The sequence below is a fragment of the Mercenaria mercenaria genome, unplaced genomic scaffold (assembly GCF_021730395.1).
Source record: "Mercenaria mercenaria strain notata unplaced genomic scaffold, MADL_Memer_1 contig_91, whole genome shotgun sequence".
Taxonomy (NCBI): Eukaryota; Metazoa; Mollusca; class Bivalvia; order Venerida; family Veneridae; genus Mercenaria; species Mercenaria mercenaria.
In genome coordinates this window covers 4,508-66,763 of record NW_026463824.1, presented here as the reverse complement: position 1 = coordinate 66,763, position 62,256 = coordinate 4,508, and the positions used below count along the sequence as shown (strand labels likewise).

The 62,256-nt window shown below is 36.6% G+C and overlaps 1 protein-coding gene across 1 annotated transcript; it reads left to right on the top strand.

Moving 5' to 3' along the window:
• Positions 1-22,865: 22,865 nt before the first annotated feature.
• On the top strand, positions 22,866-36,381 carry LOC128554970 (low-density lipoprotein receptor-related protein 8-like). Its single transcript, XM_053536309.1, has 5 exons — positions 22,866-22,974; positions 25,162-25,318; positions 28,938-29,078; positions 35,131-35,245; positions 36,337-36,381. Exons 1-5 carry the CDS (start codon positions 22,866-22,868, stop codon positions 36,379-36,381), a joined length of 567 nt encoding a protein of 188 aa, XP_053392284.1.
• The last annotated feature ends 25,875 nt before the right edge of the window (positions 36,382-62,256 follow it).

The window sequence follows — 62,256 nt, the reverse complement described above, 5'->3', positions numbered from 1 at the left end:
CGGGATACAGCTTCGTAATTGTAAACACGGGCCTTCCCTCTGATATCGGTCTTATAAGGCCCACTTCCAGGAAGAACCAGAAAGTTATACTGGTGAACAAGTGGAAATCGGTCTGGGAAGAAACTGGTGGTACCTGTCCGGCGCAAAAGAGTGAGGGCAGCAAATTCGACTGCTAATGACCTTTAGTCTGCCAGCATTGATTTCCAGTTAGCAGGAGGCCATAACAGACCAGGACAGAGTTGGATGCTCTGGTCTGGTATGACATTCCAGTCACGGCGTGCTGGTGGAAGTAAGGGCATACAACCCTTTGTCAGCAAAGTTCTAGCTCTCTGTCTAACTATGTCGAGTGAGAGTATAGGTGTTGGTTTGTAGATGACTTCAGACGGCCTCTGACCACCAATCATAGTCGGCTCATAAGTCGGAGTAGGTGCAACACTTGAGCAGCAGTAAACGGGAGTGGTACCAGTGAAAAGCGAGTGTGAGTTACTGCTGCAGCTGAGCAGTGGTAAAGAGTCAATTGCACTTGAAGTCATTACTTGTGAAACAGTAGACATGCTGACAACTGAAGGGCAATTTTCCTGTGATGTGTTTGCTGGAGGAACCACTTCAACATAAGAGCTGCAAGAGCTTACAGCTGGAGGCGGGGAGACCACTTCATCACTGGATACAGCTGGTGGTGGAGGGACCACTTCAACAGTAGGTACCTCTGGAGGTGGAGTTGACTTGTTTGATGGAAGCACAGCTACAGGTGTAGATACACTAGCATCTGGAAAGGATGTCATGACATCAGGGAGAGCTGGAGATAAACTGACAGATGTGGAGAGCACTGTCACCTGTGGAAAGGGGTCTTCTGTGTCGTTGGAAGTGCCTTTATCAGCAGGGCCCAGGTGAATTGGTGGTGGTGATGGTATTGGTGAAAACGGTAGAAGTATACCACACGATTTCATTACTTCCTGCATGAGGTCGTCATTAGCTCCCTCTGGGCTGGCCGGTTGTGTACTTGGCGCATCCGGTGCTTCTGATGGAGAGACATGAGTCTGAGTCTCAGACACTTTTTGAACTTTAGCATGAAAACTTGGCTTGGGCTTATGTAAAAGGACATAAATGTAATGTTCCTGGATACCAAGGAGGGCAGCACTCTCAGCTTTGGTCTCAGGGTTGTTAAGCACCTTCCAAGAACCACTTGGAATTTCAGTTGAACATTGGATTGCCCTCTGCCTTCGTGAGAGGCTGTCCATCCCTCGAAAATCCTCCGAGATTGAAAGGTCCACCTTTGCCATTAAGTATGTTTCCCCTAGGCTGAAGTGAGCTTTGATTTCCTTGGGAGCAATACAAACATCTATCAACTCCAAGGCCGTTGAGGGTCTCTTTTCGCCCGTGTTTGGAGATCCTTTCGCCAGTTCCCACCCAGCTAACCATTTGGACACACCAGGTGTCCTGCCAGTACACCACCGGGTCACAAGTTGCCTTGCATACACTGCAGCCGGGTCATCGAACTTTTCCGCTCTGTGTTCCTTGAGATAATTCAGTGGCTCCAGAGCGAAATAGAAGACTGTACGTGTGGTAAACAGTCCCTCTGGAGCGTCCAGGAGCTCTATTGCATGTTTTGTTTTAATGTGAAAGCGAAGATCGCCCACACGCCGGAACTCCTTCGGTTCTTTCTGCACACAGAATGCGCAGATAACACGATCAAGATCAAGGTCATGCTTAGCTGTCTTCTTATGCTTTTTCAAGTCATTTTTCGACAGGAAGATTGATGGGCACTCTTGGCAGCTGAATGTGCCTAAGGTTGACTTCACTTTTCTTATGTCACCACAGTTCATTCCTGTGTAAAGAAATGCAAAGATTAAGTAAAAAGTTAAGACTAGATTTATTATATAAAAGACATGCAGACTCAACCCTCAGATAACTAAAGATGAATATCCAACAGAAGACATCAGTGGTGAAGCAAAAACATGTCAAGGTAACCTAACTGCATCTCTTCGTTGATTTTACACGACGCCAAGGAGTAAATCGCTGGTGAGTGATCAGTTCACCTTCATTACTCAAATGAGAGATCTCTCGGTTCGAATTAAAAGTTGCACAGACACTGTCGGATGGACCAGCCACCAACATCAGCTAAACTAGATGCAGACAACCACATTTCCTTGACATTCTGTTGCTTTGTTAAAAATTTACTGCGAATGAGCATCATTACTAGGCAGTTCTTTCTTTATCCATGAGGGGAGCTGAGAGCCAACGTACTTCATGAGGCGGTCAACATGCAGCGGCGAGGCTGGTGCTTTTGCTGACCGTTTAACTAGATAAACCAAGTCGTCAATTTTGTTTACGATTACACACGGACCTTTCCAACGGACGGATAGCTTGCTGCATACACCTGGACGTCGTGTTGGGTCATGAACCCATACAAGATCTCCGGGTTTAAATGACCTTCTTTTTGCAAAAAGATCGTAATGGCGTTTACGGTATATGGCATTGGTTTTGAGAACTTCACGGGCCTTATTGTGTATAACACTAAGATTTTCTTGAAGTTCTGTTACATAATTCTCTGGTGACACCTTGATATCATCAGGGACGTTTTCTGATGGCGGCAGACCAATGCAGGCCTGTAACGGTAAAACTACTTCACGCCCAAACACCATTTTGTTTGGTGTTTGACCAGTGGTCGAGTTTTTGGAAGATCGGTAGGCCATCATGACCTGTGGGAGATACTGGTCCCATGACCGCTGATTATCAGCACAGTACATGGTCAGCATAGCAGCAAGAGTACGGTTAAATCTCTCAACAGTACCATTGGATTGCGGATGCATTGGCGTGCTCTTTGTGTGATGTATATGTAGGAGTTCACACATATCACTGAAAAGTTTTGATGTAAAATTACGACCCTGATCGCTGTGAATAGTCAAAGGTACACCGAACCGAGACACATAATGGTCAACAAAAGCTTTTGCTATTGTAGATGCTTCCTGGTTAGGCAGGGCAACTGCTTCTGTCCATCTAGTAAAACAGTCACAGATAACTAGGACATAAGAGTTGCCAGAGCTTGTTTTGGGTAGAGGTCCGAAAATATCTACAGAACATTTTTCTAGAGGTTCTGAGACATAAGATGAACCTAAAGGGGACCTGTTTGGCTTTGCTGGCTTTCTAGATGCACATTGATTACATCGTTTACAGTAGGCCTGAACATCCTGTTTCATGCCAGACCAATAGAAAGTTTGGCGTATTTTCTCCAGAGTCTTCTCAGCACCAAGATGGCCAGCTGTAGGAACATCGTGCATATAGTGAATAACTTCAGCACATCTTAGTTTTGGAACTACAATCTGTTTATGACGATGTTTGACATCGGCATGCCATGTTCTGACTAGGACACCATTTTCTAAAGATAGACGGTCCCACATTCTCCAGAGTGATTTTGCTGAAGAGGTTTGTGAGCTTATATCTTGCCATCTAGGTCTACCAGAAGAGTTTTCTAAGGTTTGCATGATAGAATTGAGCTCCGGATCAGCTTTTTGCTGATCGGAGATCTCACTTGGGCTCCACCCAGGCAATGAGCAAAGTGATTCATGAAATGGTGCTTTTTGGCTTCTTGTTACAGCTCGTGAGAAGTGAATGGAATTACAGACATCTTCTTCAGTGCTGTTTAGCTTTTGGACAGCACAGATGTCTATATTCAGGGACTGATCATCAGGATTAATTCTTGTCGCAGAGACATCTGGTACAATGTCATTGGTTCCATCAAGTACTTCATTATTACTCTGTTGCTTGGCACATTTGGAACAGGGTGCCCTGGATAATGCATCAGCATTCCTGTGCTGTATACCAGGTCGATGCTTCACTGTCAAGTCATAAGTACCTAGAACTTCGAGCCATCTTGCTACTTGTCCAGTTGTTGTTTGAGATTTTTCATCCAGCTAACTGCTGCGTTATCAGTTCGAAGGACAATGTTCTGGCCATATATGTAATGATGAAAGGCATTAAGCGCGTGCACAACAGCCAAAAGCTCTTTTCGAGTGACACAATACGCCATTTCGTGCTTGTTTAGGGTTTTACTAAAGTAGGCAATGACAACCGCTCTGCCATTTTGAACCTGTGGAAGTACAGAACCTGTGGATACGTGGCTAGCATCTGTATCAAGAATGAATTGTGATCCAGGTACAGGATATCCTAAAATTGGTGATGACACTAGAGCTTGTTTTAAGGTTTTAAAGGCTTGTTCACACTCATCGGTCCATATAAATTTGGCAGATTTCTCAGCGACTTTGTGTAAGGGCTTGGCAATCTTTGCGAAGCCCTCAACAAAACGGCGATAATATGAGCAAAGGCCTAAGAAGCTTTTGACATCCCTGGCATTCTTAGGTCTCTGCCAATTTTGCACAGCCGAAATCTTATCTGGATCGGTAGCTATACCAGATTCAGAGACTAAATGACCCAAGAATTTAACTTGTTTCTGAAACAGAATACATTTAGATGGCTTAAGTTTAAGATTAGTTTCTTTGAGCCTTTGAAATACAGTCGAATACCGTTACCTCGATATTCAAGGGACTGTAAAATTTGCATCGACGTATCCGAAGTTCGACGTAACGATATCGACGATATCTGAGACTACTTTGTACTTTTGTCGGACGTCTTTGTTATCATTATATCCAGTATTCTTTCCAAAGGGTTTGAAAGGGGAAAGAAATAATATAAAACGAAAATACGATTTTAATCTTATTGACAAATAAAACATCTTAATTAAATACATACATACAACTTTTTAATTTTTCAAAATATACATTTAAATATTAACATTTTTATTCCTTCCCTAAACAAGTCTGAATGCAGCGATTATGTTCCTAGTTGAGTAGTCATTTTGACTGTGCTTCGATAACGAAAAGTTGCCTGTTAAATACGCATACTGTTACTCAATCCTAAATGGCAGATTTTTACTAAGTCAAAAAAAATATTTCATCCAAATTAGTTGTTAAATTGGAAAATAGCTTTCCTGCTTTTATACAAAGAGTTATAAAAATAATTTTTATTTTATACTGCTTTGTTTCATAAGACTAATCATTAGGAGTTAAATAACTTCCTGACATTAAAATTGGATTAAAGATTAAATAACAAACAAAACAAACACACAAAGTGACTTGAATATGATTAATACATCGCCGGACAACAATAGGTTGATTTTTACACCTTACAAATAACATTGATTTTTTTTGACAATCTGTGATATCGACAAAACCAGGTGTAAAAACAGTATAGGTAAGTTGACGGGACTGAAAAATCTCATCGAGCTAAACAAAATATCGAGCTAATCATATCGAGGTAATGATAAATAGTTACATTAAGATAAATAGGGAAAAATCGGGACCGACTCAAACACATCGTGCTAACCGGAGTATCGAGCTAACCGATATCGAGGTAACGATATTCAACTGTATGTGCTCTAGTCTTACGAGACCCTCAGTGACGGTGTTACTTGGAACTATAATGTCGTCCATATAAAGCAGGCACTCTTCCCATTGAAGACCTCGCAAGACATTTTCCATAAGCCGCTCGAATGTAGAAGGGGCATTGGCTAAACCAAAACTCATAACAGTGAACTGGAAAAGAACGACCGTTGTAGCAAAGGCTGTCTTTTCTTTATCCTCTGGCTTCATACCAACTTGCCAATACCCACTATTGAGGTCAAGTGAACTAAAATATTTGGCACCTGATAAAGCATCGATGCAGTCATCCACCCTAGGCAACGGATAGGCGTCCTTGACCGTTATGTCATTGACCTTTCTATAGTCGATACAGAAACGGGGGCTGCCGTCCTTCTTAGTAACAAGAACAACAGGGGAAGCCCAAGCGCTGTTAGAGGGTTCTATAATACCTCTCTCAAGCATTTTGTTGACTTCCTCCTTCTCTGTTGCCCGCTTACCTGAAGGTAGACGACGTGGCGGCTGACGAATAGGCAGAGCATCTTTAGTATTGATAGAGTGTTGAACTATGTCAGTTAAACCTATATCCTCTTGAGATTTGGAAAAGGTACTTGAATATTTACACAGTAGCTTAACCAAACCTTGCTTCTCAGTTTCATTAAGATCTTTAGAACTTCGTTCATATAGATCTTTTAAATGGTCTGGTAAGGTTGATTCTGCGTTTGTTTCAGTCACGTGAGCTACCCTAGCTGAGTTTCGATTCTGTTCTTCAAAATAGGATTCACATGTACCAGTGTTCATGTTCTTATATAAGGTTGTTGAAGTTTGGCCGTAATTTACGACATTAACAACAACCTCTTTCTCTGTTTTAACAACTCCACTCATTAAAATGACTTCATTTTTTGCCATTACATTAGTAGACGGCTCAAGGAATCCGTTTTCACTGAGATGTTCAGAATGTGGAATTTTTACGGGAATCCACATCCTAGATTGACCAGGCAGGCGTATAGTATCCTTCACTTCTACCCTGCAAATCTGGAATGCCTTACCACCACTCCAAAGAGGTACAATATTGTTCCCCATCTGGAGACAGTTTTGCTTGTAGTTGATGCTATCAACATTCCGCTTTAGGAAGTCTTGCCCCAGGATACCCCCAGTATCCATGTCACAGATAATGAATGTTATGTCATAGCGTTGATCTCCAAGTTTAACAATAAGGTCAACGCTACCCCATACAGACATTTCTTCACCATTTACTGCATGTAAGGTCTGTGTAACTGGTGAAACAGGAAATAAAGTTTCATGAGGATCAATTTCAAAGAGTTTTTTCTTTGAAATAAGGGAGGATGTCGCTCCACAGTCGACAAGAAAATCTACAGCAACAGAATTGACGTAACATGTAGTATAAAAACCATTATCAAATTTATTTAGGTCCGAACCTGCTCGAGCAGTATGAATCTCGGTACTTTGTTTGGGCTCTTTGACTGTTGCTGATTCTTTGCCCGCAGAATCAGCCACATCTAGTTTTCCTGAAAGCTAGTAGAGAGACCCTGTGACTCCCCTTGCTTAGAAGTCAGCCTCTCAGTACTTTGATTATTACGGTTCTGGTAACGTTGAGAATTTTCAGAGCGACGGAAATTTTGTCTGTTACGGAAAGTGTTATTTCGGTCAGTGGTAGTGTTAAGGGGACAGTTTCTCCATAAATGATTTGCAGAGTTGCAACCGAAACACTGTCTAGCGTTGCTGCTAGAGGTCTGAGTTGAGTTACTACTGCAGGTGCGCTCAATCTTTTCTAACTTTTCCTCTAGCTTTTTAATCATTGTTTTAAGTTCTTCAGTTTCTGATTTCTGCTTTGAATTAATATCAAGAGCTCTAATGGGGGCTGCATTCTGAATTCCTAAAATGCTTTCATAACGTTCTACTACAGTTACAGCCTCATTGACCGTAGTACACTCATTGTCAACACACCGGCACTTCATGTCGGTAGACAATGATTTATAAAATTGATTTAGTGCTAGCTTCTCTTGTGCTCTAGCTCCAAGATCTGAGTGAGCCTTTTGTGCCAGCTGTCTTAAATCGTCTCCTAAAGATGCAACACTTTCACCCTTTTGACGTTTTCTGTTGTCTAGTTTTTGCAGCCACAAAGCTTGATACTTTAAATGACCAAACCTATCTTGTAACCTAGCAATAAGGGTGTCGTAGTTTCTGCGCTCACTCACTGATAGAGTCATGTAGTAGGTTCGAGCCGGCCCACGTAAGCTGGCAGACAAGGTTAGAACACGTGTATGTAAAGACCAGCAAGCTAGTTCAGAGCAATCCTCAAAATGAGAAAGGTATTGCTCAAAACTCTGTGAACCATCATATGTGTCAGGTTTAATTGTGTGTGTTATACTGTGATGCGGAGGTGGTAGTGGAACATAGTCACCACAGTGATTATTAGTTCTATTACCATCCCGTTGATGGAGATATCGTCTGCCTTCAGGTAATTGTTGACTGTTGACAGAAACAGTTACACTCCCTCTGTCACTCATATCGCCATCAGAAAGACTATTTATTTTCTACCTGGAGTTCGTCTTCCGGGTCACCTCTTACTACATTAGATGGTGCCTGAAATGTGACTTCGGGATCTGGTGAAGCCATCATTGACGTACGTCACTGGTTGATTGTTGAAAAGAAATAAATTGTTTTGCAATAATGAGGTACAGCTGTCCTTGAATTGTGACCATAAAATTAGGACTGTGTGTTCGTTAAACAGTATGTTCTGGCATCAATACCGTACTTCTGACACCAGTTTGTAGCGTACTTCAGCCAGGGGGGTCAGGATGCCTTGATGAAATACACTACAATATACAGGACTACTGGAGTTTCAATACACCAGCAGTAGTATTACTTCGATATAGAAGACGACAACGATATCAGTTTTAATACTCTGTATTAAATGCAATAATGCATTGTAACTGATATAAATATAACATACAAATACTTAATAGCAATCCTAAATCCTAAAAATAATCATATTCATGAAGTGCGCCGGCTCTCAAATGGGGACAGTTGCCTAAGTAAATATATTAAACCGTATTCTTAAAAAACTAAGATAAAATCCTAAGTTTAGGATTTTATTTCCTAAAGTTCGTACTAAAAACTAGTTCGTATACAAGTATACCTATACTTGTATTTATATAATACTAATTCAATGAACCTAAGATTGGATAACCGATATTTAGGAAAGATTCCTAAATACTTACTAAAATTTGGATTTAGGAATTGTACGTTAGTTGTTTTGACCAATAATGATTTGAATAATGGCGCCTTCGCAACTGTTCTTCCAAAGTGAGGCAGATCGCTCTATTTATAAGCTTTGACCCGTTTAGGAATTTGGGAGAGATGTCTCATCCAATCAGATTGCACATAGGAATTTTCTAAGCCAATCAGAGTTGGGTAGGAAATCTCATCCTAAAATACGCTAAGCGGAATCTCCAAGTAAAATTACGAATAATACGACATACAATAAAATGTGAGCAATAATACACAAAGACAATATATCTTTTATGGTATTAAATCAAATGATGAGTAACATTTGGGTAGATAAAATGTAATTGATTCAATAAAATGGAGAATTCCGGTGACTGAAAGTTCCAAATTTACACCGCGAATGACCTAACAAATAGTACGCACTTCTTTCACAAAAATGAACAATAATGTAAAGTTTCAGTGACAGTTAATGATTAAAATATGTTTCTAACATCCTATCAATGAACATTACACAAAATGATACAAATATGCTGCATTAGAATATGAAAATGGATGTATTTCTACACACTGCAGTAAACAACATGGCAGCCTCCATAAATTTCAGGAAAAGTTTTAGGAAGTTAACATTCACACAAAATACAGATAAATGGATGGAGTAAAGTTAATAAATGGTGACAATTTACTTAAAGTGCAATGTACTCCTTGGAAATATGAAATAACAAAAAGATACATGCATAAACATGGGAGAAAACGTGCAAGATAATAACTGACATTGCAGGATAAAAAAAAAAGGTAACTGTCATTCTTAAGAAATACAAACATCATTATGATTTAACTTTAGCTTTTAGCATTGATATAGAATACATAAAACATGTGGTACATAAATCCTACAATACTATTAAGCAAATATACTAATTAGGTGTAAGTCGGAATTTACATGAGCTTTTTTTTACGGAATTAAACATAATGTAGACACCTAATTTTCTCCATTGAGAAGCAGCGCAAACACGGATTATTGTAAGTATATATAATTAACATCCGTCGCAAACCATATTTCTAAGAAATGTTTATAGATGCAACTTGGTAAATTTGAATAAGTGCAATACAATAACTAATATATGACTTATATTACTGTCTGCTTATGATGAATTACATTCGGATAGTCTCTCACAAGTTCGAGGAAATGCTTAATTTCTTTTATACACAGGCTGTTCATGGCATTAACTGTGACGCCACCTAGCCTTGGAAATTCTGAAAAATCCGGCAAATCCTAGTACATCAAGCACTAACGATCTTAAATGATATCAGTCGGTATCCTGGGTGGATCTTTGAATGATTTCTGTTGTGAAAGTTTTTTTTTCTGAACTGAGGAGCCACGAAGTTTCCGTAAAGAAATTATGATTTTTACTATCGAACGGATTTTTGGATTCCGAAAGATCATGTATCCAGATCAAAACAAAAAATGCTTGGTCAATGACGGAAGGTGACTTCCGCTTTGAATCAAAATACAACATGGAAATCAAAAGCTGGATATATTTTATCTCTGTTTATCTGTCTAGTCCAAGAAATCCACTTATTATATAGTAGTCGCAATTTGACCGCGATGGTTGACCTTAGGCTGATTATTCATATCGATCATTTCATTGTAGAAATATGGGGTGCCTAGGGTTGCCGTCAATTTTAAATTTATGAATGCAAGGAGCTGAAGTGTTTTACGTACACACCTTTTCAATAATAGGTTGTATCTAATTATGTATTATAATACAAAGGTCAACCATCGGGGTCAAGTTGCGTCCACTAAACTGAGATATGTAGCATTGTGTAGCATTTTCTAGTGTTTTCGGATTTACGAGACGACATAAATCCTTTGCCAAAGGAACGAGACTTTTAATTGTTTTGAAAAAACTTGTGGTAGTAACTTATGGAACTCTTTCCGAACCCCGAATTTGAAAAGATCTGCAAAAATTAAAGAAACGAATTGATTTACTTCATAGAATGAGTATATAACCACTGATATTTCGTGCGTTGTTCTTATGGTACAAATTCGCTTGGTAAACATTCTGCAAAGTCATAAAATTGATAAACATGTTCAAAGGCGCTTTACATATAGCTATATAAATCTGGTATAATAATATAGTAATAAACCTAAGTTGGAAAATAAAGTTTGAAATTTGAAACAACGACGTCAAATGCCTTCGGGGACTCACTTAAACGTTCAGATTTGAGAGGTCAAATAATGCTCTTCAAGAATATTTTGTTATCTCAAACTTGATTTTTTTGTCACTAATACAGGTTTTGTCACGGAACGACCAATTGCCTTAATATATGTATAACAGTTGATATCTAACTCACTTAAAACCACTTATCATTGTTAAAAGGACGTGAGAGCAGTGTAAAAGTACTGATGTTAATACAATATTGCCTGGCACTCATTAATCTTCGCCAATTTTCTTTAGTACAGGCAATATTAATAACTAAAAAATCTACATATATGACCGGTGGTACGATGGTGTAGTGGTTAGCGGTCTGCCTTCCATGCACTCTACCCTGGGTTCATATTAAGTTCAGACCATTTTAGCTCACCTGAGCGAGTTTTTGTGACCGGTCATTGTCCGGCGTCTGTAGGCCAGATCAAAGGAAACTCTTGTTAACACTCTAGAGTTCACAGTTTAAGTTTGAAACTCATGAGAATTAGTCAAAATGTTTGTCTTGATGATCTCTACGTCATGTTCGAATCTGGGTCATGTTGGGGGAAAACTAGGACATACGGTCAAATCAAAGGAAAAGCTTGTTAACACTCCCAGAGGCCACATTTATGACCCTATCTTCATGAAACTTGGTAGAATGTTTATCTTGATGATCTTTAGGCAAATTCGATTCTGGGTCATGTGGGGTCAAAAACTAGGTCACTAGGCCAGATCAAAGGCAAATCTTGTTAACACTCTACGGACCATGGTTTATGTTTGAAACTCATGAGAAGTAGTCAGAATATTTGTCTTGATGACCTTTATGTCAAATTTGAATCTAGGTCATGTGGGGTCAAAAACTAAGTCACCCAGTCAAATCAAAGTAAAAGTTTGTCAACACTCTAGAGGCCACATTTATGACCCTATCTTCATGAAACTTAGTCAGAATATTTATCTTGAAGATCACTAAGCCAAGTTTTTATCTGGGTCATGTGGAGTCAAAAACTAGGTCACTAGGCCAGATCAAAGGAAAATCTTGTGAACACTCTAGAGACCACATTTTAAGTTTTAAACTCATGATAATTGATAAGAATGTTTGCCTTGGTGAATTCTAGGTCAGATTTGAATATGAGTCGTTTGGAGTCAAAAACTATTTCACCTGGCCAAATCAAAGAAAAACTGTGTGTGTGCAATTGGGGCTGCATTTTTGACTGGATATTGATGAAATTTTATCAGAATGATCTTCTTGATAAAATCTAGGTCAGTATTGAATATGAGTTATCTGGTGTAAAAAACTAGGTCACCTGATCAAATCAAAGAAAAACCTTGTGTATGAAGTAAGGGCTGCATTTTTCATTCGATGTGTACGAAACTTGATCAGAATGTTTGTCTCTAAAACGTCTGGGATCAATTTTTGTCTGGGTCACGTGGAGTCAAAAACTAGGTCACCAGGTCAAATAGAAAAAAGCTAGATTTTTTATTCAATCTTCATAAAACTTGGTGAGAATGTTTATAAACATAATGCCTTAGACGATTTTAAATCTGCGTCACATGGGATCAAAAACAAGGACACTAGCTAGGTCAAATCAAAAGAAGCTTTTTGCTCCAATCTTCACGAAACTTTGTCAGAATGTTTGGTTTGATAAAATATTAGAAGAGTTTTAATCTGATTTATGTTGGGTTTAAAATTTGGTCACTAGGTCAAATCAAAGAAAATGCTTGTTTACACTCAAGAGGCCACATTTTTTGTCCAATCTTAATGAAAATTGTTTAGATTATTTGTCTTTATGAAGTCTCAAACGGTTTTAAAATTGGGCCAGGTTAGACTGAAAACTAGGTCACTAAGCCAAATTGAAGAAAAATCTTGTTTACACTCTAGATGCCACATTTTTGCTCCAATCTTTATGAAACTTGGTCAGAACGTTTATCTCCTTGAAAACTCAGAAGAGTTTGAAACTGGGTCTTGTGATATCAAAAATTGGGTAACTAGCTCAAACTGTTTGGTATGTTACTCAGGAGAGCGACCTAGGACCATCTTCGTCCTCTTGTTTTAAATTCATTGTTATGTAATTTTATCCATATTGCTTTTATTCTTACATTATTAGTCCCCTACTGGTTGAAAACCAGTTTTGGGGACTATAGGAATGCGCTTTTCCGTCATTCCGTCCGTCCGTCCGCCCGTCCGTCCGCAATTTCGTGTCCGATCCATAACTCTGTCATCCATGAAGGGATTTTAATATTACTTGGCACAAATGTTCCCCATGATGAGACGACGTGTCATGCGCAAAACCCGGACCCCTAGCTCAAAGGTCAAGGTCACGATTGGAGGTCAAAGGTCAACAGGGCTTTTTTCCTGTCCGGTCCATAACTCTCCCATCCATGAAGGGATTTTAATATTACTTGGCACAAATGTTCCCCATGATGAGACGACGTGTCATGCGCAAAACCCGGACCCCTAGCTCAGAGGTCAAGGTCACAATTGGAGGTCAAAGGTCAACAGGTCTTTTTCCCTGTCCGGTCCATAACTCTGCCATCCATGAAGGGATTTTAATATTACTTGGCACAAATGTTCCCCATGATGAGACGACATGTTATGCGCAAAACCTAGACCCCTAGCTTAAAGGTCAAGGTCACAACTGGAGGTCAAAGTTCAACAGGGCTTTTTTCCTGTCCGGTCCATAACTCTGCCATCTTGAAGGGATTTTAATATTACTTGGCACAAATGTACCTCATAATAAGACGATGTGTCGTGCACAACTTTCAGACCCCTAGCTCAAAGGTCAAGGTCACACTTAGCAGTCAGATGTTAACATAGCATGAACAGGGTCTGTTTCGTGTCCGGTCCATAACTCTGACATTCATTAAGGGATTTTAATATTACTTGGCACAAATGTTCCCCATGATGAGACGACGTGTCATGCGCAAATCCCGGACCCTTAGCTGAAAGGTCAAGGTCACAGTTGGAGGTCAGATCAATAAGGTTTTTTTCCTGTCCGATCCAGAACTCTGTCATCCATCAAGGGATTACAATATTACTTGGCATAAATGTTCCCCATGATGAGTTGACGTGTCTTGCGCAACACCCAGTACCCTAGCTTAAAGGTCAAGGTCACACTTTGAGATCAAAGGTCAGTAGGATTTTTTTCCTGTCCAGTCTATAACTTTGTCATGCAAAACAGGATTTAGATATCAGTTGGCACAAATATTCCCCTGGATGAGACAACATGTTATGCGCAAAACCCAGGCCAGGGTCTAATGTCAAGGTCACACTTAAGAGACCAAAGGTCAGACACAAGAATTACTTTGTCTGGAGCATTTCTTCTTCATGCATGGAAGGATTTTGATGTAACTTGGCACAAATGTTCACCAACAGAAGACGGATTGTCATGCGCAAGAACCAGGTCCCTAGGTCTAAGGTCAAAGTCATATTTAGAGGTCAAAGGTCAAATTCAAGAATGACTTTGTCCGGAGCATTTCTTCTTCATGCATTGAGGGATTTTGATGTAACTTGGACCAAATGTTCACCACCATGAGGCACCCTTGTTTTTAGAATTACGTCCCTTTGTTATTACTATGAATAGATTTTATTGTAACTTTTTTATTACTGGCCGTAGAGAAAAATCGAGACCACTTTTCTGTGGTACAACATGCATGTTACATCCAATTTTTAGCTTTATTTTGACCTATCTCTACCTGGTAAAGAGTTTCTTGTGGACTTATATTATATAGAATTTTTTTTTTTTTTATTTAAGATTAATTTCCCTTTGTTGGTACTATAAATAACTTATATGATAACTTTTTAGAATCTGTAAAAATATTTCAATATAAAAACAACTGTGGGTTTTTATATATGCACATTTTAATCCAAGCGTGTTGTTATAACATATTGTATATATAGTACAATATTGTTTATACATCATTGACAGATATCAGTTCATTATGTTATACTGCAGTAGAGAAAATTAGGTGCCTTCCAGTAGGGGACTTTGTATTGCATGGCAATACTTCATTCACTTGTTTGATTTAACATATTTCACGATTTAAAATACATTTTTTTGTGTTATATTTAAGATTTCTTTTCATTTCGTTTACTTACGCCAGTTGCTTGAAGTCTGAATAGTATGTCGAATGTACGAACATCTGTCTAGTCCTGTATTTATTTAAAACATGCTTAAGTATGAAATTTCAACCGTCTTGTTACGTTCATATGACACCTTCCACACAAGGTTTAAAACGCTGTTTATTGCTTCCATTTTAGGTACTGAATACGAAGACAGTGTTATCCTAAGTTCTTTGATGAACAATATTTTTGATACCCGGAAAGTGCACATTAACTTGATAGCAGGAAACCTGTATGATCTAAAGTCTGGTGGAGTCATATACAGTTTAGGACTAACCAGTTTTAATACGAGGCTGCTGAGTTTGGATGCTGACTATGCCAGAAGTCGTTTGTACATCTTAGACGCAAACACGGCTGCTATCTATGCCATCAAAAATTTCAACTGGAAGGAAAATTTTACAAATATGTCATTGAAACTGATACATGATGGTGTATCACGATATTCAGCCCGCCTGGCAGTAGACTGGGTTTCGAACAATGTATACTGGACAGATCCTTTGTTTGGGTGGATCGTAGTCCAGTCTGGAAGTAAGGAAGATACGTACAAAATCCTCGTCGATGATGACCTGGAAAAGCCATATGCCTTAGCAGTGGATCCTGTTCACAAGTAACTTCTCTTTGATGGCTAAGTATCTCTCCGCACTGACACATTGAATGCAAAAAAAAAAAAATGCGTTGAACAAACATATCGTCTATGATTACAGTTTGTTTGATGTTTTATAGGACTTGCACCAACATTTCGCAAGACAACCAGATGGCTATTTCAAATGAAAAAAGACTAGTGTCAGGATTTGAACCTTCAAATTTAAGAGAGGAGGCGGGGGGGGGGGGGGGGGGGGGGGGAGCAATTTGAAGCCCACGAACAGAAACAACGGCCACTGGAGACCCTTTATATATTAAATTTAGGACACGAGCATTACAAAATTAAGAAAAGTGTGAGGGTGACAGAAAATAAATATTCTGGCCCTAATAATTATGTTAATAGATAGTCTGGCCTCAGAGCTGTGGAAGCTTTAGTGTTTAACGGGTGTTAAATATAGATATTTATAATCGAGACAGTTTACTCCGTGTAAAGCGTTACAAACGCTTTTCGATTTTCATCGTAAACAATAGTAAAAACTAATTCTCATGTGTTTCCGTAACAAATAGTCTGCCAGTAATTACGTTTCAAAGCATTCTTAAGGCCTAAAAAATTCTTTGTTTCTGGTAACATGCTCAAAATAAAAAAAATAAATAGAGTAGGTAGTCGGAAAATTTTTGTTTTGATTTGTTTTATTAAGTGAGACTTTTCGGAAATTATCTTTGTGTCAGAAATGAATACAAATAAGGAGAATATGCCTTTAGATCATTAGTAAGTTGATTTCTAACCTCACTGACCATGTTTTAAGCATAAAAGTGTAGTTTTGCAACTTTTTGTTAATAATAAAATTATAATAATAATAATAACAACAACATTGTAAGGTGGACTCAAAATTGTTACATTTGTCATGTTAACTATCGTAAATACTGCAAACAAATAATCAAATCCTACATTGACACTCACTACCTTGTCTTCTGAATTACCAATTCTCAGGTCAAATTCAATTATCCCTAACACTGTTTTCTACATCATTGAACAAACAATTGCGACTTTTCTTTTGCATTTTGCACTCGTTTTCTCTTCAATGAAAATGAAACAGTTTCCAGTTATTGCTGTTACAAAACACACGACTTCTTCAAATGTACTGTCAGCCATGAATGTCACATAGCTTGTGTTTTTGCAGACAAATGTTCTGGAGTGATATTGGGTCTACTATAAAGATAGAGCGGGCGTCTCTCTCCGGCACTGACAGACAAACAATCATTTCAACTGGTTTGGCATTCCCGAGGAGTATAGATATTGACCAAACAGCGAACAAACTTGTATTTGTAGATTCTTCACGGGACACCCTGGAAACCGCCAATTTTGATGGAACACAACGAAAAGTCATACGAAGAATGTCCCATACTGAATTCTATGACGTTGCAATTTTCAAGGTTAGTCAAAAGGAATATGTTGGCAAAAGGTATTAGGGATGTAGAATTGCAATAAGAAATGTGATATCTGAGCAGGTGTGACCAAAGATCGTCATCTATCCTTAAATTATTTCAGACATCTTCTCTGAAACAACTGCGCCAAGTCTTCGTAGTACTGATCCTTGGGCAGTAGTCTTCTACTTCTATTCAATTACCTGAAGTAGACACTTGCAAAAATCTGATTGTCATGGCAACAGAAAAACTCCTCCTCGTCTGATACCAATGGTTTATTAAGTATGATTTCATAAAAATGATGATCTTGTTATTCTTTACTGGAATAGCTAAAACAAAAAAGCATGGCCGTATTAGATGGGCCTTGCTTTCACCATAGCACATGGAGATAGAACTAAAAACCTTCAAAAATGTTTTTCTCAAGCGATGATGATATTTTCATAAATATCTGGAGAATATTACCAAAATATGTTATCTCCTACCCTAATCCCAACTTCATTCTCCCCATGTGTTCTTTGAAATTCTTTTAATAATCTGCCATCACTCTTTGCATACAAAGTATAAATATTTCATTGCTGAAAGTTTTCACAGCCATGCGAGTGACCTATGGCCCTTTTATAGTTTGCGGTTAGTAAACATTATGATATATCAATGCAAAACGTAAATCTTGCCATTTTCAGTTACCGAGAAAAACAGTACTGATACACGTATTTATTTCTTTTGTCTGTTTAGGACTTGGTCGGTGTAACTGATTTTAAAAATGGATCTTTCACTATTTTCAACAAGAATTCGGGCGCTATTATTGATTCCTTTGAAAGGACAAGCGGCGAACCTTTTGTGGCAGTCGCGCTGTATTCTGCATATATTCAGCCAACTCAGAACGGTAAGTTCTAGTGTATAATATAGCATCTACTTCAACTGCTTTTGTATTATCACAACTCTTTTATGTAAAAGTTGCATGTTGCTAGCTTCTAACATTCTTAGTGTGAAAGAGGCCTTTCGTAAATTACGGACATACAGTTATAATATTTGGTTATTTTTCAGACCTCTGTTTAGACTACGGGTGCTCTGACATATGTGTAAACAACAAGGATCGTCCAGTTTGTCTGTGCAAAGAAGGTTATAAACTGAATCAAGATGGCTTACAAAAGACTTGCTCAGGTCTGAAATTTATCAATACGTTGATCCTTAATGCTCAAAATCCATTAATAAGTGGTATCGTTAACCGTTTATTTATATATTTACAGTACACGGAATTTTTACAATTTTAGACATATGTTCATGCCTTACTTTGCTGACCTGTATTGACCTCGCACTAACTTTCCTTACATGTATCGACCTCGGATTATTTCCCCAATATCAGCCTACAATTGTTATATTGTAGATATACAACAAGTAGCCGTAGACGGCACGCTATCCAATTTTGTTCTTCCTCTCGTGGGAGATTCAAACCGATAGCAGGGGGAAAAGAGACCATCTTGGGAAAACATGGACGGCAATAGATTAAGGATAACATCCTTTTCTAGAAATCAGTGGAATCATTTTTCATCATTAAGACATCATTACAACTGACATGGAACTCCCAAGACGACAACACCCAGAAACCAGTAGACCATATCACCATAAACAACAGGGACAACCTACAAAATGTTATAACAAACGTGTCGTATATATTGGTAGCTACTATATATTGATACTGGGCATTGTACCACCCAGCTTTATAGATAATTCTCAGCCACTATTGAATCACAGAAAAAGCTGATATTGATCATCAAATTGCGATTCACGGACTCCAGTGCCATTGTCATCTGTAGAACAAGTCTTAACAGAAGATATTTCTATACACAGTGGAGTAAAACATGACTACTTACATTCACCACTATACACTAAATTAATATAGACAAGCTTATGAAGCAAACATCCACGAATGCCAAAGGAGGCACTTCATGAAACCTTAGAAGACCTTGAATTCGTCATGGTATAACCCTTCTTGGGAACCGTCAGCAAGAAAAGGATCTTGCGACCATATGTTCACATATCAGTTTCAACAACAATGACAAAACTAAAGCCATGAAGAACAACGCAAGATCAGACCAAGCTGTCACCATAAATGCTAACAACATCGAAGAGGTACAAACTTTCACCTGTCTTGGAAGCAAGGTCACAAAAACAAGAGACTGAAAGGTGGATATTTGAGCCAAGTCTCAAAGACAAGAGACATTTTCGCATTGAACATTTTAAATTGTCCAGGATTACATTAACAACTAGACTGCCCTTCCAGAGCAATTTTCTTGAAGTCCTCATGTATGGTTAAGAATCCTACAAAGTTACACATAGTACATGGAACACAATTGTTGTTTTTTTCAACACCTGATGTCTCCGTAGATGTAGGGAAAAGTGACCACGTCCTCTGGCGGCCATGTTTTTTGACGAATCAAAATAATTTGAACAATCTTGGTAGAGCGTTACAAAAGGACTATTTGTGTAAAATTATTTTAAAATCTGGCTAGCAATTTCACACAAGATTTTTTAGCTCACCTGAGCACAATATGCTCAAGGTGAGCTTTTGTGATCGTCCTGTGTCCGTCGTCCGTCGTCGTCCGGCGTTGGCGTCGTCAGCAATTCAACTGTTAACACTCTAGAGGTCACAATTGTGGCCCAATCTTAATGAATCTTGCTCAATAAAATCTTGGAAAAGTTTGATATTGGGTCATCTGGGTTCAAAAACTAGGTCACCGGATCAAATCAAAAGAAAAGGTTGTTAACACTCTAGATATCATAATTTGGGCATAATCTTAATTAAACTTGGTCAGAATGTTACCCTCAATAAAGTCTTGGACGAGTTTGATATTGGGTAATCCAGGATCAAAAACTAGGTCACCAGATCAAATCAAAGGAAAAGCTTGTTAACAATGTAGAGGCCACAATTACGACTGTATCTTCATGAAACTTGGTCAGAATGTTAATCTTGATGATCTCAAGGTTCAGTTTGAATATGGATCATGTATGGTTAAAACCTAGGTCACCGGGTCAAATCAAAGGAAATGCTATTTAACACTTTAGAGGCCACATTTATGACCATATCTTAATGAAACTTGGTCAGAATGTTAATCTTGATGATCTTTAGGTCAATAGGTCAGGTGAGCGATACAGGGCCTTCATGACCCTCTTGTTTAAATTTTCACTATATACATACAGGGAAAGGTGACCACGCTCCCCGCCCACCCCGCCCCTGGCGGCCATGTTTTTTGACGAATCAAAATAATTTGAACAATCTTGGTAAATGGTCACACAAGGACCATTTGTGTAAAATTATTTTAAAATCGGCCCAGCAGTTTCACAAAAGAAGATTTTTTTTTAATTTCCACTATATACATATAAGGAAAAGTGACCACGCCCCCTGGCGGCCATGATTTTCGACGAATTCGTATAATTTGAACAATCTTGGTAGAGGGTGACATAAGGACCATTTGTGTGAAATTATTTCAAATCGGACCATTGGTTTAGGAGGAGATGTCGTTTGAAGATTTTTCTATTTTTAGCTCTGGCGGCCCCTATGTACAACCAAGCGGAACTGTTTGAACAACTTTGGTAGAGGACCATCCAATGAACATCCATGGAAAGTTTCATCAAAATCCATTCATTGGTTTTGGAGGAGATGTCTTTCAAATACAATTGTTGACGACGGACGTACGCACGGCGGACACAGCGTGATCACAATATGTCACCCTGAGCATTGCTCAGGTGAGCTAAAAAGTCGGTCCAAGGAAATATCTAGACGCACAGTTAAAAAACGAAAACATCAGGATGGACTTCGGTCGGTTCCAAAATTGGTCTGTTCGCGCCTTATTCTGCTACAAAGCACGAAGAGGACTAAATTGCTGTTATATGACATATCTGTCTTCAAGTCACTAACATCAAAATTGGGAAGTCAGTATCGATTTTTAAAGTTATTGTTACTTTTCACGTGCAGCGCTCTTATTCTTTATTTGTGTTTCAGTGGACACTGGTAAATTTCATCGTGCATTCATGTGGTCAAATAGCAGTAGCATATGCATGATGGACATACGGAGTCTAACATCAAACAGATACACCGACTCGGCTGATTGCTTTTTAAATGGAGGAACGTCCGTCTCTCATTTTGATATAGGTAATAGCATAGACTTACATATTTGACAAACTTTTATGAATATCCGTTTCCAATTAAACCAATTGTTGAATATATCTGCAATCACTAAGTTTAGATTTGTCTAGGATGATACTTTCCTGGTATAGCTCTCTGACAAAATCTAGTTTAAATTGCTTTCTGACTTTAAGTTAAATGTTCTATTTTGAGATAGTCAGAATTGAACATTTTAGTCGCTTAATACATATATGATTTAACAGTTCTAGAGGATTAATTCAAAGTATAAAGCCGTTCCCTGAAATCAGACAAAACCATTTTATCATACACACCCGAATGGCCGTAACAAAACAGATGGTCAGCATTTCAGATACTTACATTGTATGCGTTATTACTATTCTAAGAGGCTCTGGGATCCAACATCCCCAGCCATCTGCTGAAATGTTACCCTAAATCAACAGCTTAAATCTGGTGTGTACTCAGTTGGTCACTGCAGTGAATAGTGTCACTTTGTACAAATGACTTCATTCTATTTATCTGCACCAGCAAAAATCAAGCCGGCTTCGCAAACAGGTTCACCCTAACTGGATTGTCATTGCTTACTGGACCTGCGGCTAACAGGACTTTTGAGTCCTTTGATATTTTGTTTATTTCTGTTGGGTTTAGAGTTATACTGGCACGGTTTAGTCCTTTGATATTTCTGTTGGGTTTAGAGTTATACCGGCACGGTTTAGTCCTTTGATATTTCTGTTTGGTTTAGACTGGAACAACTGATACGGGGACTGGAATGCGGCATTTATCTTATCTTAAGCTGTCGTCCAACCGAAGCGTATACCGTGGGTTATTCTGCTATTACTCACACTTACGCCTTACAGTTTAACTCGTCCTTTCAGTGAAAATCTGGGAAAGCATTTGTTGAATTTTTTGTTGAAAACAAAAGTTCTGTCATGAAATTATTGCCTGCACCTGTTTTTAAATGGAAAATATCTACATTAATGTTACTTTTCGCCCTGTGAAAATGGCTAAATCTAGGCATGTCTTACCCAGATAGAAAGATGTCGTTTTTTACATGATATTTGCCTTGTTGATTCAGAGTATTTAGAACAATAAAATTAGGACGTATTAGACCTTGCTGGTTTAGAGTTATACCGGCACGGTTTAGTCCTTTGATATTTCTGTTGGGTTTAGAGTTATACCGGCACGGTTTAGTCCTTTGATATTTCTGTTGGGTTTAGAGTTATACCGGCACGGTTTAGTCCTTTGATATTTCTGTTGGGTTTAGAGTTATACCGGCACGGTTTAGTCCTTTGATATTTCTGTTGGGTTTAGAGTTATACTGGCACGGTTTAGTCCTTTGATATTTCTGTTGGGTTTAGAGTTATACTGGCACGGTTTAGTCCTTTGATATTTCTGTTGGGTTTAGAGTTATACCGGCACGGTTTAGTCCTTTGATATTTCTGTTGGGTTTAGAGTTATACCGGCACGGTTTAGTCCTTTGATATTTCTGTTGGGTTTAGAGTTATACCGGCACGGTTTAGTCCTTTGATTTAAAAGTTAAGGTGGCATATAATAATGTGGTGCATAAAATTTAACGAACATTAATTTGAATTTTCGTGCAGACTTTTTTTTTGTATCATTATGCAACTTTCTGTAAATCTATAGATGCATGCGCTTGAAATTTATCATTTTGTAATAAAATTTCAACTTTGACAGGACTGACTAAACGCAATGTATGAAATGTTCGTCTGAAATTTTGTTTTCAAGATATGAGTGAACGTAAGGTGGTATTCGTTGACGGAACAGATATCTACAGTGTCAACATTGAACAAAATCCTGTCAAGTCAAGACTAATTTCAGCTACACATACCGTCACAGGTAATTTATCTCAAAAACGCTCTATTTCAGATTTTAACCATTTGACTGTTATTGCCCCTAATATAATGAATAAAAACTTTTGTTTGCACTAGAAATATAAGTAATAATAATAATATGCTTTTAACCTGTAAAGTATATAAACTAACTACAGATTTGCAGACCTTTCTTGATTTTAATATGGGTAACTGAAGGAAATCTGCTAAAACCAAAAAATGAATGATTCATTAAGTGGGCCGCATATTGCTACATTCACAGTTCATACAGAAATGCGGAAGGAAATCGATGGTGGGAAAATAAAAAAACATATTCCTAAACTGATATATTACTGATGGACACTTGTAATATTCAGTATTTTGTGGATATGGATGTGGTACTATGAATGTAATAGGAAAACAGAGGTCTTTGTGAAAGTACATTCAACACAAAATATTAAGCTTTTGTTTAAGGAAAAAACAGATTTTTTACAATAACAGTGTTCCAAATAATGTTGAAGGGATGAGATTTTCTTTCTAACACACCAGGTTTGCTTAAACATGTAAAAATTTAACGCCACGTCATATCAGCTCGGGATGGACGCCATATTTCTCATTGATAAAAAATGTAAACAAAAAAGAGCGGGATTAGCATTGCAAGGGCATAACATGACATTCTACACAATTAATACCTTAGAACAGATATCTAAGATGCTACACAGGTCAGGCAGGTTAAATGCATAATGTCGATCACTTGAAATTCATCTTGAAAAGGTGGTTAATTTTAGTTTATTTACATGGTTTTTAATTTTCCCACGACTTCTCGGCGATTCACTGCAAATGTATTACTGCGCCGGACGAAAGGTAACTCTAATAAACAACGGTAGACAATTTTGGTGTCAACACGTGTACGATTTTTAAACAAAACATGTCGATGATTATAATTTCTTACCAAATAATGAATCCTATTCAGATATTCGTCTTTAATATTAGAAAATTATTAATTTCTGTGGACATTTGTCAAAAAATATTACTTACAGTGGACTATAATGCGCATGAAACTGGTTTCCGCTTCAGTTGTGAGGCACTTCCGTTAGTTATACTTTTTGACAACAATAACAACACAAAATGAATCAATAAAGTCACTTATAAACCGACTGCTACTTCAATCAGTGTAAGTAAAGTTGTTGTTACAACAGTATACATGTTCGTTACGTTATGAGATAAAGTTTATCTTGAACTGCATAATCCATTATTACGTTTAGATGATATTGCATTTACAACTTATTTGACCCCGTTTTTTTACGTGAATGACAGCATTCTCATGCAACTCGTGCAAACAGAGTTACGAAAAGTATGGTGGAGAATTCAAGGACAAATTATAAATGACATTAAAGTGAGGATAACTGTATATTCGTCCAGTTTTGATCATTGACATTCCTGCTGTGTATTAGTAACTTTTGTGAACAAGATTAGAATGTTACTTTTGTACATATACACATTGATTGGACCTCTCAACCAAATTTCATACCTTATTTTAGTGATTTTTAAGACAATACATTTTCAAAAGTTTGTTGAATGTGTTTTGATATTTAAGTGCATTGTAGTTCGTGAATACCAAGTTAAAAATTAATAATGGCAACATTTCTAGGCCCTTATTGTAAGCCACTAGACTTCTGTAACGATAAATGTTTAATGTATTAAGGGGAATATACTATTTTAGTTTTGGAATGTGGCATTCCTTGACCACCATATCTTTTCTTATGCACTACTTTGTAAACAAACAAAATAATGTGTTTTAGCTTACATATGCGAAATGAAAAGCAAGACAGTGAACTTGTTTCACATTCTTTCTTTAAATCAGAATCTGTAGGACATTGATAAATGTTTGGACTAGGTGAAGCACTATTATTTTCGCACCAAAAGGTCTTAATTGTTGACTTTGAATGTACACAATAAGTCTTATGTAATTCAACAAGAACTTTCTTGTTTCAGTTTTTCTCACTTTTATTTTAGTGAGCAATCCTTTGTGTACTTATAACAATTGAAACAGTATCTATTTCATGTACCAAAACCTTGTACTTCTTAGCAGGTAAATTTTATCATACCCCACCCACTTTTTTCTAATTTCAAAGTATGCGTCCCCTTAACTTTCAAACGCTAGACAATTCAGTGTATCCGTAAAAACATTACCATAATTTGTTTTCTTTTACAGGTATTGCAATTGACTGGCGAGATGAAAACGTTTACTGGTGTATGGGTGAAACAGCAGGTGAAATCAACGTGTTTTCTCGGGAGACAGAGACCGAATACACTCTGATCAGCACAAATTTGACATATCCAAAAAGTCTTACTATCCTTCCTTTTCAGAAGTAAGAATGTATATATACTGTTTTTTTGAAAACAATATATTAATCTTATCTGCTATTATGCAGTTAAAAAGAGTTTGGACCGTAGTTTAAGTCTGCACCCTGGTCTCCATCATCTAAAAATAATGTTCTGTATTTGAATCCCAACAAACAAAAAAGGACAGCTATCTACTCGCCCTGTCGTCAAGCTATCTACTAGCTATCTACTCGCCCTGTCGTCAAGCTATCTACTCGCCCTGTCGTCCAGCTATCTACCCGCTCTGTCGTCCAGCTATCTACTCGCCCTGTCGTCCAGCTATCTACTCACCCTGTCGTCGCCATTTAGTTTGTGTCCTAGTCCAGATGGTCTTGCACTTTCCATTTTTCACTAGCTAGCAAGTTAACGTTTTGATGTACTTTTAATATATCTCTGTTATAACCAAATAGATTTGATTCAAACAAACAGTTTTTTCTCAAATCTACCCGAACTTTTTAAGACATTCACTGCATTGATCTTTATTATAACTAAAAGCTCGTCATCACTCACATCATATATGTGGAAAAGTTGCTTTTAGTTAGAATTTCATATTGATGAATTTTCACTAAAGTTCTGTTATTACTCATTTTTTTATCATCAAACAAGCCTGTATATAAGTCTGGAAACAATAGTTATGCCCCTTTTTAAAATAAAACTATATCTTTGATATTACTCATTAGATTTGCTTCTACATTAAAGAATTATTCATCACATCATGTATGATTAGGTTCAGTATTTCATGTCCAGCATTTCATGACGTATTCCCCTGTTTAGTAGTAATTTGATGTTAAAGTTTTAATGCACTTTCCCTCTAGAATTGAAATTACATGATGACTTGAAACTATTTCATCTCGTCATCCGTCCCAGCAAATGTAACGGGGTCATTAACTCCGGCAAAAATATTATATGAATTATGCCGTTTTAGGTAAAAATGTTTATGTACAATAACTTTGACTGAAATCACTTTGTTGATTCAGATTGTTCCTCGTCATCATCTAGATCATTTGTGACAAGATCTATGACTCTGACACCAAAGTTTTATGAATTTGCCCTTTTTACACTTATTTCGAAATTACCCATTACTAATTAAAGGAATAGTATATTTTTTCAACTAAGTTCTTGTATATGATTCTTACGATTATTGATATAAAATAATTTACATTATGAACAGCTTTTCAAGCGATTTCCTTTATTTTCTATCAGTTTTGCCCAGTGTCGAAGTAGTCGAACCCGCTTTCTCCTTTAATAGGTTTTGTTGTAAACAATATTGCCTCTGCTTAAACTTAATATCTTTCTTTTCTACCCACTTTCTTTATATACTTTTGGCGAAACAATTCGTATCGGGTGCTAAACGTGATCAAAAGAACGGAAAACATCGATTTCTTCTATTCAAACAATTTAGGAGGATTTGTCCTCAAAGTTAATCGGTTTTGTCTTCACCTTGTGTCAAAAAAGCAAAAAAGCCAAAGACAGTCCGACTTGCTCTTCCCATGCATATGAATATATATATTATTAACATGTTTGTTAATATTGCCCTGACAAAGGACGCAAATGACCAAAATTTCTTTTAAACGATGGATAGAAATTACAGAAAATTTCATTTTACGCCCTTTCCTCTATGATCGGTTAATTATGTCTCCCACAAGTAGTTACTTGTGGGGGAGGGGTGGGGGTGCAATTTGATTTAGTATTGTCTGTCTGTCTGTAACAAAGTGTCCATGAACTACTCCGACACGATTCGGTGGATTTACCGCCACCTTCCCAAGAGTAATCATTGCCAAGCCTAGTTGTGAATACCGTCGTCATGTTCGAGTTCAGTGATTTCAGCAGAGTTATGGCCCCTGATGCGTCAATTTTTATGATGTTTTGTCACATCTCTTATATAATAGGGCGGATTCCATAAACCCATACAGGAGTGATCAGTGCCACGTCTTATCATGCATATTAACAGCATGTTTTGGTTTAGAGTTTTCAAGGGAGTTATGGCCCTTTATTGTTAAATAATATATTTTGTACCTACTTTGAAACCATTGTGCAGATTTCCACCACACCTTACAGTAAATATCATTGCCAAGCTTATGTAGGCATATCGTTGGCATGTATCAGTTCAGTGAGTTTCAGCAGAGGTCTTGCCCTTGATTTGTCATATTTTACAGTGCTTAACCTTCTTGCTGTATACCAATTGGCTGAATTTCATCAAACCTCGCAAGTGATTAGTGTGAAACGTATGATAAATTGTTAATGCAAACTGCTATATGGCAAATGTTGAATGTCAAATATTGACTGTCAAACGATATATGTCAAATGATAAATTCTAAGAGTTAATCGAGAAATACGAAACAATAAATGCCAAATGCTTATTATTCATGCTAAGTGCTAATTAAAAAGCGCTGGCTTTATCAGTCTATGAATGCATCCTTTAGTTATTGGCCTTTGTTACACAACTTTGTCTCTATTACAAACTTTTTTCTAAACATTTTAAAAATAACCACTTAAACAGTTCCGGTCCAATGATCTTATAGTCGGTAGAACATGTTATTGTTTCACCTCAGACTGGTAGAATATTATATGTCTTCAAATGATTAAAAGTTATATTCATTAGGTTAAGATATAGAAATAATTAATTTATAAATTTAAAGAAGTTGACTATTAGCATTTATCATTTAGCAAAAAGCATTAGCTATTTGACATTAAGCATTTGGCATTTGGCATTTGGCATTTGGCATAAAATATATGGCATAAAGCTTTTGGTATGTAGCATTTAGCCTTATTTACTTGGCCTTTAGCATTAGACAATTGGCATTTAGCATTAAATATTTGCCATTTGGCAATTAGCATGGCGCACCGTCGTCCCATACGTAAGTGTGCATAGCATCAGCATGTTCTTGTTTAATGACCTCCACCCCCTCCCCTCAAGGAAAAAAGAGAAAGAGCCACCATACAAAAACGAAATACCTCGCTGACAAATCTTCCGAATCTTTGTTTCGAAGCAGTCAGTGCCATTTTTTCCGATACTTTGGATCTTTTTTTTTTAATACGACACGAATAGCTTCGCCACAGTGTTTTAGTGGAGAGCTAGATTATTACAAATATATAATAACGAAACATAGCCTATCTCCCTTGTGAATATAATTGGGCCCATTTACCATATTCTGTACACTTAAGTTGTGTTCCATAGTCCCGATATTACATCTATATATATATTCTTAGTTATCTTTGTTATTCCAGTATCCAGTTTGAAAATAAATACTCAGTGAAAGAAATTTCTAGAAATATGTCGCTGCTTACAATTGTTTTGGTTAATATTGTCAAATTCCTTATAAATTGGTCAAATTAACGTATCAGTAATCTCATGTTTTCAATAAATTGACAACATGCTTGAGTACATCTATGTGTACCTCTTCCTAATAAACATGTTTCTTTCTTGACTGAATGAATGCTCTTTTTCCTGTTGTATTAATAATTAGTGAGTACTTATTTTTTCATGCTGTCTTTTTAATATTTTCATTTCTTGCATTTTTGAGGATTATTCGTTAAAAGGTCTCGATTGATATACCCTTAATATAAATTATGTACTTTAACGAGACTCATGCCATCTTGTTTCAGTATCATGTTGTGGATTTCTGGAACAGCTGGTTCAAATAAATTAGAAAAATCTAAACTGGATGGCTCAGATAGAGAGGTCCTTGTTTCCAGTACATCATCCGGAGGTATGAAAGGGCTCACTGTGGATTATTCAACAAATACGTACGTAATGTTTTCCATTTATAATCTCTGTATAGTTTTCACTCCGGGAGAAGTACGTTCCAACGTAAGCCAAGTCTTAACCGTTAACGTTAAAGTTAACGATGTCGTGTTGCGAACTATCACCAACAATTTTATCACGTAACCTCTCTTCACAGCTGATTTACACAGGAAAGTGTAATGAATTACATGTTTTGTGAAGAAAAGTAAGACAGATTTCATAATGCAGTTTGCAACAACTGTACGAACTGTCAAGACTACATAGCGAAAAATCTACTCTATATTACATGCTAAAACTGAAACCGGAAGTAAAATTTAGGTAGATATATTGATTTCACATTGATGAGAAATTACATACATGTACAATCAGTTATATGTTGCACTTTGTAAATGCCCTCTGAATCTACTTTTTTATTATATACCTTTATAAATTCTGTAAAAAAATCGGCTTGTATTTCACAATTAAATATGAACAGACAGACAAAAATTCCGTATTGTACCTTTTAAATTCCGTATCAACAGGAAATATTTAGGATAATGTGACACTAATGTAGTGTAAAGGTTATTCATAATAATTATCACGAATATTTTTACTTAATGAACAAGGGATTACAAATTTTTCATTTCTTTTAGCGCGTGCTATACCTTCTTGAGATTAGCTGTGCGTACATTCAGTTCAATTCAATTTCGATTTATTGCATAAATACAATGCCTACAGCAAGTGAAAGCATTATATAATATAGAGCAGAGAGAGTACATAATAATATTCAGGAGAGACAATAAAACAAAGAGCTATAAAAAATTATTTTATACTTGTTTGAATAAACTAATAAATCAATAAACGACAATTTTTCACAATGTTGTCGCAAAACGTTTATAGTATGATATTTTCACTCTAAGGCGAACCTTCGAACCTTTCACACGTGTTTTAAATATCGAACAATTAACCTGTATTCAGGAAAAAATACTGTTAATCAAATACAAGTAAAAACTCGATCACTGTCACATTATTTTATGTATCTAACATTTGTAATTGAAAATGAAAAAATATATTTATTGAGTATTTAAGTCTCGTTCATTAAACATGTTACAATTTTCAAAATGCTCTTACGCAATCACCGAGAAGATTATTATCTGTGTAATAAAAAGACCTGATAGCCCCTAATCCCCTAATAAAAAGGTGTTGATATTAAGCAATAAACTTGCAAAAAGCTGTTAATTGGTAATAAGCAACTATCGAAAAGTGCTTTAATATGGCTGTTTCGGAGGTTCCGAAAACAATTTATTCAAAATGTTGCATCATATAAATTATTTATAACATATTTATGGTTAAAACTTAAACTTTGGGGTATAAGTTTAAATAAACGAATCTTTAAAATATGAGACTGTGGCTATATCTTTTTTTTTAAAAAAGAAATATATATTGTTGGAACGTGCATCATGTCTTATGATTTTTTTTTATTTATTAACATGATACGTCAGTATCTTTCCCTGTAACATTTATTTTGCGGAAAGCTAGTAATTCCCAAAAACTATGGTTCGCCTAATTATAACTGACTCTATAATTATCTGCAATAATAAAACGTATGTTCCAAGTTGCACACCTGGTTAATTGATCACATACCGCTCCATTTGCACAATATCTTTGTCGTTAAACCAAATAATCATTTGAAATTATAGATAATTTACATACTCAAGCTTCTTTTCTAAATGTGTATAGCAAACAGTAAAATATACACCATTTATATACTTTAGCTTCTTTTCTAATTGTGTAAATTTAACTTACGAAATTGTTATGACTTTCACTTCTTCTTCTCTCTCTCTCTCTCTCTCTCTCTCTCTACCTTTCTGTCTTTTATATTGATGCATGCAGTAAGAATTACCAATGGAAAATAATACTCTGTTGTAACAATCAGCTCTTCGTGCGTTTCCGCACGCGTTCGGAAATACCACGGACATGTGCAAATAAAGAAACAATACAAAAAATCACCAACTTTTAAACGTCTAGGGAAGCAAGAAGACATTAAAATATTTTCAAAATAAAAACATATATAAACAAGAAATATCATTAAAAATGATGGTCGGCGAATTGTAATAAGGAAAGAAGTTTATGAATTTTTCATCTAACATTCACCTTTCATCTAACATTTTTCAAATTGCAAAACTAAATACCGCACTTTAACAATTTAAAGTAGACCAAGTATGACAAAGATCCACCAAGCTGTTCATGAGACGCTGTATAAAGGCATTTCTAGTTTTAGCTCTAGCAGACCCTAAAAGGGGTTAAATGTCCCAGCTGAACAAAGTTGGCTGCGGGCCTAATAAAGATGCTACAAATCAAGTTTGATTAGAATACATGAGAAAAAATCAATAAAAGGATTTTTTTATTTATTATTTTTATTTATTTCTAAAATAGGTCAACTGATCCCGCTTTAACAAATGCATATTCGCTATTCATGAATCTTTGGACAATGACGTCACACCTATAAAAAAGTGAAGGTCAAGCAAAACATACAATTGTAATTATTTCAATATTTCTGTTTCATAAGCAAAGTTTGACAGTAGTCATATCACATAGATAAACTTATGCAGCGTACCTTCATTTCAGAGTACCTTCATTTCAGAGTACAGTTATTTGAGTTTAATTACGGTCCATCCGCCCTTTCATTTCAGAGTAATGAGATTCAGTCATTATATAGCATATATATAATAAAACAGATTTCAACTGAGTTCAATATTTGCATATAATACTAAAGAAAAATATTCATATATAATAAATCAGTTAAATAGTTTATAACAAATATATCAAAGCAAACAAATACTCATTTTAATATGCAATCTGAATAAGTCACAAAAGCAAGAAACCTTTTCATATACAGACGACAATTGTAACAATGAAAGTCTTTTAAAAAGCACTTCTCTACATAAAAGACTCTTATCACACCCTTATTCATGTGATACGCAGACCGTATTCAGCTCTTTCTTTAATTTGATATATGTTGGTATTTGAACAGGTTTTTATCATATTTATTAAACTTACTTATCATTTTGAGATATATCAATATTCTTGCTAAATATACTAAGCCAAAGTTAGCTTTAAAACTGTGAACAGCGTCGTTTAGGATAAACGCTTTGTCTACATTTCACTCAGCGTAGCACAATCAACAGAGTGAAAGAAATTGACACTCTCGTCCAATCAGGCAGAGTATTGCATAAATCTTCCATTTTGATAAATTATCTATAATGCGTTATCAAGTACTTTGATTTGCAAACTGAAGTCACGTGGCATAGGTAACGAAAACGAATTTAGACGGCGTCGCCGAAAAATTTATTGTCTGTAGAATACTTCAGTGAGATAATAAATATTCTCAAATTATGAATAAAGTGGCTACAGGGGAAAGAATAAGATACGTATCACAGGTTTTCGCTTATTTTATTCAGTAAATATATGCCGTAAACAGAGACTGATAGTGATGTTTTTTAATCGCCAAGGGAAGCATTAATTCTTCATTTTAGATAAATATTTTTTATATCTTTGTAAAGAGAAAAAAAAGACGAACACTTCAATAGGATAATAAATATTGTGTGTTCATTCTAATTAAAACAATATTTGTTCAAACTTTTTTTCCTTCTTTGTTTCTATTGGAAAATATCAACCAGATAAAAATCGATATATATTTCATTTTGATGCAAACTCTACAGTATTACTGTTTCTCAATGTGTTACTATGTATCAACGACGGAGATTTCATCTGAGAAAGATCAGGAAAGCGCACGAATTGAACACAAGATATGTGTAGAGACTAACAATTTTCAATCATTTACTACGGCAAGAGATGATAAAAAAGGTATTCCGCTGTATAAAGCGCAAATATCTAACTGTATATAGGGAATGTTCATACAGACAGTCACGTGTTCATAGCAAAATAGTTGTCAAATGTTGCAAATGCAAATCATTTTCAGGTGGTTACGAGCTTAGACATTACGCACTGTCAATTTATGAAGGTTTGAAAATGTTATGTTAATTTTGTAGCAAGCACTTCAACAACAGAAATACCCTGCAAAGATATGTTTAAACAGAGCATTCAAAACTACACATGTGAAATATGTGGACAACAGTTTTATGAAAAACTTTGTTATTTAAGGTGCAAAGACAAACGCCTAGACCTCATGCGTGTAATACATGTAGTAAAGGTTTCGGTTATACGACAAGTCTTATACGGAGAAAAAAGCATTTATTATAATAAGTATGACACATGCGAAGCATATTTAACAGTAAAACTGCTTTAAACGACCACAGCAAGGGGAGACATGTTCCAAACACGTTGATATGCGGTCGTGGTTTAGCGTATGTATGTCTACAGTCTTTGTTCCGCTATAAGACATCCTTGATAAAGTTTTACCCGGGAAGTTTGATTATTTGTATCATTCCGTATCCGCATCTGTATTAATAGCCTTTTTACTCGCATAAATGAGCCCCCATTGCTTAGTTCAGACTCCGCACGTTACATATAAAGTTTTGTAATAAATATGTGTTTGCACTGGCTACACATACTGAAGCTTGTAATGTAATTCAGGACCTTAGTTGCATAAATGGTCAGTGTCATGAGTAAAGTGTACCAATATTATTTGTATGTCTCTGTCTCTCCCCTGCATCTTTACATCACACGGTGCATTTAATTATGACGAACACTGTTATTTCAAATTAATTCATAACACTTTTATATAAAGTGTATATAAAATGCACTTACATGTACTTTGGTGTTCTTCTGCTCCCACAAGTTTGCAAAGTTAGGCATGGCAATTATACGAAATAGTTACAGAAAAATGATAGTCATAGAGTATTGATATATATTTTTAGCATACTTGAATTCGTTCCGTTTTTCAGTATTTCGAGGAATAGTCTGAACATTTCAATGTGTTATACATTGGCTACGGAAACACGTTTCCTCCTGTCCTAGTTCAAATCGGGGAGGGTTTTTTTCGTGGGCGGCTCGTATTCCGTTTGAGAAATATACAATCGAATTTGTTCAACGTGACAAAATGTAGCGGCTTTAACTGTATCATTTAATATACAGATTCGATTGTGGCATGCATATTAATTGATATGACGGCAGCTCGTATAGCATTTGTACATATTTGAATAACATTTACATTTTGATGCCGTATGTTTGCTTTTCTATTATCAGAATGTAAAATTGTTGATTACTGGTTTCTATTATAAGAAAGATACTTTTGTTATCTAGTAACTTTATGTACAGTTAGTATTTTCCCACTTTTGCAGCCATCGCTGGGGATAATTGTTCTTTCAATTGATTCAAATTTTATCTTATTTATTTAAAGTATTTTGTTTGCACCATTGCAGTGTCGCTGGGGCAAATGAAATTAGGTTACTTTCAATATACATCTTTAGCTGTTTGTATAGTATGTGCATTTTAAACATTATCTCACCTTGCCAGTTGCCATGAGAAATCTTTAAATAAAGTCGCGGCCTTTTCTCACTAAACTGTGTTGTAGTTTTCATTTATACTGATAATTTAGTTGAAGTGGGTATGACAGACGTGTATGGTCGGACGCTAACTCATCGGCCAACGAAATGATGATATTATCAGTCATTAATAAATTTATTCTTGTTTTCTTTTAAAATGGCTGATGATTTTGCGTCTCGCTAATGGCTGTTGTCATTCCCTGTTATATACGGTCCATTGATAAAATAACTGTGTTAATTCATGCGGAATATACCAGTTGGTGTAGATTTCGTAACAATATCAACTGCTTGTTCTCAAATCTCAACAAGTGGTCTGCAGTAAAATGACATGCATTTCAACATGACGTTATGGGATGTTTTTTATAAATTGCTGGTCTCATTTATAAAATAACTGTACTGTATCTTCTGCAACCAATGATACGCATTTGCAAACATAAGACAGGTTCGGCGCCTCGTACCATACGCCCAAATGTTACGACTACAAGAGTCTCTGAAAGTATTTAACAGTTTGTTAGAAATGTGCATTTGCAATGTACAAAAAATGCATTTGTTCATTCATTTTTTCCAGTTTGTACTTTATTGATGACTGGCTTGTGAAACGTTGTGACATAGAAGGAAAACAAATGACTACATTTACCCCTGAGTCGGCACTTCTATCACCAATGAAGGTATTGCCGTATAAGGTAGGTTTAAACGAAACCTTGAAATACCATAAATACTTACGAATAATAGTGAAACGTTATGACCCCGTTTAGCACAATCTTATCACATACCGCTCTGTATACTTTTCAGCATTCAAATACATCATTGAATTTCAGGATCAAATAAACAATGTTGTGCGTAATTATCCAGAAGTGTTTAATTCTCAGTAAAAGGTATTTAATCTTACTCTCTCTGATGTAACTATCGTTTTATTAAAACGTTATACAGGAATGAACTTTCTCAATGTTTTGTAATTTTGTCAGATTAGTATGGAAGGCCGGTGCGCTATGCTAATTGCCAGTTGTTAAATGACAAATATATGTAGTTTATGAATGTTATTTGCCGAATGCTGAATATCAAATAATAACCGTCAAACGGTCATTGTCATACGATTAATGCTAATTTTTATTTGAGATATGCTATATGATGAATGTACAATGCTAATTGCCAAGCGCATAAAGACATCAGTGTATAAATCCATCCTTTAAATAGTCATTGGCCTTTTTACATAACCTTGTCTCTATAAAAAAAATCGTTTTTCTAAACATTTAAAGAGTAAACAGTTTCGGTCTTATGTTCTCATGGCTAGTAGAACATGTTATTTTTAAGTCTTATATGTCTCATATAATCAAGACGATTATCATTTAGAAATAAGCATTGGCTATTTGACATCTAAGCATAACGTTAATGGTATGTAACATTTAGCATTAAGTAAGTAGCATTTAGCATCAAATAATTGGCATTTAGCATTAAATATTGATATTTGGCATTTGACAAATAGCATGGCGCACCGCCCTTCCATAAATTTGTTTGTTTAACAGAACTACCTTATAGTGGCCGACACTGATTTTCCCAGTAGTGTGATTAAAGTATATGAAAAGAAATCAGTACCCGTTCAGATAACAACCATAAATTCGGCCACACCGACTGATATGCATGTTTTAGATGCACTCCTACATCCAGAGCAGAAAGGTTTGTACTATGTATGTATGTATGTATGTATGTATTGTATGTATTGTATGTATGTATTGTATGTATGTATTTATGTATGATCATGTGTCCTTGTTTCCAGTATAAAGTGACTTTGTACTTTGTATTGTTGAGAGCAATGAACTAGTCAAATGACGATCCTTATACACCTGTATATGATAACATAGTAGGTGGTCCTTATACACCTGTATATGATAACATAGTAGGTGGTCCTTATACACCTGTATATGATAACATAGTAGGTGATCCTTATACACCTGTATATGACAACATAGTAGGTGATCCTTATACACCTGTATACGATAACATAGTAGGTGATGTCATTTTATTTCTGAGTAAATATCGGACAGTTAGTTTGTTTGCATATACATTATATAAATGTGTTATAGTATAATATATTTTACATTTTATAGCTGCTCGCCCTCAGCTTGGTCGAAAAAATCAAATTTCTCAAAAGCAACATTTTTGTAACAAGAATATAAAATGAAAAGGTATAATCAACAAAATAAGCGAAAATCTACGTAGGGTTTTGAAAAAATGGCTGATGAAAACAAGTTTACGGATTGACAGCACTATATGGCTATATTGAAAAATAATAAGCCGTTTGCAACGCTTTACTTTTTCCTACATAACCATATAGTGCGGTGAATCCGTAAACCTTTGCGCGGGCGAGCAGCTTTTAACAGGTTGAATATTTTAAAAAGCCTGAAGTCATACTACATGCATTTCTTTGACTACTTCATAGTAAATTTAATTCTTCTGGCTATAATCAAATTATGTGGAATAACATATAGCAAAATAGCCTTAAAAAGGCAAGCCTGGGCCAGAGTGTTTGAGCCAGAGCGCAAGAAAATTTGAACTCGTCTATTTTAAAGGTAGACAGCAAAAAAGTAGCAAACGTATATAGATATGAAATAATTGGCCCCATGAATATTACTGCTTAACATATTTATCAATTTGATGTAGCACTCGTACATTTTTCTTCTAACAGGACCGTGTGCTATTTTGAACGGCGGCTGTGAACATATCTGCATTCCTATTGGTAGTAATAGAGTATGTCAGTGTGAATACGGATTCCAGTTGGACTCGAACAAGAAAACATGTTCATCATGTAATAATCATGTTTTTATACGTTCTAACATATATATGATTCAATTGGTTCAGGTAGAATATGCCAATTGTATTTTTCGCAGGCTATTTATATACTGAAGTCAGTATAATACAAGGGAAATGCATAGGGTACATAAAAAGAAGGGTGAGTGCCTGCATATTGAATCATATTTTGAAGACGCAGCCTTACATCCTTACAGTCTGTAACAAACAGAAACAATACCAATTTTCAGCCTTCTTAAATCGTCCTTATAGTTCAAACATCTTTTTTATCTAATAACAAGCCAAGGATTTTCAAAAATGTAACCAACTTATTTTCATATTATTTCATAACTGAAAAAAAATTCCATTAATCATGAAGTGGTACAAAATTAATGAATATTCATTGTTCCGCCTACTATGGATTTCCCACATTCAGGGAGGCGGAGCAACTGCCAAAACAGGGACTGCATTCAATAAATACTATGTCTGTATCAATATAAATATCAAATTGTGTTGTTTGTGACCGCTTGATGTCCGTCGTTCGTCGTGCGTCGTCCGTCGTCCGTCAACAATTTATAAAAAAATCTTCTCTTTGAAAACCACTGGGGCAGAATTACACCAAACTTCTCAGGAATGATCCTTGGGTGGCCCCCTTTCAAAATTGTTCAAAGAATTGAATTCCATGCAGAACTCTGGTTGCCATGGCAACCGAAAGGAAAAACTTTAAAAATCTTCTTGTCCAAAACCACAGGGCCTAGGGCTTTGATATCTGGCCTGTAGCATCATCTAGCGGTCTTCTACCAAAATTATTCAAATTATCCCCCTAGGATCAAATATGGCCCCGCCCCGGGGGTCCCAAGTTTTACAAAGGCTTATATAGGAAAAAAAGTTGATAAATCTTCTTGTCTGAAACCACAGCACTTAGACCTTTGATATATGGTTTGTAGCATTGTCTTATGGTCCTCAACCAAAATTATTCAAATTGTACCCCTTGGGTGAAAAGAGGCCCTGCCCTGGGGGTCCCAAGTTTTATATAGACTTATATAGGAAAAAGCTTTAAAAATCTTCTTGTCTGAAACCATACGACCTAGGCTTTTGATATTTGGTATGATGCATTGTCTAGTAGTCCTCTACCAAAATTATTCAAATTATGCCCCTGGGGTTAAAAGAGGCCCCGCCCTGGGGTCACTTAGTTATTATGTGAGTTATATAGGAAAAATACTTAAAAAATCATCTGATCCTATTTCCAAGACTGTTTAATTATAATTACCTGATGACCCCAAGTAATATGATATCTTTGGACTGTGACCTTGACCTACTGACCTACTTTCTTGTTTTTTAAGATACAGCCTTGAAATTTTGATGACATACACAGTTTTGCACACAAATCGTAAAACTGGATTTCATTGACCATGAATATGACCTACTGACTTTCTTAATATTTTATCATCAGTTTGACATTTGAAACATGTAGCTCATATTACTCAGGTGAGCGATCCAGGGTCATCATGACCCTCTTGTTAGCTCACCTGAGCAATGCTCAGGTGAGTTTTTCTGATCGCTCAATGTCCGGCGTCCGTCGTCTGTCTGTCGTCTGTCTGTCAACATTCAGCTTGTGTATGCGATAGAGGCTGTATTTTTCAACTGATCTTCATGAAAATAGGTCAGAATGATCATCTTGATGAAATCTAGGCCGAGTTTGAAAGTAGGTCATCTGGGGTCAAAAACTAGGTCACTAGGTCAAATCAAAGAAAAACCTTGTGTATGCGATAGAGGCTGTATTTTTCAATTAATCTTGATGAATTTTGGTCAGAATAATTACCTTGATAAAATTTAAACTGAGTTCGAAAATGGGTCATCTGGGATCAAAAACTAGGTCACTAGGTCAAATCAAAGAAAAACCTTGTGTATGCGATAGAGACTGTTTTTTTTTAACTGATCTTTATGAAGTTTAGTCAAAATGATTACCTTGATGAAATCTAGGCCGATTTTGAAAGTGGGTCATCTGGGGTCAAAAACTAGGTCACTAGGTCAAATCAAAGAACAACCTTGTGTATGCGATAGAGGCTGTATTTTTCAATTAATCTTTATGAATTTTGGTCAGAATGATTACCTTGATGAAATCTAGGCCGACTTTGAAAATGGGTCATCTAGATTCAAAAACTAGGTCACTAGGTCAAATCAAAGAAAAACCTTGTGTATGCGATAGAGGCTGTATTTTTCAATTAATCTTCATGAATTTTGGTCAGAATGATTACCTTGATGAAATTTAGGCTGAGTTCGAAAATAGGTTATCTGGGTTCAAAAACTAGGTTACTAGGTCAAATCAAAGAAAAACCTTATGTATGCGATAGAGGCTGTATTTTTCCATTAATCTTCATGAATTTTGGTCAGAATGATAACCTTGATGACATCTAAGATTAATACGAAAACGGGTCATCTGGGGTCAAAAACTAGGTCACTAGGTCAAATCAAAGAAAAACCTTGTGTGATAGAGGCTGTATTTTTCAATTAATCTTGATGCATTTTGGTCAGAATGATTGCCTTGATGAAATCTAGGTCAAGTTCGAATATGGGTCCTCTGGGTTCAAAAAGTAGGTCACTAGGTCAAATCAAAGGAAAAGCTTGTATATGCGATAGAGGCTGTATTTTTCAATTGATCTTCCTGAAATTAAGTCCAAAATGATAACCTTGATGAAATCTAGGCCGAGTTTGAAAATGGATCATCTTGGATCAAAAAGTAGGTCACTAGGTCAAATCAAAGAAAAACCTTGTGTATGCGATAGAGGCTGTATTTTTCAATTGATCTTTATGAAATTTAGTCAGAATGATAGTCTTGACGAAATCTAGGTCAAGTTCGAATATGGGTCTCGTGCTCTGAGGTCAAAAATTAGGTCACAGGTCGAATCAAAGAAAATACTTATTTATACTCAAGATTTTTGCTCCAGTTTTAATGATAATTGGTCAGAATATTTATTTCCATGAAATCACTAGGTCAAACATGTTTACAACACTGTTATGGTGTGTTATGGTGTGTTTCTCAGGTGAGCGACCTAGGGCCATCTTGGCCCTCTTGTTTCCTTCTTTTATCTTTAATGCAAGCTGTATTTTCGTAGTTCAAGTTTTTCCTTTCGGCGCCTTTCACTCTTTGTATTAACTCCACGATTTAAATACAGCATTGACCAGGAAGTGCACTAATTGTTGCTATTTATTTATATCCAAATTTTCCTATTTCCTATCTTAAACTTGTTTTTCGCAAATTGTGCTTATCATATACATTTGCTCATTTTATGACTTCAACCTATCTTTTTGAAAAGTGACAAAATACACCAAAACATCTAGAATTTACATGACAACAAAAACAGAATAATGGCATTGTCATGCCCTATCGTAAAAGAGCATTTTATATGTGTGTGAAAATTAAACATTTAAAAAAATCAAAATCTGCACTTCCTTATTCCTATAACTTGTATTTATTCATTTTCTTAAAGCGCATCTTTCACATGTATTTGAGACTTTTTAAAAACGGCCTTTGGAAGTAAAATGAATTAAACTATATTTTGGCGTAATTTGATACTATTGAAATTTTGGTTTACACAGAATTTATTGATATAGTTACAATTGTTACAGTTTTACAAATATACAAACATATAGGATTGAGTAGGAAGCTATATTATGCTTTTTATACGCCCGTCTCTGAAAGAGCGGGCTGTATTATGTGAACACCCGTGGCGGGTGGGCGGCCGGGCGGCGTCCAAAGCATGTCCGCTCTCTAATCGAACAGATTTCATCCGATCTTCACCAAACTTACTGACCATGTTTGTGGGCTTAATATCTCGGCCAAGTTCGACAACCACCTAAATCGCCTCAGACACTCTTGGATTATGGCCCTTGAATTATTTGAAAAACTGCGAATTTAGCCTTGTCCGCTCTCTGAGTCGAACAGTTTATATCCGATCTTCAACAAACTTGCTAACAATGTTTGTGGGCAAAATATCTCGGCCAAGTTCGATAACCACCCAAATCGCCCCAGACACTCCTGGATTATGGCCCTTGAATTACTCGAAAAACTGCGAATTTAGCCTTCTCCGCTCTCTAAAGTCGAACAGTTTTCATCCGATCTTCAACAAACTTGCTAACAATGTTTGTGGGCAAAATATCTCGGCCAAGTTCGATAACCACCCAAATCGCCCCAGACACTCCTGGATTATGGCCCTTGAATTACTCGAAAAACTGCGAATTTAGCCTTGTCCGCTCTCTAAAGTCGAACAGTTTTCATCCGATCTTCAACAAACTTGCTAACAATGTTTGTGGGCAAAATATCTCGGCCAAGTTCGATAACCACCCAAATCGCCCCAGACACTCCTGGATTATGGCCCTTGAATTACTCGAAAAACTGCGAATTTAGCCTTGTCCGCTCTCTAAGTCGACCAGTTTTCATCTGGTCTCTTCCACTCGTTTTATAAAGCTAGAAACTCGCCATATGCCCTATATTTATGTCAGTGGGAAGTTTACCGCCCCCCCCCCCCCCACCCCACCCCACCCTACACACAAACAACATATTATTTGTCCATCCCAGGATCTGAATTGTAATAAGTATCCGTTACTTTATCGTATTTAATTGAAAGCAATGGTAATATCTTTCCTTATCTCATTCATATACTTGTTTCTGTTTTTATAACCTGATGCTTTGTTTTGCATTCAACAGCGGTTTTGACAGACAACTTTGTGCTTGTTACTGACTGGACACATAACAAAATTTACCAGCTTTCTCTCGTGAACGATGAGGTCAGAGCTGTTGATACGAAAACCTACGGTAGTCCAATTGGTATCGCATACAATCACATGACTCAACAACTGATCTGGAGCTCTAACGAACTGGTGCACAGAATCAGTCTGAATGGCACAGGATACCAAGTGATCCTGAACACGGGTAAATATATTTTTTATTGAGGTGACCCGTAATTAATTACATAATGAGATTTGTCAAGAATTATTACAGGTTTTAGGTAATACCCTGAACAACGTGACTTAATCAATGTTTGGGCGTTTCACGATATTTCGATTAGTTATGAATGGATCTGAATGTTACAATTGATTAAAATGAGCATTGATCACAATAGATTAGCCCGAACATCGTCAATTTAGAGTAAAATATGTAACAAAAGATCCATTGGAAGCATAGAACGCAACGAAGTAAAATATTAGCCGACACGCCATGATGGCGAGTTTCTCAATCGCCTGCGCGCAGCATTAATTGGAGATAATTTTAATTAGACTGAACCAAACTATTCCATACAATTGGATCCTGAAAATATTCCCAAAAAGTTGCCCCCAACCCCCTTTAAATATGAATGCCATTTGTAGAGTAATAAACAGTAATTATTAATGAAAACCTAGTTATGTGAAAATCAAGCACTTAACTGGGACATTATTGCAAAGGCTGCAAAACGAAGATATGTAACAGTTCTTTGAAAATGGTGAGTTTTAAAGATTTTGAAGTGTAGAGAAGAATAGTATACTGTATAATACATGTTTTATATGCTGTTCAATTTTCATAAATAACAACCCTTTCTTTCTATGATTTGGTGTTGTGTAATTCCCCCCCCCCCCCCCCCCCCCCCCCCACGCCATGGGGCTACCGTTATAAATTCAAACGGTATAAAGGTCTAAATCAGTCACGAAGATTGTAAATAGATCTACATGTGCAATGTGTGGCAGATTTAATTCTGTTAGACTGAACATTTTTATTTGTCTGAAACTGAGAATTTATTTCTTTACGAACAGTGTCTTTCTGTTTAGATTTATAATGCGGGTGAATGTAATCTTTGACCGTATTTTGTTTATAAATTACTTGTACAAAAATAGTACCAGTAATAAACAATAACAGCAAATTACCTCTAGATGGTAAGTTAAAAAAAATCTTTGTTTCAATTCCAAACAAAAATTTGTAACCGACGTCCCCGGCTAGTGACATTTTTCACAAAACATATTGCATACCAATACATTGTTCTGGCTGCCATAACTTAACTGACGCTATTTTTATTTTCTGATGGTCGCGTCCGTAAGGTTCTAGCGAAACACCATTTGATTAACTAACCAGTGTCGAACTGCAACATCTCGCTCAGTCTCTCGTTAGAAACTTATGACGTCATGCAAAAGTTCAAAGCACGTGGTTATTTTTTGAAAATCAAGATCAAAATCTTGCATAGAAATATTTTAAAGTAGCCTGATAGTGTCAAACTGCAATAGCGGACAAAATATTGCAGACACAGGGATACCCATATGAAACTTGTGTGTATAACTTGTGTTCATGTTGCATGGATTATTTTATGTAATATCAAAATGGATTAGAAATATTTTAAAGTAAAAGGTAAACACATTACTACACGAAGCGTTTTCATTGGTCACGCCTCCGACCGCCATTACATGAAGACGATTGAAATGTTAGAGGTTTAAATTTTTTACAAAAGAAATTCTTGATAAATATGTCATGTTCTTATGTTTTTTATTTAGTTATGATTTAAAACAACAGGCAAGCTGTTAGGGCTAAAAAAAAATCGTGACTACTGAAAAATCGTAATTTCAATCGACCACAGTTTTGATTGTTTCTGGTTGAGACCTCTAGGTAGACAACGTAAAATATCAAAATGTAAAATCGGTCTACCCAAGGTCTCATTATTTAGACTACCTGTTACCTTGACCTTTGCACATGACACAGTGTCTTATAACACATGCTTTCCCGCGTTCCTTCTTTTTCCTACTTTTTGAAAGTGCTCCTATTTTTGCTACTTTTCTATAAAACCTCGTATTACTCCTACTTTTTCATATCAGAAGTATAGTAAACTGGTTTTTTTGAACCCCAGAATCAAATTTTTCTCCGCGCGTGACACCCTCCCGCACCTACCACAAATGAATATAATTTAACACCTTGGAGTGTTTTCGTCAGAAAAGTATATATACTGTGGATTATGAAAGAAGTTTGGATTCAGTAGGTGTGTCTTTAGTGCATTCAAATTTGAACAGAGAAATGTCGTTGGTTCTAGTGCAGAAAGCCTTTTTTGTCCCAAAAGCTCTCTTTGTTATAGTTTGTGGCTTACATGAACTCCTACTTTTTTCGTCAAATTTCCTCTTTTTTTCCCCTACTTTTTTGCCACATTTCTTCCTATCTTCTCCTACTTTTTTGTAATGGCTGGCTGGAAAGCCTAATAATGGTGGATATTTATGCCAGCTTATTTAGATGTACACCATTGCGCAAACCAGAATAAAATACTAAAAATGTTCTCCAAAGGTGACATTGACCTTCTGGCTAGGGATCTGGGTCTTGCACATGCTATATCAACTCATTATGGAGAACTATTGTGCCATGTAATTTTATAATTGTTTGATGAATGACAGAGTTATGGACCGGACAAGAAACAGGCCATATTTGACTTCTAAGTGTGACCTTGACCTTGGAGCTAGGTGTCTGGGTAGTATGCATGACACGTCGTCTCATTACTGGGAATATTTATGCCAAGTTATTTCAAAATCCCTTCATAGGTGGCAGAGTAATGGACAGGACACGAAGTGCGACGGACGGGCGGGTGGAAGGACGGACGGACGGACGCAGCCTATTTCTATGCCCCCCCACCCCCCTCTTTTTCTTCGAAAAAGGCAGGGGACAAAAATGTCCATATGTTCACTGCTATTTCATTATAATATTTATTACGCTGATTGTCCCCTTTAATAAGGATTTTATAGTCAGAAGTATACATGTGTATATAACTGAACACTTTATCCTGATAATTTCATGAAATGAACATGACTGCTCGTCACAGAACTTATATGACTTAAGTACTCTATCTTCCAAAATTTTTGATCTGATGGCGACCTGTTCAAATTCATCTTTCTGTGTAATCGGATTTCCAATATTGCTATTTCTTTTCCCACCAATCTATTTTTATTTGAAGCAAGCAAACGACTTAATTGTTTTATCAAGCGTTGGACTCCAGATTTTGGCTAAAATAATTTTTTCTTTAGAATTATAGTTTCATCGGGAATCGAGCCCAGGCCGCCGCGGCAATAAAACTTTTCCCGCGTTCTTGACCAATATACCACAGAGGTGTATGTTGGTTAAATATAAAGCTTTATAATTGTTCCTTCTCTTGAATTGGTAAGTCACACTTGACTGAGTAACTGACGTGAAAGCTGTTGTTATTACAAGCTGGCCAACCAAATTCCGTAACCTTTGAAATAACCTCTGACGTTAAATATTCTTTTCTAATTGAGGCGACTATATCTGGCTGAACGCGCTTCGCGAATTTACATATTACTTAACTTGAGGTTGGAAAAGTGGCGTTGTTGAAACATGACAAACATCTTATTTGTCACAAAGGTTAGCATACGTCGTTACCTTCGAATGCATGGTCAATATGTGAAAACAAACCCCATTGCGACCATCTCATTCACAAATTCACGCATCGAATGCCCGGATGTCACATTCACGAGATTTAGTAGACTCTTCCGCGCGTTCACACTACATAAGTTCTGTAAAATATCCACTCTTCACTTTTAATATCCGCTATTGTCATAGTCTGCTGTCATCTCTATAAACTTCTCAAAATGTAATCGTGTGTTAAACTAGTTAATTAGTGCTAAATTAAATTCTACACGCGTGTAAGTAAGTAAGTAAGTAAGTAAATAATTTATTATAGTGACTTGTGTATACATAAATTCCAAATACATTATATAAATATATCAAAAGACACCCGGCCCATCGGACCTATATGTCACCTTATTACTAAATTCAACGTAAATTGTGAACAATACTGAAAAGCGAAACATGAATGTACAGCTCTATATATAAACTGAGTACTGATAAAAAAAAAATTAAAAAAAAACATATATGTATTGTGTATAAATAATTGCAGAATATCTTTTGTTTACTTATCATAAAGCAAACTTCTTCTTAACATATATGCTTTAACTAGAAATTTTATAACTTTGTTCTGATAATTGTTAACTAGAGCTATCACTTAAGGTGATGAATGTACCCCACGCATGCACTGACACAGTACATTGCAATTTGACGCACACAAGATTGTATAATTTAATATGTGGACTGTATGTATATAGACTGTATGTATACAGTATAGTAACAAAAAACAAAGTCCCATAACTATGCAGAATATTTATCTAAAAGAATGTAACATGCACCATGCACAACTAGGGTTGGTACTGATCACTTGTGTGAAGTTTCATTAAATTGTGTGCAAGGGTTTGGTAGATTAGGCACGCACAAGACTGCATATGCAGACTGTATGTACATAGTATGTTAACAAGAAACAAAGTCCCATAACTCTGCAATTTTTGTCGCTGAAAGAACCTAACATGCCCCATGCACAACTACTGTTGTTACTGATCACTTGTGTGAAGTTTCATTAAATTGTGTCAAGGGGATGAGGAGAGATGGTGCGCACAAGATTGTGTCTATGTATATAGTATGGTAACAAAAAAACAAAGTCCCATAACTCTGCAATTTTTTTTCTAAAAGAACCTAACATGCCCCATGCACAACTACTGTTGGTATTGATCACTTGTGTGAAGTTTCATTAAATTGTATCAAGGGGATGAGGAGAGATGGTGTGCACAAGATTGTGTCTATGTATATAGTATAGTAACAAAAAAACAAAGTCCCATAACTCTGCAATTTTTTTTTCTAAAAGAACCTTACATGCCCCGTGCACAACTACTGTTGGTACTGATCACTTGTGTGAAGTTTCATTAAATTCTGTCAAGGGGATAAGGAGAGATGGTGCGCACAAGATTGCGTCTACGGACAGACGGCCAGACGGACAGACAGACAGACGGACAGACAGACAGACAACCTGAAACAAGTATACCCCCCCCCCCCCTTACAACTTTGTTGTCGGGGGGTACAATAAGGAAAATTAGTTTTTTACTATCTGTCATGTTGTTATATACATCATTTGAAGTAATGTCACTAAATGTCACTGTTCTTGTATTGTTATACATACACGGGACAAACGATTAAAAATGTGTTTCGTCTTCAATTAATCCCGTTTTACATAATGTACAAAGTCTTTGGTTTGGAGCTTCCCCTACATGTATTCCAGTTTCAATTCGTAAGGACAGAATACCGCATCTAAACTGTGCATAGATGGAACATTCGTTTCTCTTAAGATTTAATGATAAGTAATTTTCGCATAAAAAATGAGTCTTAAATGTTTTGTATGTCCTTAAGTTAACTTAGGCACCTTTTCATAATCATTTATGTGTGCATAATACTCTTCAAATTTCGATTTAACATCCATATCTACCGTTACTTTGTTATTAAAATGAGTGATAAGGTATGGTTTTTACTTCGTTACACCAGTTATTCACTATATTTGAATTCTGATAATCCTTATTAAATACTCGTTTAATGATTCTAGTATCGTTTAATTTTACACGTCTGTTCCAATATCGAATTATACAAATCCATCTTCTATAGGTACTGGGTATCCATCCTGTTTCGCCTAAAAGTGCAAGTTTCGGTGTGAATCGGAGAACGCCTAAGTAATAGCGAATTACGCGGTTTTGTACACTATCAGCTGCTTGAAAATGTTTGAAACCCCATGCGGAAGCACTGTAATCCAAAATAGTTACAACACACGAGTTGTATAATTTTTTAAATGTTTTAAATGCACAGTTCTTCGTACAGTGTATCTTTGAGATAACGCTACCAAGAGCACGACCCGCACCTTTTGTGAGAGATTCACAATTGTAATTAAAGTCGTGTTTATCATGTAGAATAATACCAAGATATTTATATCTGTCAACAGTTTCAAGATTGTTATCTCCAGTTCTGAATTGATGGTCACTGCGTTCGGCTCGTCCTCTCCGGAAGTGCATGACCTTAGATTTTTCGCAGTTGACCAAGACCCTCCAGCGTTTGCACCATTCGTGCATTGCATTCAGCATAGCCTGTAGATTTTCAGCTATCAAAACTATGTCGTAGCATTGATACTGATGTGTCCTCAACCTTGACCCCAAGTTCAAGGTCGTTGATTTCTTTAACCAGGTCGTTCACGAAGATGGCGAAAAGTGTCGGCCTGTTTCACGCCTTTCGAACAGATGAACCAGTCTGTAAGTTTATGGTTAAACCGCACACATGATGTTGAATTACTGTATATACTTTTAATTGAATTGTATATTTTACCATCAATTTTATTTAGAAGCAACTTGTAAAGCATCATGTCTCTATCAATGGAATCAAAGCATTTCTATAGATCTATGAATGCTGCCATTATGGATTTATTGTTCCTGGTAATACTATCTAGCGTAAAAATGTGATCTTCACATGAACGATCTTTTCTAAATCCAATTTGTTCGTACGCTAAAACATCGTGTTCGTTTATGAAAGCCGTAATCCTCTTATTTATGTAAGAACTATATAACTTGCTTATGCATGACAGTAGACCCCTCGATAGTTCATTGGCAATCTTGCGTCACTGTTCGGGTTCTTCAAAATCGGACAAATTATCGATTTCCTCCAGGATGTAGGGATTATATAGAGATGGCACCTACCCAAGAAAATCTAAGGGGAACAACTCTGAATTGACCAATAAACTTAAGCCAACATAAAACATTGGTCAAAAGTGAAAGAAAAATCAGATAGGTCCTTTTTTAGGACAACTGATTAGGCAGACAAAATATGACCTACATTTGTTTAAATCTCATTGTATTCAATATACAGCATGCACACTTTTCTCATGGCTTACACTGACAGTTATTTTATAAATTTTAGTGAGGCCTTGATAGAAAGTTTAGTAGTGCATGAAGATAATGTAAAATAAGGCATAAATTCCTTTAAAGAAAATTTACGAAATTAAGAAACGTTATTAAGTTCTGATCTTTTAGTCGAAGTTATTTATTGTTCTCAATGGTGATACATTGGTTTACACAAAATTTATATATTAAAATGTAAAAATTATATATCCAACAATGAGAAATAACAAAAAAAAAAAGTTATTGGTATCACTTTTGTGTAACAAAGTAGCTAGATTGCGCATATTTATCACTTGAATGAATCAGTTTGAAAGTGTTTCTTATGCTTCAGTCATTTTGAAGAGATTCTTTTACTTTGCTTCAAATAATGTAACACAAAATTCATTGTCATTGAATATAATTACAATGTTTTAAGGTAGTGGTTGTAATTACAACATTTGAAGGTAGCTGATAAGTAATGACTCTATGTAATGTATTTTAAGCAATTCAACATTCTCTGGATGGAACTATCACGATCATTGCTTTCCTTGAAAAACGAATAAATGCTGAAAAAGCATATGGAGTTTACTTTATTTAATGATTTTCGTTACAGGTCAACTACCTTAAACAAGCTATAAGGTGTTTTATTGTTTCTAACAAAGTAAGAAGATAACTTCAGATATCAATATTAATTTACAACTTAAACTGTTTACACAACTTGAAAAAAAAAGGTTTTTGTTGGGCCTCTCATTTACAATTATATCAGCAATTATCACCTGAATTGAGTGCATTTACGAGTGGAAAATATTGATGGTAAAATGGTGTAGGGGTTTGTTTACATTATAAAGTCTTTAATAACTTCATTCAGGTAATTTTTTGGTATGGTTTTGGTAAGCTTATTATAAAGAGCATGTCATTCCCTTTCACTCAGAATTTTTTCAAGCGTTTTAGACTCTTGGCTAGTCTTGGAATTTGACTTTATTAAAAGACAAAAGGAAGTTCAGTATAGGCTCTTTCAAAGTGTTGGATGTAGACTAAACTTACACTATACTCTATTGAATTTATTTAGCTGTGGATTCTTTTGATATAGATTATAATAGGGGAACTCCTAAAATCATTGAAAAACGGTCAATACAAGAGTTGTCCATTTTGCTTCAGATATTTTGAGAAAGTCAATTTTTAAATATCAAATATTTCTATTTTTACAGGGAGAAGAGAACAAACATAAATATATTTAGAAAATTGTTGCACTTAGCTATCATTTCACACTAAAAAAAAATCTGTAACGATGAATTTGAATTTTTTAGGTACCATCTCTAGATTATAACTGTGTCCATAACCATTTCACACTGAAACAAAATTTGGAAGATCTGCGCATGCGCCGTACACTAACACGTTCTTTACTTCCTCTCGGTATTTCGTTTTCAAAAACAGGTTTCTAGAGTGTTTTAGCATTCCCAGATAATATAAACAGTGGTAAAATATCTTCTTTTTCAATCCCCAATTCAACTTTGGTAAGCCTAGCAGGTAACTGTAACGGCACCGAGTTTTATTATACTCCCGCCGTGACCTCTGACCCCATTTCTCAACCGGAAGTTTACATTTTTCATAACCGGAAGCTCATACAACATGGCTTTTACAGGTATTTTGTTTGTTTTTTGTTGTCTTGCCATGGGTATATTAATTCTTGGCAATGGTAAGTCCTCCCTAGAGTTAGACAGATCTATCCCCCGTCCCTGTCACAGATCAAATTGTTACATTACCCAAAGTTTGCAGGTTGGCTACTTATTTTTCAAAAAGAAAAAGAATGTAGACATGGTAGAGGTCTCAAGAGTCACAAAAAGGTATCTTTTTATTTTGTTACTTTCAATTTCAGCAGATATTGAGCTAAATCCTGGCCCTACTGACTTCCCCTGTGGCACATGTGGCACTAGCGCCTTGGACACTGACCCAGCCATTGATTGTGACTCTTGTGGTTCCTGGTTCCACATCCAGTGTGAATCCTTTGACCCTGATCGTTATTCAAACCTGGTAAATAGCAACCAAACAATTTCATGGTCCTGTACATTATGTGAGTCCAACAACTTCACTATAGCTTCAAATGTATCGTTATCCTCATACGAATCTAACAACAGTTACTCTTTACTATCCGACACCACCACAGATACTGAGCACCATCCTACCCAAAGTCTTCGTCCAATTAAAAAGAACTATTTTTCTGGCCTCAAGACCCTCATCGTCAATTTCCAGTCCATAGTAAACAAAAAATCTGAGCTGCACTCCCTACTTCAAACCGAAAATCCGGACATCATTTTTGGTACAGAATCCTGGTTAACTTCAAACCATAAAGATAATGAAATATTTCCCCCCTCCCTAGGTTATACCTCATACAGATTAGACAGGAAAACAGGCCAAGCGGGTGGGGGTGTAATTATCTTGGTCAAAAACAATATAGTGGTCTCTGAAATGAAGGAGTTACAAGCAGATTGTGAACTCTAATGGTTAAAGCTGGAATTAGTAGGTTCTAAGCCCCTTTATATTGCATCTTATTACAGACCACATGAACATGATGAGGACAGCTTAACAGAATTTAGAAAATCTTTAGACAAGGTCACCAAACTCAAAGGCAAAATTTGGATTGCCGGAGACTTTAATTTCCCCAAGCTGTCCTGGGACTCCAAGGGCACACCAACTCTGAAACCTGGCTGCTCTCACAGTAGAATTTATGAAGAATTCATCTCTATCATAAATGATTTCTCTCTCCAGCAAATGGTTAGTCTCCCTACACGGTAAAACAACACTTTAGACCTCTTCCTCACCCCAAACCCAACTCTGGTCAAACATGTAAACACTATGGCGGGATTGTCCGATCATGATATAGTACAAGTACACTCAGATGTTAAGCCAAGGTTCAATAAAATGAAACCCCGCCTAGTTCACTTATATAAAAACGCAGATTGGTCAAAATTTCAGCAGTTCATAAAGTCAAAATCCCCTTCCCTGTTTAAAGGTTTTAACACACGGTCTGTTGAAGACCTATGGTCAGAATTCAAAGAGGTTCTATCCGAAGGTACGAACCTATTCATTCCAACCAAGAGAATAGGCTCAAGACCCCAACTACCATGGATTACCCAAAGCATTAAACGTCAGATAGAAAACGATATAAGATGTTCCAAAAGGTCAAAAACAACACCAACCCAAAGGTCAAACAACATTACATAAATTTTAAAAAGCTTGTCAGGAAAAATATCAAACAAGCACATGATAACTACATAGATTATGTCCTAGAATGTCAAGATGATCCGGATAACCCACAAACAGGTCAAAATTTCTCTCGTAAGAAACTTTTCTCCCTTGCCAAAAATGCCAAGCAAGACTCCCAAGGCATTTCCCCACTCCTAGAAAACGGTCAAATTCATACGGATGATAAAAAGAAGGCCAATATCCTCAATCGTCAATTCCAGTCCGTGTTCAACCCGATGTCACCTCTCAAACCGGGCCAACTCTGTAAAATCAAAGTGCAGTCTTTACTCTCCATACCAAGTTATTACCAACCAAATTATCCCAAAATGCCAAAGGTCACCTTAGGCATAAATGGTGTTCAGAAACTCCTTTCGTCCCTAAAAATAGATAAAGCATGTGGTCCCGATGGTCTAAAGCCGAACCTTCTTAAAAATCTTAGTGAACAAATCTCACCACTAGTCACTAAGCTCTTTCAAAGGTCCCTTGACACGGGCACTATCCCAGCTGACTGGACCAAGGCCAATGTCACTCCTTTATTTAAGAAGGATGACAAAAGCAATCCTGCAAATTACCGGCCTATATCCCTAACTTGCATCCTTTGTAAGTTACTGGAACACATCATAGCCTGTAATATTACCAAGCACTTCCAGGTTAACAATGTCCTCTATGACCTACAGCATGGGTTCAGAGAGAAAAGGTCATGCGAAACGCAGTTACTCGAACTTGTAGAAGATCTATCCCGAAACTTAATTCAAGGCCACCAGACGGATCTGATCCTTCTGGACTTCTCTAAAGCATTTGACAAGGTTAACCATCTGAAACTTCTGTATAAACTTCATCAACATGGCGTTCAGGGCACCACGTTGCAATGGGTTAAGTCTTTTTTTGATTGGCAGGCGCCAGTCTGTCCTTGTGAATGGTGAAACATCAGAAGAAGTTCCAGTAACGTCCGGAGTCCCACAGGGCTCCGTCCTAGGCCCCCTTCTATTCTTACTCTACATTAATGACCTGCCTGAAAATCTAATTTCACAGGTTCGGTTATTCGCCGATGACACTGCTGTTTACTTAACTGTAAATAGTTCTGCCCAAGAAAACATCCTCCAGCAAGCAAGACTTAAATAGGTTACCGATATGGGAAAGTAAGTGGGACATGGAGTTCAACCCCTCAAAATGCACTGTTATGAACATAACAAGGTCAAAAAACCCTTTTAAATCAAAGTACACACTCCATGGCCAATTTTTGGAAACAGTTCCTGATGCAAAGTACCTTGGGGTCACTATGTCCTCAGATCTAAATTGGAATAAACATCAATTTAGTCACGTCCAAAGCTGCCCGAACACTAAACTTCATTAAACGAAACATCCCATGCAAGAACCCAAAAGTTCGAGAAGTAGCTTATAAATCACTAGTCAGGCCACAGCTAGAATATGCTAGCTGTGTTTGGAACCCTTACACCCAACAAAACATACACCAGATCGAAATGATTCAGCGGAGGGCAGCGCGATGGGTAAATCATGACTACTCCCCTTACAGCAGTGTCACAAACATGCTATGTCAGCTGAGATGGCGTACCCTTGAAGATAGGAGATCTGATTCACGCCTCCTTATGTTCTACAAGATAGTGAACAGTTTGGTTGCTGTGCCACTCCCCCCCCCCCCCCACACCCATGTCAGCCCCCCCCCCCCCCCCCCCCCCCCCACATCCCGTCTAACAAGACATATGCATCCCCACTCCTATACTCAGATCCTCACTCCCTGTAATTACTTTAAGTACTCTTTCTTCCCAGCCACCATAGTACTTTGGAATGCCCTTCCAGTACAACTTGTGCAAGCCCCCACCCTGAATCAGTTTAAACAGGGTGTGACCAAACTTGTACACAATGCTTAACATGATAGACCTGTTTTTAAACTGCTTTTATCTGTAAATCCTTCTTGTTTTTAACACTATCAACTGTATTTATACTGCAATACACACCATGTATTACTTTTATCCTCCTATCCAGTCTACTATTAACTTCTTGTACAGGCGCGCAGCTGCACATAATACTCGCAGAGGAGAGCGCTGCAGTATAAATAGATAGATAACCAATTGAAATAAATGTTGCAAAACCGTTATTATACCTGCGAATTTAATTACATCATATTGAATCATATCGTATCCGGAGGCGGATCTCGCTTTCGCTTTCATTACTATAGCGGATATCTCTTCGACTGTGATGTTTATTTGGTGTGTAATAACGGGTCTAACATGTTTAACTCAATTAATTGCATATGATTTTTTTTTCTGGCTGAATAATTCTCATCAAAATCAGAGTCTCTTTCACCATTATACAGTTTTTCGAAGTCGCATTTCCACCTTTCAAATACCCGAGTTTTGTCTGATACTGTAGCTCCATTTTCTATAATTTCGATCGGTATAGATTTATCCGGTCTAGGTCCCAGTTTGCGAATTTTATCCCAGAAGTCATTAGGATTATTTGACGACATATCCTCTATATCTATATAGGGCGATTGATTCACGGTAATGGCGTTCCGCTCGCCTCAGTGTTTTGTCAAATAAAGTCCTGGCATTGATATATTCCATTCGAAGGGCATTACACACAGTTCTTGTCTCCTTACACTTTAGAAACGCCTATTCTTTAACTATTAGATTTTCCACAATTGTCACAAATTTTCACCACAGAACGGGTTTTTGTTCTTAAATCGTTTGCTTGTGCATTTTGAGCAACTGTATTTCGGAACTGTATTATTCATTTCCGTTATAACTGCATCACAAAATGTTTCGTAAATATAGAGATGGTACCTACCAAAGGAAATCTAAGGGGAACAACTCTGAATTGACCAATAAACTGAAGCCGACATAAAACATTGGTCAAAAGTGATAGAAAAATCAGATAGGTCCTTTTTCCAACAACTGATTAGGCAGACAAAATATGACCTACATTTGTTTAAATCTCATTGTATTCAATATACAGCATGCACACTTTTCTCATGGCTTACACTGACAGTTATTTTATAATTTGTAGTGAGGCCTTGACAGAAAGTTTAGTAGTGCATGAAGATAATGTAAAATAAGGCATAAATTCCTTTAAAGAAAATTTACAAAATTAAGAAACGTTATTAAGTTCTGATCTTTTAGTCGAAATTATTTATTGTTCTCAATGGTGATACATTGGTTTACACAAAATTTATGTATTAAAATGTAAAATTTATATATCCAACAATGAGAAATAACAAAAAAAAGTTAAATTGGTATCACTTTTGTGTAACAAAGTAGCTAGATTGCGCATATTTATCACTTGAATGAATCAGTTTGAAACTGTTTCTTATGCTTCAGTCATTTTGAAGAGATTCTCTTACTGTTCAGGAGTACTTTGCTTCAAATAATGTAACATAAAATTCATTGTCATCGAATATAATTACAATGTTTTAAGTTAGTGGTTGTAATTACAACATTTGAAGGTAGCTGATAAGTAATGACTCTATGTAATATATTTTAAGCAATTCAACATTCTCTGGATGGAACTATCACGATCATTGCTTTCCTTGAAAAACGAATAAATGCTGAAAAAGTATATGGAGTGTACTTTATTTAATGATTTTCGTTACAGGTCAACTACCTTAAACAAGCTATAAGGTGTTTTATTTATTGTTTCTAACAAAGTAAGCGGATAACTTCAGATATCAATATTAATTTACAACTTAAACAGTTTACACAACTTGAAAAAAAGGTTAGTTGTGCCTCTCAAGTTTACAATTATATCAGCAATTATCACCTGAATTGAGTGGAAAATATTGATGGTAAAATGGGGTAGGGGTTTGTTTACATTATAAAATCTTTAATAACTTCTTTCAGGTAATTTTTGGTATGGTTTTGGTAAGCTTATAATAAAGAGCATGTCATTCCCTTTCACTCAGAATTTTTTCAAGCGTTTTAGACTCTTGGCTAGTCTTGGAATTTGACAAATATTAAAAGACAAAAGGAAGTTCAGTATAGGCTCTTTCAAAGTGTTGAAAGTAGATTAAACTTACACTATACTCTATTGAATTTATTTAGCTGTGGATTCTTTTGATATAGACTATAATAGGGGAACTCCTAAAATCATTGAAAAACGGTCAATACAAGAGTTGTCCATTTTGCTTCAGATATTTTGAGAAAGTCAATTTTAAATAATCAGATATTTCTATTTTTACATGGAGAAGAGAAAAAACATAAATATATTTAGAAAATTGGTGCACTTAGCTATCATTTCACACTGAAAAAAATATGTAAAGATGAACTTGAATTTTTTAGGTACCATCTCTAGTAAATAGAATCAACTTCACACCGAGTGTCACGGCAAATTTCAGTCCGTGTAATTATATCCATCAACGCTATTCTAGAAAGCTCGCTGCCAATAAAGTCCGGTGGTATCCGACTGAATCGTGTCGCACTACTATCATCGCCATTGTCGTTATCACAATTATTCAGTGCACTTGTTACAGTAAATTCCGTTAATATCATACAATGGTCTGGTAATCGTGATCTTTCACCCAGTAATCCGTGTAATCCGTATTTATCAACAAAAGACTGTACAGTTTTTACACTAAAGTTCGTACACATTTTAGAACGTCGTGAGGTACGTATATATAGTCAAGCACTGATTTCCGTTTACGTGATATTGATGTGAAATTGTCGTCTGCAATACTGAATCTATCATTGAGTACACAAAATTTAGACCCACAAAGGAATTCTAAAAATTCGTGACCGTGTTGATTGACTGATTGATCCTGAGTCTATTCTACTGATTATATCCGAAAGTGAACCTATGCGCGAGTTAAATAAATAAACCGGTAGAAATAATGCGTCGCTGTCACTGTTCAAATATACTTGTGCTAACAAATGCGAATAAAATCCCTCCGAATCTCTTCCTCTTGTTTAGTTTTCAAATCCCTCCAAATCTCTTCCTCTTGTTGAGCTTTCGGGTGGCAGATAACATGTGCAGACGACAAATTAATAATCACATGATCTATTAACAAATTTCATAACTATTATTCCGTCACATGTTTTATCAACAAAGTATGTTTCGTATTCTTCACAAATAGTTTTTTTCACGAGAAGACCTACTCCTCCTGATGCTTTCGGGGCGTTCCTGTGCAATTCGATTCTGTTGAATCCAAACCATGTATAATTTGATATATTTACACCATCGCTTCCACTTAAATGCGTTTCACAGATTGACACAATGTCTGCATTCACTGATTCAATAATGTTAGTTCTAAGCTCACAATTACCCTTTGTCCATCCACATACATTAATATGAGCTAGTTTAATTGTTCCATTGAGACATTGAATACATGCAGTGGTGTAGCTGGCCTTTTTCAGTTGTAGCGTGGTGGGGTGGGTGGGGGGGGGGGTGGGGTGTAAGAGACTGCCTAGGCCACTGTGGGTTCAGGGGTGCCTGGGTTTTAGCATTTTATGACACATTTGGGCGCGTTCTAGATGCATCGTTTGCTCTTTTTAAGGTCCCTTAATATTGCATATTTGGTGTGTTTAGTTTTTCAGTTTCCTAAATTATCTGTAGGCACAGTCCTGGTGTGCTTATGTAATAGCGTCTGCGCCAAAGAGTCATGTACATTTATATTTGTAATGCCTACCAAACATTTAAATGTGCTTTTTGTTACTCCAATACAAAAAAAAGAATAAAACAACATAACAATACATGTAGTAAAAACATACAGACTGGTCCAATATATCAATGGAACAGAACTTCACTAGCTAGTATCAACTATCTATTATGTAGATATTCTTGAGGTGTCAGTGTTAGTTCTTTGGAGGTCGGTAGACTTCGGAATAAGTTTCAGACGTGTGGGTGAATTGGTGTTAATTCTGGGGGTGCCAGTGTTAGTTCTGGGGCGTCAGTGTTAGTTCTTGGGGCGTCAGTGTTAGTTCTGGAGGCACCAGGGTCTGTTCATGAGTTGGTGTCTGGTATAGTTTAGGATGCTGGATCCAGGGCACTGTGGTTCGAATTAAAGCAAAGGTTGTTCTTAAGATTCTAGGTGCGCCATAATCGTTCCTACAAAATGTAAAAAGGCATTTGCACCATAGTGGCACTACTTTCATAGAAGTTCGTCTATATCTCTTTGTTATGTTTAGGTTGAAGACACATATAATATCTAGTTGTATATGTCTAAGCCACTTGCTTGGTTCATGACTTGCGACAGACGTAGTTGTCTCAATCCTGATGACACTCAAACGACGGACTTAGATTGTCAAGAGGCAACAGACAGAAAATTCATAAGATATACTTTTCACGATCAGTCTGCTTTCAAGCTTTACTTTCTATGTCCGCTATTTATTTATTATAGTGTCTATGCTTGAAATACTTACAAAAACGAATAAAGCTTTAGATATGTAAGGTTTAAGGCGGCCGTAAAAAGTCTCCCCGTACATTCAATCATGGCTGTTATATTTCGATCTTCTCAGATCGTTCAGCACGACTTTTATGTCGTGTTACTGCTCAATCAAACCGAGCCTGCAACATTTTCGTTTTTGTTGTGTTGAGCGACCTGTGGAGTTTCCACTTTTTCTATTTTAAGAAACACATGCAATAAGTATCAAAATATTTTATGTAAATTTCATTTGCTGACACCCTGTAGGTAGTTTTTTTTCATTTTTAGCTCACCTGAGCACAAAGTGTTCATGGCGAGGTATTGTGATCACGCTGTATCCGTCGTCCGTGCGTACGTGCGTCCGTACGTCAAGTCGCCCGTCTCAACAATTGTGTTTAAAAGACATCTCCTCCATAACCACTGAATGGATTTTGATGAAAGTTGGCATGGATGTTCCTTGGATAGTTCTCTACTAAAGTTATTCAAACGATTCCGCTTGGTTGCACATAGGGGCCGTTAGAGCTAAAAATAGAGAAATATTCAAACGACATCTCCTCCTAAACCAATGGTCCGATTTTGAAATAATTTCACACAGATGGTCCTTATGTCACCCTCTACCAAAATTGTTCAAATTATACCGATTCGTCTATTCGATTATGTATATAGTGGAAAATTTAAAAATCTTCTTGTGTGAAACTGCTTGCCAGATTTTAGAATAATTTTACACAAATGGTCCTTGTATGACCCTCTACCAAAATTGTTCAAATTATTTTGATTTGTCAAAAAACATGGCCGCCAGGGGGCGTGGTTACTTTTTCCTATATGCATATAGTGGAAACTTTAAAAATCTTCTTGTGTGAAACTGCTGGCCCAATTTTAGAATAATTTTACACAAATGGTCCTTGTGTGACCATCTACCATGTTTGTTTAAATTTTTTTGATTTGTCAAAAAACATGGCCGCCAGAGGGCGTGGTCACTTTTCCATATATGTAAAACTTTAACACTCTTCTTGTTTGAAACTGCTGGTCCAATTTTAGAATAATTTTACAAAAATGGTCCTTGTGTGACTCTCTTGCAAGATTGGTCAAATTATTTCGATCCGTCAAAAAACATGGCTGCCAGGGGCAGGGTCACTTTTCCCTTTTTGTATACCATACTTGTCCAAATTATTGCCCTAAGGTAAAAAAAATGGCCACGCCCCTGTGTCTGACATGTACTTACTATAGACTTTTATATTAGAAACTTCAAGTTGAATTGGTGTTATTGCAATGGCTCAAAATACCTGGAATCCACCGATTGGTTATACCTAAATGCTTCGGTCCAACGGGCATTTGAGTTTTATGACAGTCTGTTATTAGTTCGAGGGTGTTTCACGTACAATGTGTCAGAATAATTTGTATATTTAATATACTGATAACGTAACACATAAGCACAGATAGTGCTTGACTCCCTTTTAAGGTTATCATTGCTATAATTATTGTTGAATTGCTGTTAATAATAGAATTTGGGTCATTTGTGGCTGATTTGGGTTCATTATATGGATAGCTGGGTCCCAGCTTCGCACATTATGTCATATACAAAAATTAAAGGGAATCAGATATTTGATAGAGCAAGTACTCGTTGTAAAACGTTATGTTTAAATTTAGACCAGTCAGAAACAAGTTCTAAAAATAGCACGTCTTCTGGGGTATAAATAGGTAGATGGATGACAGAGAGCTCATTCGGTATCCAGCGGTTGAAGAAGACACATCGAGGATTCAACTAATAATTTATCCCAGTACCTTGAGAAGGAGACTATTGCAGTTACCCTGTCAGGGCGGATAAATTATTAAAAAGAAGACTTTGGAAGTTCGTAGACTAAAGAAGAGTTGCAGAATTTCAACAAGGTTTCGAGCTATAGGGCCAGCGCATAGGAGTTTAACCTTAAAGGTAATTGAATGCTATAGACGATAGCATATATAGGCTGAGCATCGGGAAGATGAGACAGAGACCCAGAGTTTGGTAATCTACTGAGATAGTAGGAGAGTTCCAGCTTATAGAAGGTTCAGCATTATTGGCGAAGTACAGCCAAGGCATCGGGGATATACCTATATGGTAGTTGAATGCTACATATGATAGCATATAGGCGCTGAGCATCCAGGGGTCAGGGCAATTATATAGAGTTTGAGAGGACAGAGGCCGAGCATCTATGCGATAGGACTCGTATGTTGTTGATTCAAAGACATTGTCTGACGGGAACTTCAACAAAAAGACCAGTCAAGTATAGAGTCTCCAGCCTAGGAGTTTGAGCAAATTGAAAATTGTTAGTTTGAAACATTTAGTGATTTGCCTGATCCCTGAAATTGTCTAGCTCATAATTAAAATCATTTACTAAATCATTGGTACACGAATCATTTAGGCAAGGTAGCCAGAGGAAAATTCTATATATGAGATATTTGGTCTCACCAGCTTTACGTTTTAACAAAGGACATTCTACATCGTTTGTCAGCTAGTCTAAGACATAGTCACCTTAGCGATTGGACCCAAACCATTGTTCAATATACTAAAGGCGTAGGCACTTCCCTGGGTCATATAACCAGTATCCTGACAATTTGGGGGCTCGTCCGGGATTCTATATCCAAGGAGGTACAGAGACTAGTGGTTTTGACGTTCTGTTGGTGTACCAGAAGGCGCTGTGACAGCAGGTAGTCTGAGCTACATACAGTTGAGCTTTAGAGATAGTTCCAACTTAAAGTTTCAAGATGGACTACAATAAATGGGTAGCGATGGGTGAACGAATGGGCTTTTCGGGTTCAGAGCTGAGCGATTATGTGGATAGAAAAGAAAAGGAGTACACTGAACGTGAGGAGCGTATGCTGAGACGGGATGAAGACAGGCGAAGGTTTGAGGCTCAAGAAGCAGAGAAGAAACGGATGTTTGAGCTTGAGCAAGCTGAGAATAAAAGGTTATTTGAGCTGGAGCGTTTGGAAAAGGAAAGAACTTTAAAGGAGCAAGACTTAGCTTTGAAGGAGCATGAGCTGGAAGTACTTAAAATAAAAGCTGAGGCTGGGGCCTTAGGAGCTGATAAAGGTGCTGAGCCCTTGAGCAGTAAAACATTGCGGCCAAGGCTACCAAAGTTTGAGGAAAGTAAGGATGATATGGATGCATACCTCGAGCGATTTGAGCGGTTTGCAAAAACCCAAGGATGGAAAGAAGAGACATGGGCTGTGAGCCTCAGCTCATTATTAACAGGAAAAGGCCTGGACGTATATACAAGCATGCCTCCAGACCAAGCAAGTGACTATACTGCATTGAAGAAAGCAGTTCTGAAGCGTTATCAGTTAACAGAAGAAGGTTTTAGATTGAAATTCAGGGAATGCAAGCCAGAGCGTGGTGAAACTGTTTTTCAGTTTATGGCAAGGCTGGACAGGTATTTCAGTCGATGGACAGAAATGGCAGAAGTTGACAATACGTTTGAAATGCTGAAAGACCTTATGATCAGAGAACAGTTCATCCAAACATGTTCCACAGACCTTGCTTTGTTCTTAAAGGAAAGAGTTGCA

Bases quoted from the DNA above. Each gene is read 5' to 3' on its own strand.
- LOC128554970 (XM_053536309.1), top strand. From the start codon at position 22,866: ATGAGTGAACGTAAGGTGGTATTCGTTGACGGAACAGATATCTACAGT. The intron at 22,975-25,161 runs GTAATTTATCTC...TTTCTTTTACAG, and splicing joins AGCTACACATACCGTCACAG to GTATTGCAATTGACTGGCGA. The intron at 35,246-36,336 runs GTAGGTTTAAAC...CCTTGTTTCCAG, and splicing joins TGAAGGTATTGCCGTATAAG to TATAAAGTGACTTTGTACTT.